We start from the raw sequence: 72089 nt of genomic DNA on the forward strand, positions 1-72089 counted from the left end.
TGTGTAAACGGTGACCAATCCTCTATTTCTGTATTCCATCTAGTGTATAATTAAATTTTTTGTTTTTTTTTTTCAAATGTATCACTATGGGAAAATGATCGATTTCATACAATTGTGTACTAGCTTCCCAAGTTATGCTTTGTACTAAAGAAGGGTCTACAAGAGATAAGTCAATACAACTAGTGTTTCCAGTAAAATAATTAAACCTTGTTGAAGATCCATCGTTAAGTAGGGTAATGTTATTAATGACCGTTTCTATTATGTGTCCTATTTTGTTATATCTATTAAATCCCTAAAGTGGATTGTGTCCATTTAGATCTCCTACTATAATCTTAGGCGATGGAATTTGTTCTATAATATGAGTTATTTCTTTTATACTTATATCAGTATTAGATAGAAAATAAATGTTACAGATGTTAATAATCTTTGGAGTCTTTATGGTTACTGCTACTGCTTCAAGGTTGGTCTTTAAAGATATTTGTCTAGATTCCAATGAGTTATTAACATAAATAGAAACCCCTCCGCTGTCTTTTTTAAAATCACGTCTGTTTTTATGATAACCTGCAAATGCCTTTAGTTTTGCTAATTTTTGGTCAGTAAAAGAGTTTGGTTTCTTGGAGACATATTATTGAAGGTGATTGTTCAGTAATTAATAATTTAAACATTTCTAGTTGTGTATATTAACCGTTTATGTTCCACTGAAGAATTGACATTTTTGTTCTATATGTTAATTTTTATTCTTGTACTTAAACGCTATTTAATTCAGAGGAGAAATTTGTATTCAGCAATTTGGATATTTTGCGCTTAATCTTTGTGCAACCTGTTTTCATTATTTTTTCATTGAACATTGGGTAGATGTTGTCTAATAATTTTAGTAACCCCTCAATATCTTTTGTAAAAGTTTGAGCAACACTCAATGGGTCGGGTGAACCATAGGCGTCTTCAAAAAAGTGTATTGTTTCTTGGTAATTAAGAACACTTTCGTTTGTGTCGTCGTCAAAAAATACTCTTGTTGGCTGCATCAATTTTTGTATATCGATAGGATCTATTGTTGGGATAGTTTTTTTTTGAACGTGTAACCCTAGCAGGCCGTATAATGCATTCAGGGGTTTCAGGTAGTGTAACTGTTTCAGAGAAAGCTCTTTTACTCTGTGTTTGCAGTGTAAGTTCTGTGCTAATTGGTAAAGTGATCAATGACTCATTAGTTTCTAATCCTATTTCAATAACGTTTATACCTTCATTTGTAAGCGGGTTATTGTTTTTTCGCCTTGGTTTATTTACATCTACATCTTTATGTTTGTATTGTTTAGATTGAGTGTCTTGTACCAAATAATTTGGTTCTGAATAAATTTTTAATAAGAGTTTTGTATTACGTCGGTTATAATGTTTCCTGTAGTCACTGTGTTATTTATTATTGAACTGGAGTTATTGTTTTTTTGAGGACTGTTTGGTCAATCTTTTTACAAATATAACAGGAGTTTTGGTCTACAGACATAAAAATTCTATAGTTTGTATTGTCATGACAAATTAACAAGGATTCAGGAAGTATTAGGTCCACTAAAGGTGAAATATATACCTATCTACGAAAACTTAATACGTGTTGAAATTCGAGACACGATGTGCCAATCCTAAGGAACGATAAGGGAGACATAAGTTTAAAGCCTAGTTTCTGTAGTTCTGATTCTAGAATACTATGTGAAATTGTTGGACCTACATTGGATAATATTAGTCATTCACTAGGAGTAATTATTCTTCTTCCTTGTATTATTTGATTGTTGACTATGATTTTTCCTTGATGAACATTTATAAATTTGTCAACTAATTCTTCCTTAGATAAATAAATACAAATCCTGTTGTTAGCTATATGAGAAGAGAACAATATATCTTTTGAAGAAATAACTGATCCTAGTGATACAAGGTAATCTTCTAATTTTACATTTTCTAATGAACTAAATACAATAGCTTGCCTTTTGGATGGAAAATTAAGAGTACTGGTTACTGATGAGTACGATTTTTTAAGTGTTGGGGGTGAAATACAGCTCATTTCCTAAGCTAATTCGGAATTAATATCATCCATTTAAATAAACTTTGAAACTAGTCATTAGATCTGAATGCGGTCCTGTATCCAAACTATAACAAGGCAATTAAACCGGTGCAAAAACAAGAAAGATAAGAAATTCTTGTTTGTATTTTAAATATTCGATGGTTCTTCTTATGTTATCAAATATATATTTTTGTTTATTACTAATAATTTATGTAATATAAACTGATTTACAGAGTCTCTGATGTTACTCCTACTCAGAAACTTCACCAACTCACTCTTGTAATTTTTCAATGGGTATATTTAATTTAAATTCACTTAACTTAAGAGCCGATATTGTCCTATTATACTGGTTAACTTCCAGGTCAGCAATCCCATTGATATGTTTTCTAGGGTGTGTTTTTGGGTTTTTTAATGCTTTTGGGGCAAAAATTTGTTTAGTTTATTTATTTTTAAGTTCCTTCATACTTCATACTATACTCAGAGGACATCTTTGCACATGCTCTAGATGAAGCACAAGAAGGAATAAAAGTAAATGGAAAAATCGTGAACAATATCAGGTATGCCGATGATACAGTATTGATTGCTGGCAGTGAAGAAGAACTACAAATTCTGTTAACCAAAGTAGTGCGAGAAGGAGAACAATACGGCCTTAAGGTGAATGTAAAAAAAAAACAAAACAATGGTAATTTCAAAAAAATACACACCAGTTATAAACATACTAGTCAACAACAATCTAGTTGAACAAGTGAAAAAGTTTAAATATATAGGCTGTTGGATACATGAAATCTTAGACCAAGAACAAGAGGTTAAATGTAGAATAGAATAGGCAAGAAACACCTTCTTAAAGATGCGACAGTTACTCACTACCCGTAATCTTGATTTGTCACTACGATACCGCATGATAAAGTGTTATGTATTGTTATGATTGTTGATTTTGACTTTAATCTTAGTTTATTTAGCCAATAAAAAATAGTTATAACTTATTTGTTATCAAAAGTAAAATAATGCTTATATTACCTGTGTTCGATGGATTCAAAAGATTTTCTAGTTGTCTTTTATCGGGAGAGAGAAGAAAGGATAAGAATACAAATATATTATATTACAAAGATTTACGTTTGTTTATTTTATATGAACGAATAAAACAATTATTAAAATCTGTCGTTATCTTATCAATCAGCATACAAGAAAATAAATCAAATTTTTATAATAATAAGAATATAAAACTACATACATTTGTATTACGTGAAAAACCAATTTTACTTAAAATTTTCTTTACTTGAAACAAGAAACAACAAAACTTTAAACTTTTGATTAGCCTAACAAAACCTCAGTTCTTAAATTTGAATGCTAATAACCATGATGTCGAAACGATCCTTCAAAGATATAAAATTCAATTGTACAAACACTTACAGCTTATTTTCTTCTTGAGTTGTATGTTGGAAAATACCCAGAAAAGTCCAGTCGCCTCAACGATGTGATCTCTCCTCCTTTGCACCTCGGCTCTTTCTTAACGTCTCTGCAAACCTCCTGCAGACTACACAAAAAACACCTGTTTCACTTCTTCAAACTCAGCTACTTATTTATGACACCAGGACCTCCTTTTGTCAACTTGATGCCGTAAGAATACTTTCACATATACTTTATAAAATGCCCACGGTAGATACACGGACCTCTTTTAATCTACTTGTTATCTCCTTCTTCAAACTATTCACTTCTTTTCGTTACGCCGGTATCCAAACTCACGAACCACACCCTATCTTGAGACGAACGACTGTTTCCTTTCGATGACCAAAATATGACTAACTTCTTCTGTCTCATGATCGACTCACAAATTCCCATTTAAAGACGACCGTCCAATCAAAAGCTCAAATTGTGTTTACCATGATTTTGGAAAAGCCTAATTTCGGTTTCAGAGAAAAACTAAATAGCTTACTTTAAAATTGGTTTTTTCAATACATCATTTATACATATTTCAAAAGATTAGAATATGGTCATTTAATACTCGACTATACAAACAATGAAAAGATTAACTTACAGGTAAAATGTCGTCTAATTCTAAACAAAGGTTTTTTTTTTGATAATTTTGTTTGAAACGGAAAAAGGTCGTTTGCCAAACAAATTTCTATTCTTATCTACACTAAATCTTACCTTAAATTAATATATACATTTTTGTTTATGATGATATCTTAAAATTTTATTCCGATGGATATTTTTATTTATTTTTCTTTGGTTGGGAAAGAAAAAGTATGACAGTATATAGTGTACTATTACATGGCGTAGAAGCTTGGACATTAACAGTCAGCTCGTTATGACGTTTAGAGAGACTTGAGATGTAGGTATTTCGTCGTATGCTGAAAATTCCATGGACCGACCGCGTTAGAAATGAAGAAGTTTTAAGGCGTATGAATAGAGAACGTGAACTCACAGAAATTGTCAAAAAGCGTAAAACGTCTCATCTTGGATACATATTTTGACACGACAGGTATAACTTCCTTCAGCTTATTATAGAAGGGAAAATAGAAGGCAGACGCGGCCCGGGTAGACGACAAATGACCTGGCTGCGCAACATCAAAGATTAAACAGGATTAGACTTTCAAAGTTTAATAAGGAAAGCCCAAAATAGGGAAGACTTTGCAGAGGTCATCGCCAACCTTCGCTAAGAAGACGGCACCTAAAGAAGAAGAAGTTCCTTCATAAGTTTCTGGTTAAAATTTATTGACGCACATTTTGTTTTACAGTTGTAATTGTAAGTTGTATTTAGTGTCTTTCTTTGTCATACTGTTAAATTTTGTTATCTAATTATAATCTATCGTTTTTAATCTACAATGTTTTACCACATATATATCCTTACTCACCTTAATAAAGGTCCCTGACCAGAGCAAAGTGGTCTTCGTTGAGTATTGTGTAAGAAAAGCTTTTCAATATCAACTTTTGTCAGCTTTTTCGCCACAGTACTTATAAACATTAATAAAATGAAAATAAGAAAAGTGATTAAAGACTTCTCGATTATACAATTCTACCTATGTAAAATAATTTACTATTTAATTATAAACTATTTTAATGCTGAATTCCTTTCGCAGATTTTGCTGTACAGCCTGTTTTATTTCCAATAAACAATTTTAAGTAAAAAACCAGTTTTTAGGATAATATTTTATGTAATATTTTCTTTTAATTTTATAATCAATTTTAAGTCATTAGACACGAAAAGAATATTGCTAGAATTAAGAAATAAAATTTCAACATAATGTTAAAGAAATAAATGTCTTAAATAATTCTCTTGTATAATGAATAGAAGTCATAAAAATAAGTTTTTGTATTTCAGCGCACTTTGTTTAGAATTGTTCGCAAGAAGCATAACAAGAGACTTCTTTCGATTCCTTTCACATCATTTTCCCCTAAATAGAAAACAATGCAAAACCAGATTCGCGAACGGCAACTAGATGTAAAATATTTTAATGAATAATTGAAAGCCCACGTTATTTCTTTTACTGTCGATATGCAAAGTAGACTACTTTGTAAACACCGCGCAATCTAGCCTACCCGGAGAAGACCTAATAAAAGTACATTCCAATTAAAATGATTTTAAAGGCAAGAGAACAGAACGTAAAAAGTTTTAATAGTTTTTCTCTCGAGCGCATCTCACGTACACTGTTCAAACTAATTTAAGATACGAGCTTTTTCTTTCGTATTTTCAATTGTATTCTAATAAGAGTGTTTAAGGTTGTAGACTGTCTTTTTTATTTACGGAAAATTTTAAAAGTGTATGTAAAATTCAAAAGCTTTAATCGAATTCTTGATTTCCTGTAATTAAATTCTTTATTTATTTCGAATCGGTTCAATCATGTCTTTTACAGGTTAAGATCGAAAAATAGATACAACTTTAGTTCTATCGTTAATATTACCTGTATAAATCATATTGTAATGTGGAAAGAGTAGAAAAAACCAATAGCTATGTTAGATATAATCAAAACTAATAAAATTAATTCATATAAATTTGAAATATTTTATAAAACATCATTATCTATGTATCACAATACATAATCATCCCTGCAATAATTTAAACAAAAATTAGCTGCATAATTTTATAATATACAGATTTATAGATACTCCTCTGCCACAATATAATATTATTATTTACCTACGCTCCATTTATCAAATGGTAATAAGTAAAAAATATGAACCTAAACTAATACACAATACATAAAAAAATTTAAAACACGAAATTAGTATTCTTTACCCTGGTAAATTAGATAAAAAAAGATCATATTTCTATGATTTTGAAACGAAAAATTATTTGGATAAAGACATAAAAAATAATAAAGAAAGAGATACCAGAAACCGAATATTCGGAGTATATAAGATGGCTTGTGGTATCTGTCCAAAAGTATATACATAACATATGGACTACAGCTAAATAGGAGTAAGACAAAGATCATAATAGTAGACAGAGCTCGGAATAATCTTCAACACATTAAATCAATTGGGGGCTTTGAAGTAGTAAATAGTTTCATATACCTGGGGCAAGGTTAGTAGATGTTAAGTAGGTTGTCGCGTAACTATGTGGGCGAAGCGAGGGGAAGGCAGAATGCTTACGTCACTCATACGACAAAGTCAAATTTGACAGTTGATGGACAGTTGTCTGCACGTCTGAGTTTAAGTTCACGTTTGTTGTTGATCATTAGTTCGTTTATTTGTTTAGTTATTGTTTAGTTTTTATTTTTAAGTATAGGTATAAGAACAATATTATTTATAGAGACTTATTATTTAGTTATTTGTGTACATAAACACTTGTGAAGTGTGTTTTCGTAGCCGTGATATCAAGGTTTGTCTAACAATTATATGTAGTTTTGTACGTTATAATAATGATATATTTTTTAGATGAGATAAGTATATATAGCCTGAAGATTTGTGCTTGAAGGACTAATCATTTGTATTTTAATCTAATAATAAATTATTTATATTACCTATTTGTTTTATTTTGCCTACCACTAGATATGATAAGAATGCTGCAAATTCCAGGAAAAACATAATAAGTAAGTTCCTACATATTTAGTATTTTTGCTTTTGAACTTTTTCTACTGTTTTTTTGGGCTTTTGTGCGAAATAAACTGTTATTTCCATTTAAAACACACAATATTATCAATATAATCAATTCTATTTTTTGTCATCAGACTATTAATTTTAAAAAAAATTGATATCATTACTAACATAAGAACCACTTAACATCCCTATACCCAAGAAAATCCCAAAATATATTGCAAAACCTAAGTTTTTGAACCTTTTATTAGCATTGAAGCTTATGGCAATTTTAAAAGTGTCGTATGGGTGACGTATTCCCGCCTTTAAAAAGCGAGCATTTGATTGGTCTATAGTTACGAGACAACCCAAGGTTAGTAGATATTTAAGTAGGTTGTCTCGTAACTATGTGGGCGAAGCGAGGGGAAGGCAGAATGCCTACGTCACTCATACGACAAAGTCAAATTTGACAGTTGATGGACAATTGTCTGCACGTCTGAGTTTAAGTTCACGTTTGTTGTTGTCTCTATTCTATAGTATCATTAGTTCGTTTATTTGTTTAGTTTTTATTTTTAAGTATAGGTATAAGGACAATATTATTTATAGAGACTTATTATTTAGTTATTTGTGTACATAAACACTTGTGAAGTGTGTTTTCGTAGCCGTGATATCAAGCTTTGTCATAACAATTATATGTAGTTTTGTACGTTATAATAATGATATATTTTTTAGATGAGATAAGTATATATAGCTTGAAGATTTGTGCTTGAAGGACTAATCATTTTTTGTATTTTAATCTAATAATAAATTATTTATATTACCTATTGGTTTTTTTTTTGCCTACCACTAGATATGATAAAAATGCTGCAAATTCCAGGAAAAACATAATAAGTGAGTTCCTACATATTTAGTATTTTTGCTTTTGAACTTTGTCTACTGTTTTTTTGAGTTTTTGTGCGAAATAAACTGTTGTGTGCATTTAAAACACACAATATTATCACTATAATCAATTCTATTTTTTGTCATCAGACTATTGATTTTAGAAAAAAAAATTGATATAATTACTAATATAAGAACCACTTAACATCCCTATACCCAAGAAAATCCCAAAATATATTGCAAAACCTAAGTTTTTGAACCTTATATTAGCATTGAAGCTTATGGCAATTTTAAAAGTGTCGTATGGGTGACGTATTCCCGCCTTTAAAAAGCGAGCATTTGATTGGTCTATAGTTACGAGACAACCTACTTAAATATCTACTAACCTTGGAGACAACCTACTTAACATCTACTAACCTTGTACCTGGGGTCCCTAATAACAAATGACAGAGGGTGTGACAGAAAGATACGTAGAAGGTTGACTATTGCTAGAACAGCTAGGATGAAACTGGTAGCAATTTGAAAAAATTTTAGCATAACAATACTCACAAAACTAAGGCTGGTAAGGGCGCTCATTTTTCCCATAGCGACATATGCATCCTAAACGTGGACCTTAAAGAAAGCGGATAAAAATAAACTGGACGCTTTTGAAATGTGGGTATACCGCCGCATGTTGAGAATATCCTACTAACGTATCGATATTAGAACAACCTAAAGTAAAGGATAGATTGCTTAAACAGATACAACAGAGATATTTGCAGTATTTTGGACACATTGCTAGAAGAACAGGTGCGATGGAAAAACTGATAGTCGAGGGTAGAGTTGAAGGAAAGAGACCTAGGGAAGATCTCTAAGCCGTTGAGTAGATCAAACAAAAATACTGATTAACTAAGGGTTACATGAAGCCGAACAACTAGCCCAGGACAGAGAAGGATGGAGAAAAATAGTGACAAGACTGTAAAGGCCTGATGGTATCACCACATCCCAAATGGGATTAGGACTGAGGAGGAGGAATGTACTATGATCAAGGATCGAATCCCAACAGAGGCCAGTTAGGAAGTTAAAAGAAAAAAAGTTAAACATAGTAGTATAAAATCACTGGATCTCTAATGGATCTGCGACTTAAACTAGAATAGCGTCAACTAGTTCCCTAAAAGTTGTTTGCTGTTTGGTGATTTTTTGTCCTATTTGAAATTTTATTAAAATTTATTATAAAATATATATAGAAACAATTTGCGTCTCTGAAAAGTTCTGGATACAATTTAGGAAATTCTTCCTGTTGCTAGCCAAAATGTACCCAAACATCTATTCTTTTTCTGCAAAATAAACTCCATAAATATCTGCATTTGTAAATGGAAAAAATATAAGGCATACACATACCTTTCATTAAATTTTTGCAATGCTGTTTCTTCTTGTAAATTGTATATTTTATAACCTATATGTTTAACTGGCATGTTATATTGCAGTTCGGAAAGAGCTGACCGCCTAAAACTCGGGATTACTTATTAAATTGCTCTCTACCATAAAGGGGTTCGAACGCTAGAAAAACAGGAAAATACATAAAACCTCTTATTCCGCCATTTTCTTTCCAACTTTTCAAGAGAAAAAACATCTTCAGTGGTCATGATGGACATGCGTTATGCATTAGCTAAGGATTTTTGTTTAGCCACGGTGGGTCACGGATATATATCAAAGCAATGAATAATCAATTTGAAGATGTTTATAAAGCATAAAAAAATGTTCTACAGTTGTTTTCTGTTTTGCATATATATGAAAAGCCCATACAAATGGTCAATTTTTTTCACAGCCTAACTCGTTTTTACGAACAAAACTAAGTTTTAGAAAGAAATAATTAGAAAAAAAATAAGCCTCGTTTGTTTTATTCTTGGCTGACTTCCTATACTTATAGCATTATATTTTTTAAGCAATTTGACCAAAGTTTAATAAGACATATTTTCAGTTAGAGGTAAGCTACTTTTCTCAAAAGGTATTTGAGAAGAGTAGTTTAATATCACAACACGAGTTATGATGATTTAAATGACGAAAATCTGGTTAGAATCTTTAGTTTTCCAAATATTTTCCAAATTATTATTCAACTAACTTTTTTCAAAAACTTCAATCAAGACCTTAAGTTGAATATATAAAAATATTTTGCTATTTTTTTGTCTTTTTATTGGCATTTAAAGTCTGAACTATATTTTATCTTATGAAGATTATCGTTTCCACACGTGATTAATTCCAGAAATCAATTTGAAAAAAAAAATATTTTTGATTTTTTGCTAAACTCTTTTAGTTCAGTACTCAAAATAGCTCAAAACATAAACTATATTTTTTTATCGCTGATGAAGTATCCGGCAAATTTCAAACTGATATGTTAATGATAATTAAAAACTACAGTTGAATTTATCATAACTAACAAAATAATAAACATGTTTTTCTACTTTTCCATGACAGTGCGTTATCAATAGCAATGTTTTACTCTTATTTCAAAAAACTTACGTTGGGAAGAAGAGATGTTTTTTTTTTCGAAGATCAGGAGAGGCAAATTGTTCGTACGGTATTAACACTGTCCCAATTATTTTATGGATTGGCTGCTCAAAGTATAGGCACGTTGGTGTTCAATTATCCAAAAATAATTAAATAAAACTCAACATTCTCTAAATACGGATAAAGGAATTTGTCCCAACGATTGGCTCTATTTTTTTATGCAACGTTATCCGCAACTAAGTTTTCAAAAACTGGAAGCACCTAGCATCAGCAGAGTTATCGCATTCAACAAAGACGAAATGGATATATTTTTTAATGATCTAGAGTTGCTATTTGAAAATAATATTTTAAATTTTATCGATACATGTACGATGTGGATGAAACAGATTTTTCTAATATTTACAATCCAGGTCGGATATTGGCAAAAAAAGGGGAAAATGTTGGTGCGAAAACAAGCAAAGAGAGGGGCAAAATACTAACGTAGTATGCTGCTTTAGTGCATTAGTCCAATGTTTATTTTTAATAGACATCCAAAAAAAGGTCCCTCAGGTGCGATATACAAATCTTAGAAATCTATATGGATTACAGAAGAGCTGTATTGTTGCCGAATTGTTGCAACAAAATTTGCTGGTGCTACTCCAGAGCAACCTATTCTTCTAATGCTTGATAATCATTTCACTAATTCTTCGTACAATTTTTATATAAATTCTTGCACCCATTTATCATTACTCCCGCTACACATATCTCATAGGATGCAACCTGTATATGTAACTTTTTTCAAGGCACTAAAAACTTATTACCATCAAGAATGAATGAATCAAAAATTTAAGATAGTGATATAGCCGAACCTTTTGGAAATGCTTACAATAGGAATACCTAGATAAAAAAGACTAATTTGATTCAAAACTACTGGAATATTTTTCATCAATCATGATACGTTTTGTGAGAAAGAATTTGAAAATGTGTCCAATACAATGGCTTCAGAAAATTTACTTTTTACTAGGAAATCACCCTATGATATTTCACAATCAATACCACTGAGACATAAGACTCCTTCTTCAGAATCAGGAGCAACTTATAAATCTCCTTTTCCAGAACCTGGTATAACTAAATTCGTTCCAGAAAGATTAAACGTCTTACGGAATAGATGGTCATTAAATTCGTCCGATTACTAATATTCCTAATTTGGTTTGGAAGAAGTTGCTGAAGACAACTTAACCTTCCAGTACACTTCGGATTACATACGTAATCCATTGTATTTTATAATATTGCTATTCGGACTGTACTGTATATAAAGTTGTCTATCTCCTTATACCTTCAGGGCAGAGTATAAGGAACTGTTTAAGTATGCGACTTTAGCTTGATGTGTGAAGGTTTAAGTAATATATTGTGTTCTTTTATCATTGTAATTCACGCGTGTACTTACGTAAACCTAAACTAAAAATTATATTTTGTATCCGGCGGTTAAGGTAAGTTTCCTGCTTGAAAAAGAGTAACAAATATTTATTTTTTATTTTTGTTTAAGTTATCGACAATGTTTCGACTAAAATGAGTAAGATTCGGCGACTCTAATTTTGATATAATGCTGATTCTTCTTCTAGTTTCATGACCGTTATCGATCGTTGGATATCAAGTTGGCTACCATATTCGCTATCGTGACTTTATTGACAGCAGCTCTAAATAATGATGTAGTTGATTTTCCATACCATTGCCTTAGATTTTTCAGCCATGATGTTCTTCTTCTACCAGGACCACGATTACTTTAGATCTTTTCCTGAACGATCAGATGTAAAAGATCATATTTTTCAGGGTGTCTCATAATGTGACAGAAGTATTTCAGCTTGCGTTTCGTTATTATATTGACCAGTTGTGCTGTTTGGTTTAGCCGTCTAAGTACCTCCTTATTTCTAACTCTGTCGACCCAGCTTATTTTCAGTAGTCGTCTGTATACCCACATCTGAAAGGCTGTCAAGCGTCTAAGGATAGCCTCAGTTAGAGGCCACGCTTCTACTCCATACAGCAGGACAGGAAAGATGTAGCAAGATGTCATTCAAACTCTAAGGCCAATGCTAAGATCGTGACTGCAAAGTACGTTTCTTATTTTTACAAAGGCACCTGGGGCTTGTTCTATTCGACTTTTAATTTCTGCGGTTGGATCCCAGCTCCGATTGATATTACTGCCGAGATACACGAGTTTTTCTACTCTGTCCAGTGTGGCATCTTCGACTTTTATACCGTCATCCTGTATATAATGTTGTTTGCTAACTATCATATATTTAGTTTTCTTAACGTTGAGTTTTAATCCATACTGATCACAAGTCTGTTTTATTTCGTTCATTAGATTTTGAAGGTCTTCTCCGCAATTAGCAAGCACTAAGGTATCGTCGGCATATCTAATATTGTTGACTGTTACTCCATTCACAATAATACCTTCGGCTGTCTCCATTAAGGCTTCCTTAAATATTTCCTCCGAATATAAGTTAAAAAGTAAAGGCGAAAATATACAGCCTTGTCTCACTCCTCTTTTTATATTTATTTCTTCCGACAGTTCTTGTTGAACCTTTATTCTTGCCACTTGATGGCAGTATAGATTTGTAATTATTCCTAGATCTTTATCGTCCAATCCAGCTGTTTTCAATATTTCTAGCATTTTGTTATGTCGGACTTTGTCAAAAGCCTTTTCAAAATCGATTGCATAAATGTACACATTTTAATTTATATCTCTGCATCTCTGTACTAGCATCTGTATACTAAACAAGGCTTCTCTTGTACCCAAGCCACTTCTAAACCCAAATTGAGTATTGCTAATTCTGTCCTCTAACAGCGTGTAAATTCTGCTGTGTATTACTCGCAGGAAGATCTTCAAAACGTGACTCATCAGACGTATTGTCCGATAATCACCGCATGTCTTTGGACGATGTTTCTTCGTCCAAAAAATTCGTCAAAAAATGCTGATAGAATGGAATAATAAAATAGAGAACGAACAGGAGCCAAAGATAGATGGTAGTGACGACGACAGCTGCTCAGATGACTATAATGTTGAGCAATATGTATCTGATAATGTTCTAGAACAAGAATGTACCATGTCTGAACAAGGATTGAAACAAGATTGTGATGAAGAGGTTCAAGGGGAAGAACATGAAGAAAAAATAATTTAAAAATACTATCTTGGCAAAGACAAAAAAACAAAGTGGAGTAAGATGTGTCCTGCGCCTACTTCAAAAACTCGTGCAACAAATATTGTTTTGAAGTTACCAGGACCAATAAGAGAAGCTAAAAACGCAAAAATACAGTTTGAATAAAAAATTATAACGCGTAAGAAATTACGCGTTATACCAACATCTATATTGAGAAGGTAAGAGCAAATTTCCAACGCTACAAAGATACTAAAATGACCGAAGTCGAAGAGATTTGGGGACTTATTGGTATACTCTTTTTAGCAGGTGTTCTAAAATGTGGAAGACTAAATGTTTTGCAAATGTGGGATAATAAGAAAGTTACTGGTGTTGAAGTTATTTACTTGACATTGTCTTAAAATCGATTCCAATTTCTACTGAGATGTTTGAGGTTTAACGACTTTAATTTTAGACAACAAAATAGAGAGCTGGATGAACTTGTTCCTATACAAGACACTTTTAGACTTAAATTAAAAAAAAAATTTATACCTTCAGATTATTTAACACTTGACGAGCAATTACTTGCTTTTAGGGTAAAATGTCAATTCCGTCAATACATCCAGTAAACCATCCAAATATTGTACAAAAATATTTGCGTTAGTAGATATAGAGCGTTCCAAGTTAAGAAAATAATATTGCGGAGATAGGGCCATGTATTTCTTATGGACGATAGAAGCGCAGCGATGCCACGATGAACACAAGCACGATTCAGGGTTGTATAATTATTTGTATTTTCGTTTTCACAGACATGAATTAAATTAATGTTTTTTAACGTAATTGACCAAAAGTGCCCATTCGAAACAAGAGATGAAAAGTAGGGAAAATGATTTTAATTAAATAAATAGTATTTACAAAAGATAATTTTATTTTATCTCTTTTTAATTTATCTTATTTTAATTATAGTAACGACAGTTTATTTGTTTTTCGGTAAGAATATCATATATCATGAATCATAGAAATCAGTAGAAAATATTGCTTAGTTATATCATACACTTTTCCGGCTATTAAAGATTTAAAAGCAAATAAACGGACCGCTTGGAATGCATATATCTAATTACTAATTGCAACTTAAAATAATACGGTGTACGTATGTCAGCGATTTTATGTCGTTCTCTGAGACTACATAATGATAATAAGGCTTTGTGGTTTTTCAGTTGTTATTCTGACTTTACAGTTACTTAAATGTTAATTAAAAATGAAAATTCGAAAAATGTATCGACAATCTAGTAAATCGCATGCCTGAGAGTTTTGGCAACACTGATCTCCATAAGAGTAATGTTATTTTCTTAACGTGGAACGCTGATATACATCTACCTATAATATGGAGATTTACTGTGAAACACAACCAGCTGGTCCATTTGAAACTGATTGAAGTAGCGTAGAGGTTGTTAAAAAAATGGTTAAACCCATAGAAGGAACGGGCAGAAATGTAGCCATGGATAACTAGTTTACCAGTATACCTTTGGCCATGAACTTGCTTCAAAGAGATTAACTATTATTGGTACAATTCGTAAAAATTAGAGGGAGCTACCACAAGAATTTATAACGCCTAAAAACAAAGACATACATTCTTCTCTATTCGGATTCCTTCAAGAAAGATGTACATTGGTAACGTAAGTCCAAACAAAAAATAAGGTCGTATTAGATGTTTCAACTATGCACCATGATGACAATGTTGATACTGAAACAGAAAACAGGAACAGGCCCAAAATAATAACGGATTACAAAAAAAAACAAAATTAAGTGTGGATCTGGAAGGCCAGTTGTGTGCACAATATGATGTTTCCCGAAACTCTCAGCGTTGGCTACTCACCGTGTTTTTTGATTTATTAAATATATCAGGAACTAATGCATTTTCTCCGTATAAGGCTAATAATGTCACTGCATCACTCCCAAGAAGCACTTTTCTTCAGGACATTTCTTTTGGGTTAATAAAAGCACTGATGTTAAGGCGACTAGACAACACTCACACATCAACAGAAATAAAAGAAAAAATTTAATTTCTTTTAAAAATAAATAAGAAAACTTCTAAAGAAGTTTCGACTCGATCTTGGGTCCTTGAGCGTTGTCATATTTGTGGACGAACAAGGAGTAAGAGCACAAGAAAATGATGCTGCAGCTGTGATCAGTGGACTTGCCAAGGACATTTAAAGCAAATATGTTTATATTGTGCTGAGATAAAACAGAACATGCAGTGTTAATCAGATTAGAATGTTATATTTAGGATATTATAGAACCTAGTTTGGTTTGTGACGTTTAGTGATAGGTAACTTTGATTTATAGTATTTGTTTTAAAATTTTCATTGTGTTTTATTTTTTGTAATTTAATGTACATTGTACTTATAAAATAAAGCCAATTATAGATTGCAGTGGTATTAATAAAACCCCATTAAAACAATATCACTAGTTTCAAATAATATTGCTATTCCAAAACTCCAGTACGTATGGATTACTAATGAAATCCACGCGTGTAGCCACGTAAGAAAATAGAGCGCGTGTACTGGAGGGTTAAGCGATGATGATAAAACCCTTAAAATTAGAAAAGAACAGAAAATGTACAGATTGAACAGTCAATTTAAGATTTGTGTTTAGGTTTAGTCTTTTAACTTCAAACTTCACAGCAAAAAACACAAGATTCGCAAATATTAAAACATCTACTCTATTAAAAGCCGAGCTCAAAATAAAAAACCAAAAAAAGGTGAAAAATACTAAAAAACTACAAAAAGTTACAAGAAAAGTTGCAAATGAAGAAAAAAATTCAGTTAAAAAGAGAAAAGAAGGTAATGAAATAATTATCTACGTTTTGTGAACAATTTTGATGTGATAATTATATTTGGTGGCGGTGCAATTCTTGTGCAACTTGGGCCCAAGCTGACTAGTGCTAGCGGTGAAAAAGCGTCAGTGAACCATGCTCAATGTAAAATATTATTATTTTTTTTTATTTTAAAATATGTTCATCGATTGCTAGTGGTTATTTAAACAGGTACAATTTACATTTCAATTTACATTTTTAATACTTTTACATTGGAGACAATATTGGCTACAATACACTTTTTGTTTTAATGTTGTTTTTAGGTTGTTACCTAAAGAGAGAAATATGGACATGGAATAACAGCCAACGACAATTAGTAAAAGATAAAAATGTAAAACCAAAAAACTAACAGCAAAATTTAAACAGGCTAAAATAACTAAGATGACTTGGCAAGATAAAGGTACAAGAGATGAACAAAATGTAAAGATCATTACTGGAAACAAAGTAATAAACGAGTGCATATTAGTAGGGACATGGAATGTAAGAGGAACGTACGAGGAAGAAAAACTAAAACACATAATCGACGAATGCAAAAAATACAAGTTTGAAATAGTAGCACTACAAGAAACAAAACAATTAGGGCAAAACTCAATGGAAATAAACAACTATTTATTTTTCAACAGCGGGGGAGAAAATAGAATGTTAGGCACAGGCTTTGTGGTAAATAAAAAACTGAAAGATCTAATCGTTGACTTCAAACCAATTTCAGAGAGAATATGTGTATTAAGAGTAAGAGGAAAATACCAAAAAATAACATTTATAAATATACATGCACCGACTGAAGACAAAAGTATAGAAATAAAAGAAGACTTTTATAATCAAATAGATACAGTATTCGAAAATATCCCCAAATACGATGTAAAAATAGTGCTAGGTGATAGTAATGCAAAAATAGGAAAAGAAGAAATATATGTACCCACCATGAAACAACTTATTCCAGTACTTAGAAACCAGCGAAACAAAAAGTATAAAGCAACTAAACCTGTGAGACTACTGACAGAAGAGGAACAAAATAAATATGAAAGAATAGTCAGTAGAGGATTAGATAATATTGCAGAAAGTGGGGATATTGAACAAACATGGATGCAAATAAAAGTATGTATGACCAAAGCAGCTCAGGCCAGTAATAGAAATATAAAACACGAATACAAAGAATGGTTCGACGATGAATGTAAAATGGAACTAGATGAACGAAATAAATTAAGAATGAAAATGATGCAAGAAAAAACAACAGAGATAGAAAGAAAATACAATGAACAAAGGAAAAGAGCCAAAAGAATAATTAGATCTAAGAAAAGAAAATACAATGAAGATAAAATTAAAATGTATAGAACAGAGCTATAAAAATAGATAAATTAGAAACTTATATCAAGGGGTGAAAAATGAGAAAAAGGGGTACCAAGAAAAACCTGTACACTACAAAAACAAAAGTAGAAGAAATCTAGTAAGTCACGAAGAAATATTGAGCAGATGGAAAGAATACTTTGAAGAACTTTTAAATGAAATTCTTACAACAGAATATGAAGAGGAAGAAGAAGTGAAGGAAAATGTCGATCAAGAACGAATAGAGGAAAGACCGCCTAACGAAAAAGAAATAAAAGAAATAATAGAGAAACTAAAGAATAATAAGAGCCCAGGAAGAGATGAAGTAACAGCTGAAATATTTAAATATGGAGGACCAGTACTAATTAAGCATTTGGAAAAGTTGCTAAAAGACATATGGGAACAAGAAAAATTACCGAAGGAATGGACCGAAGCGACACTGTGCCCTTTTCACAAAAAAGGCGACAAAAGTTTATGCCACAATTACAGGGGAATAGCCCTACTAAATGTTGCATATAAAATACTTGCAGTATATATAAAAGATAAGCTATCTCAAAATATAGATAATGACATAGGGGAATATCAATGTGGATTCAGAAGAGGGAGCAGCACAGTGGATCAAATTTTGCTACTGCGCGAAATACAAGCAGAAAGCTACGAATATGGGAAACCTACAATGGCCCTATTCATCGACTTTAAACAAGCATTCGATAGAATAGAACGCAAAGAAATATACAAAGCACTACGTGAAATGGGAATTAGTGAAAAACTGATAAGAATGGTAAAAGTCACTCCGAAAAACAGAGAATAGGGTTAAAATAAATGACGAAGAAACAGATAAGTTTGAGGTCAGTGAGGGGGTGCGACAAGGAGACCCACTGTCATCGCTGTTGTTCAGTATCGTCCTCGAAGTTACCATCAGAGAAGCTGGAATCAACAGGTCAGGACTTATATATCAAAGAAAAAACCAATGCTTAGCATTCGCTGACGACATTGTACTGATAGCCAGAAGTAAGCAAGAATTAAAAGAAATAATAAAAAGATTAGAAATGAAAGCGAGAAAGATGGACTGGACAGAAAGAGATTACCTACAAGAACAATATCTGACAGTAATAACAGATGAAAAAACATATAAATTCGAAGAAGTAGAAATATTCCAGTATTTAGGAGCGACATTCACGAGAAGACCAAATATGAAGGAAGAAATCCAAGCGAGAATTATGGCCGGTAACCGTTGTATTTTTGCACTAAACAATTTATTAAGAAGCAAAAACATATCTAGAAGGGCTAAGATAAGAATATATAAGACAGTAATAAGACCTATTGCATTATATGCCAGTGAAACATGGACAATGAACAAATCCGAGCAAGTCTTGCTGCAAGTCTGGGAAAGAAAAGTCCTCAGGAAAATATTTGGAGGTAAATTATGGAATGGTATATGGATGAAAAGACCAAGTATGGAATTAGAGGAGATGTGTGGAGAGCCAAATATCGTAGGGATCATAAAGTCACAAAGACTGAGATGGTTGGGACACATCCAAAGGGTGGAAAACACGAGACTGCCAAAAAGAATGCTAATGAGAGGAATAGGAGGGAAAAGGGAAAGAGGCAGACCGAAAACCAGGTGGAAGAAGAATGTTGAAAAAGACATAGAAAAACTTAAAATACCAAACTGGAAAAATAAAGCAACAAACAGAAAAGAATGGAAAAGAATAGTAACCCAAGCCATGGGCCTTCTAGGCCTGGAGAGCTAAATTATATAGTATATATATATATATATATATATATATATATATATATATATATATATATATATATTATATATATATATATATATATATATATATATATATATATAGGTTGTTACCAAGGTTGTATTTACTTCTGGCTGTTAAGTAGTGTTCTTTCTAATAAGGTGTTAATATTACTCCTATAAATTATTTGGTCATTTACAGTGGCTATGTTGAGAAGACTACAAAATAGAGTAAATGGCCATCTGTTACTAATTCTGGTTACATTGTATTCTGACTTTGTCCTATCTACAACATTCACACATCCTTTAGTTAAATTATAAAATGTTATCATTTATGGTTTCTTCTCACTAGACTCTATATCAATTGAATCGTCAAAGTACATCGTTGATAACATTACGGCGTTTTTTTGGGTGTTCGAGACTGTAGTGCAGTGATTTTCATTCTGGCCATATGCAAACATGCTGCTATGAATTAGTCGACCTTTTACAGTGACAAAGTCTAAAGATAAACCCCTTTTATTTTTTCTTATTGTGACTACAACAGTAAGTCTGTAGTTCACAAACAGATCATTTTCCAAAGGAATAGATGTAAAATAATTGTCCATTGTAATATTTCGACCAGTATTCATCATCATCATTGATGCTACAGCCCTATAAAAGAGCCTCGACCTTCCCAAGTCTATTACGCCAGTCAGTTCTATCCATTGCCAACTGTTGCCAGTTTGCTGCGCCTATTCGTCTACCATCCTCATCTACACCATCCCTCCATCTGAGTTTTGGTCTACCCCTTTTTCGACCAGTATTATCAATGGGTTTTATTAATCTTTTTACAACGCTCGATGTATCATTTTGCAGTACGTAGAGGCCTTCTGGTTGTTTCCTAGCGTAGATCCCAATACTGTGGCAATAAAATGTTCGTGCATCAACCAGCGCGTAGATTATAATGGCATACTTATGAGGTTTATTTGATATATATTGACGAAAACGGTACTTACCACGAAAACCTTCCAACATCTCGTCAATTGTGACGTATAACCCTGGAGTATAATATTAAGAACATTTATTTTCATAATTTTCAAATAGCTCTCTAATAGGAACTAAATTATCAACAGCTGTCCTTTCTGGTCTGGTTTGACGATCATCAAAACAAATACCTCACACAAGGACATGGAAGCGCTTTTGTGTCATAGTGGCAGCCAAATATGCAGGTGCTGTTTCATCGTTCGCCCACAATGCATAAGTGCTGCCTCTTTTTTATTTAAGCTACATATAGAAGTCCAATAAATGCACATATTTCATGGAAATATGTGGCCGGACAATCTTTTTCCAGTTTATACGATTTCCGCATAACCGCAAGTTGTTTATTTGTATGTTGTAAATTTTCTAGAGTACTATCAGGAAAAAAATATTTTCAACAGTCCAGAACAGTACAACACTTTGATGCTACTGCTTTTAGACCTGGACGTTGTATAGCAATATGTTGTCTTTTTGTTTTTGATACAGGTTTTGTCATTTTATGTTTTAGCCAAACTGTTCCATCTTTGCCAATAAATTGGAGAAATTTTTTAGGGAACTGTAGTTATTACTATAAGTTCATCAATTGCGTCACATAATTCAAAATTCTCATCGTTTTCTGACTGTCCGTGTCCGTCTTATAAATGCTATGTGCAGAAAAAGTGTTATTTTTTTAGTCAAAATATTCTGATATCGGTTTTGCTTCTACTTTTTCGTACCACTGTAAAAGTTAATTCCTGGTTTTAATATCTAAAATATCCATTATGGAAAAAAATTAAATTTATTTATACTATAAGCATAGATAATATTGAAAACAAATAACATATCCATAAAACAATAAATAAATAAATAAAAAGTATGTTAAATATATAACAATTGTTAACATTAGGTAATCCTAGAAATGTTAATTAAAATCTTACCTGCTGTCCTCTTCAATCAGATTTTTGTGACAAATCGTTTACATAATAAATTTAAGGCACTAAATAATAACGGCCGTCTTCCCACCACGTACCTGAGACATTGCTGAAGGCCCAAGACGTTAAAAAAATTATTATCAAAATTATAGCAAGAAATAGTAAAAAGTGAGATTTTTTCTCACCAGCGGACCGATTCCGGGTTAAAAAAGAATAATAAATATTAAAATTAAATATATTTCCATATATTAAAGCTTCGTCAATCCTGGTCGATATAATCCTATCAGTTGAAATTATCCGATTTATTTCCCCTTTCTAAAATAGTACGTTATTAACAAATATATTTTTGTTTATAAAACCGGATGAAAAAACCAAATAATGGATAAAATAAAAAAAGCACACATCCTGTGTTGGCCCTCTTATTACAACTATTACTACTTAAAATTTTTAATAGCGCTTAAGTGGTCGATACTCCCCCAGTCTCTTCTACTTTTAATAACAAAATTTCATTAAAAAACATGATACTACAAAAATTGTGTTTATTTATGTATAAGCACAATGGCGAACTCTGTTCTTTAACTAACAAAATTACACTTTGCAACATTTTTTTTCAGATTGTGAATTTGTAATTAATAAATTATTTTTTTATAAAGTACAATATAAAAACATTAGATGTACATGTTATAATCTTAATTAAACATCTAGTTGGAGGTGGGATTTAAATGTTTCTGCTTATTTTTCTGTCATTAAAAACTTTAAAAATAAAACATATTAAATCGTTTCTCTGGTGGTGTCTTATTAAACTATAACTAGTAATACCCATCTTGCAATTTTTACTCGAATTGATTTATGAATAAATTAAGTATATCATTGTGATATTGTTCAATGGTAAGTGTGCCATGAAGAAAGTATCAACTAATATCTGTTGTATTGACTATCTTCAGCTGTACACTATTCTTAGTGTAGAAAACTATTTACTCAGTGCTGTCCTACGAGAAAGTTGTCCATAATCGAAGTCGTATATAGTCGTCGACTCCACTGTAAGTCAAGCGTAAACGAGATCACTGAAAATCTAGAATGATATTTTTGTTAATAAAATAATATATTAAAAAAAACTCGACTGTCCCTTTTTAGAAATTGAGAAAAATTCAGAAATATTTTTGTTATAATAAGTCACTTTTAAAAAACGATTTGTAAACGGCAATGAGACAAGTACATTGAATGCCAATATATTATATCTAAACTTATATTAAATACTAGCGGACCCGACAGACTTCGTTCTGTCAAATAGATTTGGAATGTGGCAGTTAATTTGTTTAATTCTCCTTAACAGGACCGCCACCATGATGATAGGGCGGTGTGTGAGGGTCAGCTTGCGTGACCTAATTGTCTTCGCTTCCACGAATTTTGGCCACCCTTTTGGATCCACTAAAAACCTAGACTGGGATGTCTGCCAGAAGGCTTCAAACTAAGAGGGGAACTAAAGGTTCAAACCTGATTAAAAAATAATCTAAAGAGATAGTGGGAACCTAAAGGTGACAAATATTTATAAAATGGGTGCTTTAATGACAAAACATAGAGATAATTAATTATATTATATTATTATTATTAACGTATATACAATATATACGTACAACGTATACGTACAATAACAATTATGCCAGAGTTAGAATAAATGGGGAACTAACCGATAGTTTCAGGGTCACAAAGGGCGTGAGACAAGGCTGCATACTAAGCCCAATTCTATTTAACATCTATGGTGAATGGATAATGCGGAAAGCTACTGAGGGCTGGAACGGTGGCATCACCATTGGCGGGAAGAAGATTTGCAACTTGAGATATGCAGATGATACTACTATCCTCGCTAGTTCTGAAGCTGAATTGATTCACCTGCTACAACGGATAGAAGACGTAAGCTTAACGATGGGTCTTAAAATAAACAGAGATAAAACGAGAATCATGATAATTGACAGAGCTAACAACAATCAAAATCATCTGGTCATGATAAACAATATCGCTGTTGTAGATAAATTATAATAATACCATAGATAATAGATAATACCATGACAAGAAGTATCCTCACTTATGGGTGTGAAAATTGGACAATAAATAAGAAAACCAAAAACAAAATAAGAGCAACAGAGATGGAATTCCTAAGGAGAAGCTGCAGAGTAACAAGAAGAGACAGAATAAATAACATGGAGATTAAGAGGAGAATGGGAATGAACTCCGACATAATAGAATACATCGAACAGAAGAGATTAACATGGTACGGACATGTCAGAAGAGCAGACCAAAATCGGTGGATAAATAGAATGACAGAGTGGAGCCCGATAGAAAGAAGAAAGAGAGGCAGACCCCGAAGATCTTTCAGAGATGAGGTGGACGAAGCAATGAGTAGAAGAAACCTACAGGAAGGGGACTGGCTAAACAGGAAAACTTGGAGAAAACGGTTGAGTGAAGGAATACAGTGAAAACTGTGAAAATCCTTGTATATATATAGGAGGCTGTACTGAAGAAATAAAGCGGCGGTCAGCAATCGCAAAAAGCGCTATGGCAAAATTAAGGAGGTTCTTAGATGCACCAGGTGCATCTAAGAACCTCCTGTTTTATCATTTGTTACTTTCATACGTGTATCTTCTGTTGTTCATTCAATAGTGGAAGATTTGTTTGAATTAATTTTTTCAAAGTATTGAGATCATACAGTTTTTCTCGGTGCAACCCTTAGTTAAAAGCATCATGCATAAGACGAGTAGGCGCGGTCAGGAATAATTGAAATAATAGTTTGTTTGACATCATGAAGCACATGTCCTCAATTGAAATCAATGCTTCATTGTAAATTTCTTCGCTTATTTATATATTTGGATTTCCCCCTATAATCCGTATTTGATACAAAATATCATCACACAATATTATCTTTGTACTTGATCCACAAATCATTTGTATTGATGGAAAGCATGTAGATATGATTATAGAAAACAATGTTCGTATTTAATGAGCTTGTGATGATATTACTCCATCATTGAGAGTTTGATCCCAATGAGCATCATTTTTTAGCAAATCATGAATGTGTTGCTTGTGTGAGTCCATTTCAAAAGGTAGAAGAAATAATAAATTAGACTTACTCACAATCAATTTAATTTAACTAATCAGACAACCGGTTTCGCTTTCTACAATATGCAAAGCATCTTCAGGTCACGATAGAAAGTTAAATAAATACTGAAAATAATAAACCCATATTAGGGTGTTGTCTAATAAAGATAAAATAAAGATAGATAATATAAATTATATAAATTACAGTAATTATGCCAATATTACATGTCTGTGGTTTTCCAAAATGAATAAGATGTTTAAGCAGACAAGGTAAGACCCACAAATTGGTAAAATAGTCTATTAAACTGTAATGAATTAATAAATAAACAAATAAATAAAACATTACTTACATGCCGGTACTCTATTAATTGATGGTTGAAAGAACATGGTTCAAACTATCTTGTATTGTTGATTGGAGAACTCAAGTCCACTATTGTAATTGTTTAACAGTAAACAGGGAAGTTCTTGAGGAGACAGATTTAATCCAATGAAGTAGAGATAGGTGAAATGTAATTGTTTGTTTGATGAAAGTAATGTTCTGTACCATTAAGTTCTTAAAAAGTAATTTATTTTTATTCTGGAGATATATTTATGAAATGTGTGTTATTTATTGAGATTTTTATATTTGTTTTTGTTTTGGAAGGTGACAGTTGTAAGACAAAACAAAAAACAAAAATAAAAATCTCAATAAATAACACACATTTTATAAATATATCTCCAGAATAAAAATAAATAACTTTTTAAGAACTTAATGGTATAGAACATTACTTTCATCAAACAAACAATTACATTTCACCTATCTCCACTTCATTGGATTAAATCTGTCTCCTCAAGAACTTCCCTGTTTACTGTTAAACAATTACAATAGTTGACTTGAGTTCTCCAATCAACAATACAAGATAGTTTAAACCATGTTCTTTCAACCATCAATTAATAGAGTACCGGCATGTAAGTAATGTTTTATTTATTTGTTTATTTATTAATTCATTACAGTTTAATAGACTATTTTACCAATTTGTGGGTCTTACCTTGTCTGCTTAAACATCTTATTCATTTTGGAAAACCACAGACATGTAATATTGGCATAATTACTGTAATTTATATAATTTATATTATCTCTCTTTATTTTATCTTTATTAGACAACACCCTAATATGGGTTTATTATTTTCAGCATTTCTTTAACTTTGTATCGTGACCTGAAGATGCTTTGCATATTGTAGAAAGCGAAACCGGTCGTCTGATTAGTTAAATTAAATTGATTGTGAGTAAGTCTAATTCATTATTTCTTTTACATTTTCTAGCAGTTGCAAATATTGGCAGGCTTCTCTGCCTGATCCACACAAATCACCATCAACAGTTCGTAGATGTTGGAATCATGTTGGGCCACGTACATTGACTAATAGCAGTCGTAAATAAAAACATTTATCATTGCTTGGATGTACTGAATAAATTCGACCAATCGCATCGGTAGAATATGTATCTGTGTATCCAGGAACTGGTTTTCCTTGTTTCCGTCGTATAAATCTCCTTGAGGATTGATTCCAAGTATAATATTTTGGCATTTCAGAATATAACAATGTTTAAGCAAAAGCATCGTTTTGTCATATCTCAAAAAAACTGGTTATTGTAGTAGATGGTGGCAAAGCAGCTCTTTGTACTGCGTTCTGTGCTGTAAGATATATTCTGTGTCCATTTTATAAATGCGCAGCTAAATGAACAACAGTAGGGTGTCTCTCATGAACATGAAAAGAAAATATACGCCAAACTGCTTCATTACTACTAACATAGCGACCCATTTGGTATTGGATAACTTCATCATTGGAATTCTTTGAGTATTTATGATCTACGTAGATAACTAAATGAATTTTGATATTTTGAGTGGTGGTTCCAATAGATGCCACTAGACCGATTAGGAACTAATAGGTATGTTCTGTTGCATAATTACAAAATGAAAAGACGTCTTGATTTGAGTAAAGTAACAAGTAATGACGCTTACGCTTTACTAACAAATATTCCATGGGATGGATATGACGTTCCGATTTTGATGAGAACGAGGATGAAGATATCGACATGACTTTGAAGTCAGCTGTTTCAGATGAACAAAACAATATTTCAGACAATGAAGACGATGTGCATGACAGCAATGGTGAAGAAGAGGTATCAGCTGTTATTCTTGATGAGTTAAAACGGACCATCGACCCAAATAATGCCCTTTTACTCTGTCCTTACTCATAAAACGTTAAACTAAATGTTCCTGATACTTTAGAGACTCCCCTTGATTTTTTCCTTCATTTTTTTAGTGAGAACCTGATATATGCACTTGTTTTCCAAACTAATATATATGTAGTCCAAGAAAATAACAGAAACAACACTCCCACAACAATTAAAGAAATAAAGTGTATCGTGAGAATAAACCTTTTGATGGGTGTGAAAAAGTTTGTCCAGTTATAGAGATTTCTGGTCTGTAAATTTTGTTATCAGGGATCAATTTATTTCTTCATGTATGTCGCGTGACAGATTTGGATGGTTGCTAACTCATCTTATAAATATTGATTACGTTTTACTCGCCTATGTGTTCCACTTGAAAAACACATACTGCAGATTAAAAATCAGGGTCTAAAAACTATTATCAGATTAATAGTATGTTATAGATGCGAGACATGGATAATGACAGAAGACACAAAACGAAACCTGGAAGTCTTCGAACAAAAAGTTCATAGGAAGATATTTGGACCGATTAACGAAAACGGAGTATGGAGATCCAGGTACAACCATAAACTCTACCAACTGTTTAAAGAGGCACCGACCCCAAAATCCGTTAAAGAGAGTTCGATGTGCTGGTCATATAGTTAGAATGGAGACTGGAAGATTGCGAAAAAGAGCCCTAGATAGTAAAATGCAGGGCCCAAGACGTGAGAACCTAGAGAAGATCAGCGCGGTATTGGCAAGGTTGAAGGCATAGTTTGGAGGAAACCAAGGCTCGATGGGGGCTCTAGAGCCATTCGAGAGAAAGAAAGATTTATAGCAGTTTAATTTTCGTACTGACTTTTTATTTAAATATTCTTATATTTCAGATACCATGTATTTTAAAATACTTCATCTTTATCTAGCCTCAAAAGTCCACTGCTACACATAGGCTTCTTCTTCGTGTTTTAAACCCCGTCTATCTTGACCCACTCTCATCCAGTTTTATATATTTTGTTTTGCTTTTTTTAATTTTGAGGCCGCTCTGCTTAGCTAATTTCTCTCAAGTAGAAAAAACAAGATATAAATGTATCTTTTTTTCACGTGCCATATCAGAGTAATTCGACGTTGCCGATCACCATTGCAAAGCTTCTCGATCTTCTGCTACATGGAATAATTGTCCTGCATTTGATATCTCCGTCCATTCAGGAATGATTTTTAACCAAAAAACTTGTGTCCTTCCTAGACCTCAAATACCTACAAAGACAAAAAATTTGGTTTTGTTTGAGTTTATTTAAATGCCTATTTCCTCTTCTTCTTCGTCAATATGATCAAGCAGAATTTAGAGACCTTCGATATTTTCTGACAAAATTACTGTATCGTCCGCGTACCTGATTTTGATTTCATATGGCTGTCTCTTAAGTGCCTTCTTAAACAGTTGGTCGTAGTAAACATTAAACAATGTTAGGGACAAAATGCAATCTTGTCTAACTCCTCATTGTATGGAGATTTCGGTGGAATAATTGTCTCCAATTTTTACGATAGCAGTTTGATTTCAGTACAGATGTTTAATAACACGGATAAATTTGTCATCTATTCCTATATTTTTTAGGATCTGCATTAATTTTACATGCTGTACTTTGTTAAATGCCTTTTAAAATTCAACTATATAAGAATAAAATATACCTAATAAAAACTGTCAAGTCAAGCCACTACTATGAGTAATGACGCTAGACAATATTTACGACAATAATATATAATTATAAATAATGACAGATGGCAATATTTTTTGACTTGGTAATAGGGAAAGTTTACAGTTAGTTATAGATTAAAACCAACAGAAAACGAGAATTGCTTTAGATAATAGTATTGAAAACAGTGTTAAATACATAATAATTTTGTTTTAGCAGTGTAGTCACCACGTCTAATACATTTTAAATAAGATTCTTCTCTTAGTCGCCCAATGTAATTTTAATTTTCTGTTTATCATGCCGTTAAACTCAAGTTTTATAAATTTTCGAGATGTCTTCTCTTTTTCTTTTTAAAATTATCCTGTCAATAAAACCACCATTTTATTTTGTGCTCCGTTTTACTTTAAACTAGGAGTTTATTGGGTTAGCTAAGGACCGCTTCCATCGTAATTAAATTTGTAGTTAAATTGTTTTTTATTATTCCACAAAACAAATGTACTGTCACATTAACAATAACGTGTATGTCTAGAACTCTAGAATTAAAAATTCCAATCTAGAACTTAAATTTTCTCTTATTAGCACAATATTTAATAAGACGCTCTTCTTCTTCTAGTTCCACGACTATAATCGATTGGATATCAAGTTGGCTACCATATCTGCTATCACGATAGCATATTTGCTACGGTGACTTTATTATCAGCAGTTCTAAATAATGATGTAGTAGAGGTCTTGAATTTTGCAGCCATGACGTTCTTCTTTTACCAGGACCATGTTACCTTGGATCTTTCTCTGAATGACCAGATGCAAAAGTTCATATTTTTCAGTGTCTTATAATGTGACCGAAGTGTTCCAGCTTGCGTCTCTTTATTATATTAAGCAGTTTTGACGTTTGCTTTAGCCGTCTAAGGATCTCCTCATTTTAGTCTTTATCGACCCAGCTTATTCTTACTAGTCGTCTGTATAGCCACTTCCCAAATGCTTCCAAGCGTTTAAAAATAGCCTAAATGGGGTTCACACTTCCGCTCCATATAGTGACACTGAAAAGATAATATAGAAATATGTCATTCGAACGCGAAGGTCACTACTAATATTGCGGCTACAAAGTACGTTCCTTATTTTTACAAATGTAGCTCAGGCTTGTTTTATTCTGCTTTAAATTTCTATAGTTAAATCCTAGCTCTTATTATTATTAGTGACATGAGTCTATGTTCAACATCATAATATGAATAAATGAAATGGGCCAATGGTATTTTCAACTTTCTTCTAAAAAGCCACATCTCAAAAACTTTCAGCTTTCTCATCAAGTCAACATTCACAGTCCAAGATTCGGCACCTAAATATAACCTTTTACCATACGGTATCCAATTTTCAAACTGAGACTTTGGTTACATAGAAATATTCTTACTTTCAAAGATGCTGCTCTTGATTGCTTTATTCCTAATAACATTTTTGATTTCGGATATATATCTTCAATAATCGGGACTCCTAAGTACTTTATTTTGTCCACTTGTTCAATATCTTCATTTTTTATCTGGATTCTGGTTATCACATTACCCTTCTTACTGATAATTATGGTTTTTGCTTTATTTATGTTTATTGTTAAACCAAACTGTTCCGCTGTATCACAAATTGTGTTTAGTAGCGTCTGCAGGTTTTTTTCTCTTTCAACGATAGTGACTGTGTCGCCGGCTGCACGAATGTTATTTATATTGTAACGAATATTTTGCCAACCACACGGGGCATTAATACAAGGGGTAGAAAATGGGGGGAAGAAACTACTGGGGGTGGAGAAGGCCAAGCAAAATAATCGAAACATATGGGAACGGCACTCAGGTTTTGGTAGGAGAGTTGGGGTCGTGGATAAGTAAAAGGCAAGGGGGTTGGATTGGGGCAACTACAAAAAAATGAAATAAAGGGGTATGAATCTCTTAAGACAAATAAAACGAAACAGGAAACACCTCTAGTAATTTATAAAGAGCGCCACTTCAAGGTGCCTAATTATAACCATCACAACAGCTAGTTGTAACTGGAGATATAATTATTAAATATAAAAAACATATCTTTTTCAAATAAAACTCAAAAAGGGTTAGTTAAAAAAATAAACAGATGTTAAGAAACAAAATTTAACATTTATTTTTGTGTCACCACAAACAGTTACAAAACATAGAGAACACAAGAATGCTCAAAAAAGACAATACAAAATATTACCACAATAGTCGCAAAATACAAAAAACCTGCTACAAAAACTTACTAATGATACTGACGTATAAACTGTGGTAAATATAAAAATTTTTACAAATAATAAAATTATCCTTTTAAACAATGAAAGCAACTATTACTTTAGCAAAAAAATGTCTGTCTTTACTTTAAAATTTGAAAGTTACCTGGATTTCAAAAAAATTACACTTGCGCTGTAAACTGAACTTCTTAAAAACTCAACAATGGCTGGGAATCTCTTGTCCTTTGGAGGCGTGTCAGCCGGAGCTGACAGCCGTGCCGGACGCATCAAGGAATTTGACACACTCTGACACACGAACAAAAAGGAAAATGGGTCACTGGAACACAAACCTTGGAAACTAAACTGGACTTGGCTTTCTAAAAACAGGAAAAGGTACAACTGGATACAATGGCAACATTTCAAAACTCACTTAAAACTGTAACTGAACCATTAAACTGCTACTATATTTTACATATTTTTCATAAAAAAAGACGAACAACGAGGAACATTTTAAATTTGACGTAAAATTTGGACATAACGCTGAAGACCACCGCTCTTTACCGCGGCTCCAACGAAAGTGACGAAATTATCTTAAAAAAGTTATCGCATAAGTTGGAATAAACAAAACACTTTGGGTCTAAGACACATAAACAAGACACAACGGAAATTAAGACGTAAATTCTTAATTTAAAAACGCAATATCGGGCGGTTTGAACAAAGAAATATCGAAGAAATTTGCGCCTGTGACATAAACAAACAATAAAATGATTTATTATCGACGGTGGCGACCTAAAAAGAACGAAAGATTATTTGGGTTTTAAATTGAAGGATACGAACTAAGAAACATTGAAAAAATTCTTCGTTATTATAATGCATATATAAGGAGATTTCAATTAACACATATACAAAAGGATTCCAATAAATTTTAAATGCTACAATATTCCTGTTTGTTCCAACGGAGATTTTTGACTTTGTTAATTAGCGGACTCGCAGAGAATAGGACTCCTTTTAGGAGTCCTTTTCACTTTCGAAATTCGATGAGAATATTATGTTTAACTTTGTAGAAAGCTTTCCACTGGAATTATAAATCGATTATACTTTGGATTATACTGTTGGTTTAGTCAAACTTTAGTTTAGTTTAGTCAATGGGCAAACTACAAAATTAAAAATGTTAATGCATTACTCTAGACCAACTAACCAACAGTGAGAGATGTTAAATGTGGAAATGGTAAGTGTATCTATATTGCAAAAAGATATGGAGACTGTAATAACGCCAATTGTAGATCAATAGATCACAAACAAGCTTGTTTAGCAAATTGTTAATGATTAAAAAGTTATTTAGTTAATAAGTTAAAAGTTAATTAGAGTATGAAATAAATAAAACTCTTATTGGATATACTTAGTGTAGGAAATCTAAACAGTCTATCAAGGTTCCCTGCGTGGCGAAGCTGTAATAACATTTTTAAAAATTGGTTTAAAGTTAGTACAATTTAAATTAATTTGAGTATTAAGAGAGTTTTCATTTTTTCCCATGTAATTTTCAAATATTTTAATAAGTCTAACTCTAAGTAGTTTTTCTTCCTACGAATGTCATGGAAAATAGATAAACTAATATTGAGTAGTGGTGGAATATAAACTGAGATGTGATGATTCCTATGCCTGTTATGTAGGTAGAACCATTCGAAAGTAATCTACTCGAATCACAGAAAATGTAAACAAACCAAACTCTTTAAGTTTTTGTCACCAGTCACCAGTGTTCAACAAACAAAATTTTAAAATCAATACAGGTTCAACTATTTTACCTGACATGAGTAGGCAGAAAAACTACTTAGAGTTGGACTTATTACAAGATTTTGAAATTTCAGTATGCACACTTTGTTTCCAACTTTAATCTTCATTTTTTTAAGCACTTTAATTTCATATTTTAATTTTTTTTTCTATAGTATCGGTAGTGCTTGGTGGACCTTTTTAGTGTAGTTAACCAACCACTCTCTAGCAGATCGTTTAGTCTAATTCTTACATTCACACTCTTTGTCCACCACATTTGCCCACAAACTAACATTTAACTTATCACTGACAGGTATGAGTATGAGACCTTGATTATACAGTCTACATAGAGTGCTAGTCAAAAGTCCGTTCCCCCCCCCTCGTGTCTTTTATTTGGAGAAAAACTTAAAAAAACCAAGTTCATGGTATTTACAAAAGCACAAAACATTAAAGTTAAGCTAGTACTAGATAATACATAAATTGAACAAATTTAATATCTTTGTACAAATACCTTGGAGCATGGATCACAGAAGATAATGATCAGACAAAAGAAATAAGATGCCGCATTGAAATTGCACGGTCAACTTTTAATAGAATGAGAAAACTTTTTTGTAATCGCGATATCAATATATCGCTCCGAATAAGAATGCTTCGATGTTATAATTTCTCTACCCTTTTGTATGGGGTTGAAGCTTGAACACTTAAAAAATCCAACATTAAAAACCTATAAGCATTCGAAATGTGGTGTTACTGACGTATTTTGAAAATATCATGGATTAATCGCAAAACAAACGAACAACAAAAACAAGTTCTCGAACAACTAGGAAAACAATGCAAAGTTTTTAATTCCATAAAAATCAGGAAATTGGAATACTTGGGGCACATCATGAGAGGTGAAAAATACGAACTACTAAGGAATATAATGCAGGGTAAAATCAAAGGCAGAAGAAGCGTAGAAAGACGTAAAATTTCGTGGCTACGCAATCTTCGTGAATGGTTTGGATACAGGTCAATTGAACTATTCAGGCGCGTAACCAACAAAATTATAATTGCCAGAATGATTTTTAATCTCTGATAGGGGCGAAACTTGAAGAAGAAGAACATCTCCAGATACACTTCACCGATTAATTTATTATTGAGAAAAACAGGCTCAACTATGTGGTTTCCCAAAATACCTGCCCAAAACATTTATTTTTTTTTTGGGGAATTAAGTATGTGTTTCACGAAAGACGTGATAATTTGTGTCACTCCAATACCTCACATTGTGTATGTTAACATTTCCATTGAGGGAAAAAGTACTTTCGCCACTAAAACAAATTGTGTTTATGTTATCGGGCTGTTGGTAAATTTTATTGGACATATTTTCACAAAATTCTAGGCTTAGGTCGGGGTTATCATCTGAAAGTTGATACACAATTTTTAATTTGTATCGATAAAATTTGTTCTCAGCCAACACTAGGTGTACTGTCTTTTGACCGAATTAGTAGATAGATGCAACTTGGGCAGTAGAAGAAATAGGGTTTACTACCATTTCTGAAGTTATGTCAATTTTGTTGTCATCACTAATTTTTGGTTGACCAGATCATTTGACATCTTGAACACTACCTGTTTGTTTAAACTTCCGAAGAAGCTTCTTTAAAAAGTTCTCGATGTAAGGCGATCGGGGTACATCTCATTAAAAAGACGTTCCGCTGCATAAAAATTATTTCCACATTCACCAATTATTAACACATTTCTGCTAAGGTAAATGTAGCTTTCACCGACCACTTAAGGTTTTCCTTATAAGCAAAATCAATAATAAGAAGAATACATATTTATTTTTCTTTGCATAATTTTTAAAGATAAGTTTTAATCTTTCCGATTTAGCTAGCAATATAGAAAAAAATAACATTATACAAGTTTAATTCATTTTTTTTAATGTTTCAGTAATTATGTACAATTTCATTAAAATGCTCCCTTCACCGACCGGTCTGAAAAATACTAACTTATCACCGACCGATTTTGTTGCTATTACCGACCATAAGCACCTAATTACCGGACATTTTAGTCCTATCAGCTACCTGCTTAGGGAACTACTATTTAAGTAATTATAACAACATAATATTAACTAATTTATTTAAAAATAATCATATCTAATTAATTGGCTTAATTAAATCTCTGGCTTAATTGAAAAAACAAACTTAGTTGAAGATTTTAATATTTTTAAAAATATAAATTCATAATACAACAAACAAAAAGTTACATAATATATTGGGCATGTATAATAGATTCAACTTTGGTATGAAATCATTTTATTTTTTTAATATTATAGTTTTTATTGCATCCATCTCCGGAATTGCATAGATACCCCTTTTATTCACGGGTGGCGATGTGGCGACTGTAGGAGTAATTTTTTTCACTACCTTTTTATTTGTTTTAATATAATTTTTTTCAGGCCAGAATAAAGCTTTTTTGAAAGGAGTTGCAACATTTTTAAGAAAAGGAGGAATATTTTTCGTGAGCGCCTCCGGCGTAGATTTTTTCTTTTCTGAAGGTTCATGTTCAATAGTGTTTTCTTCTGGGATAGTATTATGCTGCTCCAAGAATGGAAGCTTAATAGTTGCTAAAGGAGAGCCACTCGTTCGAGTTACTGGAATATTTTTCGAGGGCGTCTCCGGTGCAGTTTTTTTCTTTTCTAAAAGTTCATCTTCAATAGTTTTTTGTTTCTGGTATTGTATTATGGTGCTCCAAGAATGGAAGCTCAATCGTTGCTTAAAGAGGGCCCCTTGTTTTAGTTACTGGAAACAGAGTATCTTCCGAAACAATGGAGTTTTCACATTCTGCTTCCTGTACTAAAGTACCATCAGGCTGTACCAGCATGATTTGCTCTTGGTCCCAAATAGAACTATCTAAATCCAAATTGATGTTCGAAATCTCATTATATTCTGGCATATTTGCTTCTAGAGTTATGTCATAGATATTATTTTCATGTTGGTTGTTCGGTGTTTCATTTTTAACTTTTTTCCAGAAATCGAACAATCCTTCGTTTGAGAGACTTCCTTTTCAAATATCGTCACAATTATAAAATGCTCCTAGACGTTGTCTGTCAATTCTTTTCTTTAAAACACCTGCCATTTCTTCTTGCGTTTTTGACTCAACTTGTGCCAATAAGTAGTTTGGTGTAGTCAAAGTTATTCTGATTATATGGAAACAATCTACAAGTTCTAAAACCATTTCTTACTGTATCTTCAGTAACGCTGACCCTAATACATTTGTCCAGTTCCTCTGCAATATCTTCGCGTTTTAGTTTTTTGCCATTATTCTCAATACGCCAATTATGAATCCTGTTTTTCCAGAAAAGTTTAAGAGGTCTAAAAATAGCAACATCTAATGACTGCAGTAGATGTGTAGTGTTGGGCAGAAGAGCAATTAGTATAATACCTTTGCTTTTGCAGAACTCAGTTAGATGAAGCGTTAAATGTGAAGAATGCCCATCTAGAAAAAGCACAACAGGTAAAGGAACGTTCTTTTCAACAATCCATTTTTTATAAAATACATTTGTAATTAATTCATAAAAACATTCTCCAGTCATCCACTCGGAGTCTGAATGGCCAATACCCCAGCCCAGAGGCATTTTCAAATGAATACTGGCTGGTACTCTTTTATAGGGAAAGAGAACAGTAGGTTTCACAACTTATCCTTCTGCCGAAATTGTTGAAAGTACCGTGAGGCATTCTTTTTCGTCATTAGCGATTCTGGTATAAACTTATTTCGAACCTTTTCTTACGATTACACATTTTTCTTTTGGTGAAAGAAAAACGCTGATTCGTCGCAATTAAAAATTCTTTTTGGGTCTGATAGAACTTCCTCTAAATTATTTGTTTTTAAATATTCTGAAACTCTATCAAACCAACCTCTTACACTTTTTTCTGTTATATTTGCCCGAGGTTTGGTTAGATTCTGGCATACTCGATGAGAGAGCTCCGGATGCCTGGCGAAGAAATTTTCGTACCAATGACGACCTGGAATTCCGTCTTTAAATTTATTTGCTCGTTCTAGACGGCGAACTAGTTCTGAAACACACCCCAACAGTTGATTTTTTGTTACAGGAAAACCAACAGTTTCTAAATATAGAATCCAATCTACTATGGTTTGTTCTTCAGCTGCAGTCAGGACACAGTGAGCCCCACTTGTAGTACCTTGTTCATATTTGTTATGAATTTTATCAACTAGAGTGCTTTTTGGAATTTGAATTCTCTGAATGCTTCTCCAAACGACAGTTTTTTCGTTCTTCAGACATAGCTCAAAGTTTGTCTTGAATCTGGAAAGAAAACGTTCATAATATTCTCGGTCGGTAATAGGTCACAATATATATTTCTTGCACTCTATTACCGACCGTGAAAAAACTATTATTTTAGGAGACCACTTTTTAATATGTTAAAATTCATATATTTCATTCACCTATAAAGCAATGAAGTATCATGAATATGATTATCGTTTTTTGTTTAAAAGCAGACTTTTGGAAATAAGACACTTAATACATTATTCTATTTAAAAGTAATTCTTCCAAAAAAAAATACATTTTTATTCAACTTTCATCTTACTTCTCTTAATTGAAAATTAAAATCTAGTCGGTCGGTAACTACTCAAGTGCACCGTTGGTTTATTACCATTAAGAAAAAAAATATATTATGCATAATTTTGTGCTAAAATATATTAAAAACTTTACAAAATTCAATGACTACATTCCCCTTATTCCGACCGCCTGGTCGGTAAAAGGTTGATTTTAAGTTTTAAAGCACCTTTTACCGACTGTTCTTTAATTGTAAATAAATTTTAATTGAAAAAAATAATTAACCAAAGAACACATTAAATTTAAAAAAAAACGTGGTTTTGTGCTATTTCTTACTATAAAGGTACAATACTATACAGATTTTTGGAAGTATGACACTTAATATATTATTCTATTTGAAAGTAATTCTTTCAAAAAAATACAATTTTGTTCAACTTTCATATTACTTCTTTTAATTGAAAATTAAAATCTAGTCGGTCGGTAAATGCTCAAGTGAATCGTTGGTTTATTACCTTTAAGAAAAAAAAATATATTATGAATAATTGTACGCTATAATATTTTTAAAATCTTACAATATTCAAGAACTACATTCCCCTTATTCCGACCGCTCGGTCGGTAAAGGGTTCATTTTAAGTTTTAAAGAATTGAAGGAAGAATTAGTTAATTGGAGAAAATAATTAACCAACGAACACAATAAATCTTTAAAAAAAACGTGGTTTTGTGCCATTTCTTGTTATAAAAGTGCAATACTAACCTTGATATATTAACAAATGCTTAATAATGCTAACACACGTGCATAACGATTCTTATAACCTGCCTTACGGAGTCTTACAACACTACTGCGAAATCCGTTAAAATTTGTCAAATTTAGCATTAGTCAGCGGCTGGCTTATGTTTGTAATGTTGCCATATCTATGGTTTATTAAAGGAAACTGTTAACAGTTTTAGTAGTTATATGGACTTTTCATAATGCGTCTAATACTGAAAAAAATCATTGCGGTTGGTGATAGGAAATGGTCGGTAAAGAGTACAGTTACCTTACTTTCTCGGCTACGCTAAACATCTAACTTAAAACTAGTTGACTAAACTAAGCCGAAACAGAAACTAAATATTCAGGTACAAAAGCGTTTGCAAACTAAAAATAACTAGAGAATTGACTAAACTAGGTAGAAACAGAAACTAAATATAGAGCTACGAATGCTTTTAAAAACAACTAGAGAATTGACATACGTCAACTTTTTTGACAAATAACAAAACTAGAATTTTAGTATTTAGTTCATTTATTCGTCAAAATCATCTTAAGTATAAACAAAATTAGAATGATTGAATAGGTATAATAGAATAATTATTGTAGTTCGCATTAAATTAATAAATATTCTAACGTTCGCCTCTGTTTAATTGTCAAAATAGTTGATTTGACGAATAAACAATTAGAGAATTAAAAAATGTCAACTTTTTGACAAGTAACCAGAGGCGGAGATTTTAATATTTATTAACTAAATGCGAAACTACAATTTTAGTATACTTGCCATAAGGTCCTATTTAAATTATCTGTCACAGTGGCGCTGTAACGTCATCTGTTACTATTCGTCACTTGTTGTGACTATTTAAGAAGCCTTCGTCTGTTTATTACCTTCTTTTAAATTTCACTATTAGTATAATCCTTCAAAAGATATATATATATATATATATATATATATATATATATATATATATATATATATATATATTTTTATAGCCCTTTTTCTATCCGAATTGTCGATTAAAGGCCTCTCCATTTCTCGCCACTCATCCCTGTTGTGTGCTAGGCGTTTCCACATTGGTCCTGCGACTCTTTTGATATCGTCGCTCCAGCGCATTTGAGGTCTTCTTCTTGATCTCTTCGCATCGTAGGGTCACCAGTTTCCGACTTCTTTGTTCCATCTACCATCTTCGAGACGTTCGTTGTGTCCAGCCCATTTCCATTTTAATTTAGCTGCTTGTTTCGCGGCGTCCTTTATTTTTGTTTTGTTCCGGATTGCTTCGTTCATTTGCCGATCTATTAGTGAGATACCAAGCATCTGTCGTTTTCCATGGCTCGCTGAGTTTTTCGAATCTTGTTCATGTTATTTTTTGTGAATTTCCAGGTTTGAGCTCCGTAAGTGAGAACGGGAAGGATACAAGAATCGAACACTTTGGTTCGAAGGTTTTGGGGTATCTTTTTGTCTTTCAGTATGTATGAGAGTTTTCCAAATGCGGCCAATCCCATTCTTACTTGTCTGCTTATTTCGGTAGTTTGGTTTTCTTTGTTTACCTTAATATTCTGACCCAGATATATGTATTCTTCTACATGTTCCACTTTTGTTCCTTGGATGGTTATCGTCGGTTGATCATCTTTATTCGACATTAGCTTAGTTTTACTCAGATTCATTTTCAGTCCTTTTTTTATGGATTCCGTATGAAGCTCATCGATCATCGTCTTCGGGGCTATTAGTACTACGTCATCTGCATATCTTATATGGTTTAAATACTTTCCGTTTATCGATAGTCCCTTCGTTTCCCAATTTAGTGATTTAAAGATGTCTTCATGTGCGGTAGTAAATAGTTTTGGAGATATGGTGTCTCCCTGTCTTACTCCTCGGTTGATTTTTATTGGCCTCGTTTTCATTCCGTTATCCATCGTGACTACCATTTCAGCGTGTTGATATATATTATGTATTAATATCCTATATCTAGAATCTATTCTGCTGTTGACCAGTGCCTCCTCAATAGCCCATAATTCTATGTTGTCAAAAGCATTCTCGTAGTCTATAAATGCTAAACAGATTGGTTATATATGTATATAGTAATTAATATAATTTTTTTTTATATTGCATCATTTGGCTTGTTTTATATTACTGGTCTGTTGGACTTGTGGTCACTGTTAATTTTACCATACCATAGATATATTTTTTAAATATGCAGACTACTGTAGTTTAACTGCCCATCTTAGTTGTCATACGACAGATGTCACTTTAACATTTCCGTCAAATTTAAACGTCTAGGGGCCATTATGTCTTCTGCCGTTGCCCACAATGTAGCTTGCAAAAAATTTTTAAACGATTTGTCCTTTGTTTAGTGTTAATGTTTTTGTTTAGATTTATTTAGATGCCTACAACATTCAATGGTGTGCTGGATAACCAACATTTTTGACGAAGTATGTCTAAAACGTTATACAAATTTTTTAATAACCATCAATTTCAAGTATTTTTTTTTTTCAAAATTTTCTTTTCCCTCACTTGAAAACACGTTTCTTGGCTTATTTCAAATGCCCCTAAAGATGCTCTGAGAGTAAAAATACTTGAGCAAAATTTAATAAAAAAACTGTGCTTGATATCTGCTTTTAATTTCTAAAGTTGCTTATTATATCTATTGTCTTAAAGAGCCTTATTTTGATTATAATTTAATTTAAATGATATTGCAGGAAAAAAAATGGAAAAAAGATTAATATGCAACTTTGTAGATATTAAATTGAAGAATAGGTTCTAAAGCTAGTGAAAACTTCAGATAATAAATAAAAAATCTTTAATAATCAGTAACTAGTAATAATCAGTAACTAGTAACTCAGCTAGAGGTTATTAAACCGAATGAATGCTATTTAAAAATAAATGCTACATTACTAATATTGAATTTAAGAAGCAAATATTAATATTGTGTTAGTTCTAAATATGAAAATATTAGTGAGTTTTGTCCACAAACTTAACAAAAACAATTATTGTGTTGAATTCTTTAGCTCTAGTCGATAAAAAGATTTCTCAGTTGGCTGAATATATTATTATATCTTTTACCTTTCAAGCAGAAAAATTCAACAAGGATATTCAGGTCTTTCCAGAGTACATCATTGCCCAGCGAGTAGACACTAACTTACAAAAGATAAAGTATCAGGCCTCGGTCATCAAAGAATCTTGGACGTGTTTTACAAGGATCTCATCAACCGGACCCAACCATCCGAAAATTTATACCTTCCGACCTCTTAGCGGTCACTTTGTGCCTTCAAATTATTTACTAAGTTCTAAGTAAGAATTTGGGCGAGAGTCTCGATGCCAGTTTGTTTAGGGATGATATTATCTGAAATTGAGATTGTTTTAGTTTGCGATCATTCAATACCATAGTACAAAATTTTATTTTCCTAATATATTTTTCCAATAAAGTTAAATTACCATAATAAAGGACTAATCTAAAAAACATATTTGCTCTTTTTAGTAGAATCACTTCAGTAATTATGACGATAGCTTTTTTGATAGTGTTCATATTGGCTTATAAATGGTAAATGCCAAAAACATCAATTGCTAAAATAATATGTTGAAAAATATTTCTTTAGTTTGGTCTGATTGTAAAGAAACTTAATTATTAGATGTTGTGTTTAGTTGTATTTTTTGTACACATTCGCTTATTTGAAAATATGTTATTTTTGGAATGTTGTCAAATTTTATATTAGTTTTTGATGTTTCGGATGCAAATCCGGAAATCGTTTTTAAATTTTTTTTATGATTAAGAAATTATGTTGACCTCTTAATTTTCATAATTATTCATCAAAATATTCTAAACAAGATTTTCGGATTTGCAACCGAAATGTAAAAAACTAATGTAAAATGTAATTTTCTGAAAAATCTGTAAAATGTGCTAAACAAATTTAACACCGGCAGTGACCATAGACTAGTTCGTGCCGATATACGTATAAACGTAAAGAGAAAAAGACGAAAACTATTAACAACAAACCCTTTACCGACGGCAGACATCTTAGCCAGTCAGAAAGAGCAATATCAAGATGAATTAGCACGGAAACTAGTAGCAAATACCTTCTAGCACAAGAATATAGATGAAGTAGTTGGGAAAATAACTAAAGACATACAAACAGTCACTAAGAAACTTTGTTGCAGAATAAAAAAACAAAAAGAAGCTAAAACAAAACCCAAAACTCTAGAACAGATAGTAAAAAGAAGAAGAACGAACAGAGATAACCCGGACTATAAAGCGATCAACAGAAGCGTTAAGAAGAATATTCGAAAAGACCTCAGAGCTTATAGAACAAACCAGATTTTTGAAACCCTAGAGAACAATAAGAACATGAAAGTACGAAAAACATGTAAATCCACTGACAGGAATAAAATCATAAAGATAAAAGACGACCGTGAAACATTGTGCTCGCATAAGGAAGACATCGTTAGAGAAATCCGAAAATTTTATGAGAAGCTGTATACTTTTACTATGCCGAACCCGGTATACCAACAAATCATATCTTAAATGTAGGCTCAGAGGTTCTCCCTGAAATAATAGCATTACTGAATAAATGCCTATTGGAAAGACAAATCCCAAAAGCATGGAAAAATGTGGAAGTAATTTTACTCCATAAAAAAGGGGACGTCGCAAATATAGAAAACTACCGACAAATAAGCTTATTGTCACACCTTTACAAACTACTAACCCGAATAATAACAAATAGATTAACAGCTAAGCTAGATGCATACCAACCAGTGGAGCAAGCAGGCTTTCGTAAGGGTTTTAGCACTATCGATCACTTGCAAACAATCCGGACAATTATTGAAAAAAACAATAGAGTACAACATACCATTACATCTGGCATTTGTCGATTATCACAAAGCGATCGACAGTATCGAGAAATGGGCTTTTTTAACAGCATTGGACGGCGCCAGAGTAGATTAAAGATATGCTGTCCTCCTTAAGAATATGTACGATGATGCTACTTTTCACGTAAAAATAGATGATGATCTGGAAACTATGAAAATAGACCTTGGCAAAGGTGTGAGACAAGGCGACACCATCTCACTTAAGTTATTTAACTTTGGCATTAGAAAATTTCTTCAAAAAACTAAATTGGGCCGAAAAGGGATTAATAATAGATGGAGTATATCAGCTTAACCACTTGCGTTTCGCAGACGACATAGTACTAATAAGCACATATATCCATGAACTAAAATCAATGCTACAAGATTTAAATCACAAATCGAATCAAATAGGATTAAAAATGATCAAACATTAGTAAATTTATTATTGTTATGAAATAAAATAAAAATTTTATTTCATAACATTAATAAATTTACTAATTTTTGTATTTTGACAACGATTTTCGAAGTGGAAATTTAAACGTCAATAAACGTACTTGAACCTTTAATTGTGGCTTATTCCCATTTAAATAGTAATTACTCTAACATGCCACAAGAAAATAGCTTCAGAACAATACATTTAAATTGGTATCACTATCATCGCTATCGTTTACATCTATAACTGTTCTATTTATAATGTTTTTGAGCTGTAAGTATTTTTCTTCTAGTTTTTTGACATGCTCTATACATTTTTTTCAATTATCTGCTGTAATAATACATTCGGTCTTAATTAAATCTACAACAGTCGAAAATGATTTAGGAGCATTATTATTTTTGCTCACATTACTTTTTAATTAAGACCACAACAATTCTATTGGATTCAGTACACAATAGTAAGGAGGTAATCTTAATACTTTATGGCCATTATTCTCAGCTAGATTGTCGATAACATAACTTTTTTCACATTTAACTAGTTTTAATAGTTCTACAAATAGTTTTTTTGTGTAAGAATCCATAAAATATATTTCATGTTTTGATAAAAATTCTTGAATTTCAGCTTTGTTTGAATTAGTGTTTGGAATTTTACTCTTTAGTCTACAATGATACGGAGCGTTTTTCAAAATAATAACGCTATCTCTTTTTCATTTAGGTAGTAATTGCTGCTCAAACCACTTTTCAAGCAAAATACTGTCCATATCTTGATGATAGTCTAAGCGACAATCACTTACACTCTTAGCAGAGAGTAATAAAGCATCTTCTACCCACCCTGATTCTCCTCCATAATGTAAAATACATACAAACTCTCTTCCCTCTAGAGATAGGAATATTGGTGACGCAATATTTACTACCATGTATCCAACATTTTTTTATCTATTATACTATATCATGGGTGTCAAACCAAGTTTCATCCAATTAATACAAGTTCTTCCCTTCACTTCTAAAAGACCGTAGACTCTCCAAATAATCAAACTTCTACTTTATTAAATGGCTGGATTCCATAATTGCCTGCCGTTTATTCACTGTTTTAAACATAAAACTATTAGATTTTAAAAACCTCCAAAAAGTAGTTATATGACACTCGGGGATTATTTCTTTGTTTCTTAGTTCACTCAAAAATCTATTTAAAGTTGCTAAGTTATTCACTCAATACATATGATCGTTATATGATATATCGTGTCCCGTATAGCTGATAATAAATATTTGATAATACTCGATGGGCACCATAATATTTTCTTTTGTTCGCAACACTGGATAGTCTTTTATAAGTCCGTACACAGTGGATCGTGGCACTTATGTCAAAAAATCCGTCTTTTTGATGGCTACTGATCTAACCATCGTCGAAAAAAAAAAATTAAGAAATAATATGTAATTTTACTTTATAAAAAATTCTGCTCGGAATTCTGTGTTTTTTATGAATTAATTAATCGGTAAATATAATTAACCTTCCTAATACCAGGTAGGCCGAATTCTCGCCCCAGGTCTAAAGTTTTTAGTAATACCTGTAATTAAGTTTAATCAATCGCTTTGACGGTTTAGGACAATGGTCGTTGATGTATTAAGAGCACAAAGAAGTAGTAAAACCCATGTTGCCGCGAACAGAAAATTAAATATTCTCGTCGGATTTCGCGGAAATGTATGTGGGGCAAGAATTCGCCCCACGTGATATCGAATGTTTTCACGTTCTACAAATCTGATTTTATCAATTTAGGCGGAAGTTTTGGAAAATGGTTACTAATGACTGTACTAATTACTTGCCATTATGCGCAGTCGTAGTCTTTACATATTAGCAGTTGATTGTAATGCATTTCCTTTATCTTTGAAATTCAATTCTTGCTATTATACAGTGGGAAATTTTATAATTCCCCTATTAGTATACTTTTGTCAAGATTCTTCGAAGCATTACTTTCTTATTGGTATTGTCTCTCTAAGAATTTGTAAAGTGCAATTAGCCTTGAGTACGTCTGATATCTGATAACTGCAAAAATTACCTGTTTATTTGGAGAATTTCTGAATGTGACTGTCTTCTGTCAAACAAAGTATACAGTCAATAAAGAAAAAAAAAATGGTAAGATTAATAAGATACATAGAATACTTCCGCTTAAAAGTGAACCAAACTACTAGGAGGACTAGTAACCTAGTGCTGGTCGTTTTAAAATTCGCCCGGTATTGGATAGGTTAACTAAAGAGTATTTTTAATGAGTTATTACCGTTGTAAACGTTAAGCACGATTTGCTTTGCATCCTGTGTGAGATACACAATTATATGAAAAAGCAACATAATTTGATTAGTAGCATTATTAATTTTATAGTTTTGACAACAAACTACTATTTTCAAAAAAGCATTTAGTGTTGCAGAAGAGAAGCAACTATTTGATTATCTAGAAAAAGCTGCCTATCTTCATTTGGGATGGACTAAAATCCGAACTAGAAAACTGGCATTCAATTATGCCACAGTCTTAGTAAAAACTACCAGATTTTTAGATTACCAAGCAAGTTGCAGACCAAATATGGCTAGTTTAATATAGAAGTAGATAGCCGGCATTATCTCTAAAGTAACCGGAGGCAACAAGTTTATCTGGAGCCACTAGTTTTAATAAAAATAATGTTAAGCAATTTTGAATAATTATACTAATGTTATGAAGACAGTTTAATTTGGACCTTTAACCCAGATACATTGGGGTAGCAAATCCTTCAAGATGATCGATAGTAACGATTTATTTGCAAGTTTTGGAACACATTATATCTTATATTATACCTTCCCAGAATTGTTCCAGGATATGTCGAAGGTCGACTGGAGACAACGGTGGCTGGTAAATTTACGTCATCTAGCGCTCCTGATGACCCAACTTTCAGTTATTTAACTATATTCTGAGTTAAACATTTATCTACCCTATCTATTTCTGTTTCCAGTCATATTTCGTCAAGTTCTTTTTAAACTGATGATCTTACTTCAGACTCTTTAGCTGTAATACAAAGTAAACAAACGTTTCCTGTAACCAATCTACCTCTCAAAATATCTGTAAAGTCTATAGCTTCGGTTTTAATGCGTAAGAAAGGAAAAACTAGAATTTTAACCAGTCTACCAGAGAAACTTGCGATTATGTCAGAGCGGCTAAACACAAAGAAGAAATCAACGCGAAAAGAAAAAGAACCTAAGAAAAAAGTAAAAAGGAAGCTGTTTAAACTTCCTTCCAGTTCTTTATCGGCTAGTGACGATGACGATAAAATATTCTTCTGTGACAGGATTGATGACATGAATTCTAAAAATATGGTTGCAGAGCATGATTTTCCTAAGTTTCAATCAGAAATACATCTTCTAGTAGGAGACTTTATTTTAGTTAAACTCTGCTCTAAACAGTTAGTTAAACATTACGTTGCTAAAGTGTTGAAAACGATTGATAATAATGGTAAAATTGTTAAATTATATTGTAAAATTTTATGAGAAAACGCAACAAAACTTTCATTTCATAGAAGGAGATGAAGAACCGTATATGCAGTCGATTTCCAAGATATAATATTTAAATTATTACTACGTGGGAGAATCAGAAAGGTTTATCTCTATACGCTTAGTACAATTAATAAATATTAAAAACTGATGTCTATAAACTCACATATTCAACTAAATGAGGAACACTATTTAAATTGTTTTAATGAGGGAAAGCAATTAAGACACATACTTCAACACTCAGTGCAGAGCGCTCTAAAAATACTTATTTTATAATCGTGCTTTTCGCTATAATTTACACATTTTGAGTTTGTGTAATTATAGTATTTTCTGAAGATTAAAAAAATATTTCTATTGTTCAATTTAATTTAATTTATTTCTTTTATAAAACAATATTCTGCCTAATTGCACCTTTCTCCATCAAAATAAAATTGATAATTTTTATTCAAGTGTATTTTCAGAATTTATTAAAATGGCAAACTATTCTTCTACAGAGTGATCATTATAATTTTACAAGTTACTACTAAAATTCTAATGCAAAGCAACAACATAATGGGGAGTAATGATAAAATTCTGTTTATATTGCACATGTTCAATCACAAATGAAATCCTTAGTTTGTAATCTCACATTATCCTTAAGCTATTTTTAAGGAAGCAATATCAGAGGAACAACAGAGTATATTAATAAACGGAAAAATATTCAAAATAAGATTCGCAGACGACACCGCTGTTTTGCAGACAGTTTAGAAGCACTGCAACGCTTAGTAAATAGGGACTGCAAATGAACGTTAAGAAAACCAAGTGCATGATTATTTCTAAGCAACATACAGTAAAAAGGCTAGATATCGAGGGAAACAAGTAGAAAGAGTGAATGATTACAAGTATCTTAGAACCTGGGTAAATAAAAACAATGACCAAGGTAGAGAAATAAGGACACGCATTAAAATTGCAAGACAAGCATTCATAAAAATGAAAACAATGTTAGTTAATCGAGACATTCCTCTGGAGCTGAGTATAAGAGCTTAAGATGATACGTGTTCTCGACTTTGTTGTATGGAATGAAAAGTTGGACACTAAAAGTATATATTATAGAATAATCAGAAGAATCTTCAGAAGTTGGAATCATTTGAGATGTGGTGCTGTAAAAGGATTTTAAAAATATCATGGACCCAACGAGTTACAAATGCAGAAGTTTTAAGAAGGCTACAAAACGAGATATTAAAGCTGATAATGCAAGGTAAAATCAAGGGTAAAAGATCCATAGGAATACGAAGGATTTCCTGGCTAAAAACCTATCAGAGTGGTAAAGTTGCAATCAGTAGATCTTTTCAAATCAGCCGCCAATAAGATACGGCTAGTTGTGATGATACCTAACCTACGATAGGACAAGGCACTACAAGAAGAAGAAGAATTTACCTTAAAGTAATAGATAACTATATAATTTTTTCCAATATAATTTAATTTTATTAGATTATTTACCTTCCGGTAAAATTAGATAAATTATTGCTACATAGTGGTCAATAATTTCCTAGTTCGAATTAAACTTGTTAACATATCAAAAAAGAAAACTCCATGGTGTTTAGAAAGAGAGAGAGAGAGAGAGAGAGAGAGAGAGAGAGAGAAAGAGAAAGAGAGAGAGAGAGAGAGAGTTCACGAACGGGTTTAAATTACTACGCCCATTAATAAAACATGAGGAAATCCCAATTACATTTTATTCATACTATTTTTGTTTTTTCTTTCTGTTCTCTATGGATCAGTTAAACACTAAATTTTAAATTTTAAAATGTATTTTGTTCATTATTTTATATGTTAAATTTTAAATGTGTGTGGTATTAATATATATATATATATATATATATATATATATATATATATATATATATATATATATATATATATATATAAATATATATATATATATATATATATATATATATATATATATATATATATATATATATATATATATATATATATATATATATATATATATATATATATATATATATATATATATATTGTTATGGATCAGTTTATCGATCAGAAATAGAATAAAGAGTTTTTTTATTATTTTAATATACCGCGGGCATATAAGTTAAAATACAACCCTGTACTTATTTGTAATCGTTAAAATAAGCGAAGACATTGTTTCCGTGACGGACTAGTTTTTCCTTGAAGGACTAAGTGAATAGTGAAAGGACAATGGAATTCGTGCAATTATATATTTAAGCAATAAACTTTGTAATTGTATTTTGCGGTGGACATTTTTCGAAAGTAAATAAGAATTAGATTTAGATATGAGATAACAAGAATTTGGAAGCTTATTTCGGTTGAAAAAGGCAAAATTGTTAATGGTTTCTGAAAAGTAATTTGAGTGAAATTAGTTTATTTGTTTTAAATATTATGTTGGAAATTTTCTGAATCGAAAATTAGTGGGAAAGATGAATGCTTATGATTGGTTAAAAAGGAATGATGGGGGATGAGAGAGTTTGAGAAGGTTGTATGGGGAGATTGAAAAGATTATTATGTTACCGGCAGACCAGAAGAGAAGGTGTTTTTTCGTGTAGTCAATCGAAGTAGGAGTGTTTTTCGTTTGTTAGTGAAAAAGGTGGAAGCTGAGAGCAGATCAAAACGAGAAGATTAATACCTCTTTTTGAGTCTGTATAGTCCACGAGATCTAATTGAGAAAGAAAGGAGAATTTGTGAATAAAGAGTACCGGTCAAAAGAGGCTTGGGCTTGTGTTTTCGGAGGAGTAGTTTGCTGGTATGCGGTTTTGGAGCGATGCTGAGAACGGGAAAGATTTGATGGTAGCCGGACATAATCAATCAAGGAAGGAACTGTGGTTTGATCGAGAGGAGACATCATTGGTGTAAAAAAATTAAAGGTCGGTCAAATAATTTGAATGAAAGAAAACTTTAAGACATTCTAAAGATAAAATCAAATATAAGCATACGAACTAAGATTCCAAGTTTTAAAGAGTAATTTTTTTGTGAATAAATTATATTTTTTATATGGTAAATTTTTTAGTAGATATTATTATAAAGCAGATCAATAGATAGTTTGTTAATTAAAATTAAATTTAGAGTATAGGAGTTTGTTGAGAAAGATAATTGCCCACAAAAAGTTATTTATTAACATTCACCGTATTGCTTATTGAAATAAATAATAATTTGTGTGCATATTTATGTTGTTTTAATGTTAGTTCCGTTTCCTGTTTTATCCCGATTATGAGCAACTAGGAGATACTAAACCCACTAGAAGAGATATATAAAGTAAACTGATTAAAGTAAAATTAAAAAGGCACCCTGAGAATTTTAATAGTAATTGAATTGTATGACTCTGCATAAATTAGTGAACTAATTAATTAAATAATTGGATTAATTAAATTAGTCTTAATCAATAATAAGACATCATAAAGCAGATCACAACAATATATACATATATATATATATATATATATATATATATATATATATATATATATATATATATATAAACTAAGGTACACTCGAAGAGTGGTGGGTTTTTCGGTCAAAGTTATGATCTTTGACCGAAAAACCCACCACTCTTCCAGTGTACCTTAGTTTATTTTGGATTGACGGTCGTACTCCTTTTCTCGATATATATATATATATATATATATATATATATATATATATATATATATATATATATATATATATATATATATACATATATATATATATATATATATATATATATATATATATATATATATATATACCCAGATTTAAAAAAACTTTAAAAGGATTGTGAGCAGTCACTCTTCTGTCCACATCAAATACAAAATCCTTTATTCAAGACTAAAAAGTAAATTTAAGCTCTAATTTAAAAGTTTTAGTATTTTTATTTGAAAGTTATTAAACTTTTATTAAATTTGATTATTTCTTTTTTACTTACGGTAATCTACTTTTTAAGTGGTCACTTATCCGTCGGGACTTTTATTTTTAATAAAACGTCCCCAAATCTATAAACTTTATTCATTTTCAATAGAAACTTCCACCTCATATTCCCGGAAAGCCTGGAAAAATAAAAGAGATCGCGGCATAAACTTTAATATAAAACTTCAAAAGCATTTACTATGTATGAGATAAAATCAGAAGAAATACACAAAAAATGAAATCCCCTTCGGTCGTCCAGAACTGGCGGGCCAATATGCGAATGCAAGCACAAGCTCAATACTTGGAAATGACTTCTATCTCGAAATAAGCCTGCAACTTAACTTGACCCATTTATTGACAAAGTTTCAAATATGTTTTCAGGAGTGACTATGCGAACGTACACAAGTCAGTGTCTATAAATAATATATCATCTTAGATGTTTACAACATAAATAAATTTAGTTTTCAGGATTCTCTACTTCTACCCTTAGAAAACCTGTTGTCCCCCAAAATTTTTGTGACAGATTAATATTAACAGTTCAGACATTATCCATAAGTAATTACTGTTTTATTGGGAATTAGCCTAAATTAAAGTTTAAAAAAATATTTTATTGACGTTTCCATTTTCATATATAATTACTTGTTCTAAAGAAAAGTCGTTCTTAAAGGAAAAACGTTTGTTAACATCTATTTTATTAAAAAATTTATTATCGTTTATTATTTATAAATAAAAATTTTCAACAATTGACCAAATAGAACAGAACAAAATAGAACTAAATCCTACAGCAAAAACAAGGAATAATACGAAAGAAATAACAATGTCATACATAAAACGATTATCAAAAAAACTTAAAAAGATAGGAAATAAATTCATCAATTCAACGACATTCAAAATAACAAATAAATTTTTGATATTTTTAATCTAAAAATAAACCTAACAATGAACAAGAAAGAACAAAGAATTGTATTTATATAATACATTGTGAATGTGATCAGTTTTATTTAGGTAAAACATCAAGGCAAATAAATGTTCGAATAAGTGAACATCTTATATTAAAAGTACTTTGGTACAATGGAACGATTTAAGTATAATTCTAAAAGAAACAGATGGTAAAAAAAGAAAAATCAAAGAAGCGGCTTTAATTATGCAAAATGCGACCAATTGGGTCGCAAATTCCTTGGCAGAATGCAGTAGGATCTGGTTACCTATATTAAAAGAGGAAGTTATCCTTTATCATTTAAGTTAAGTAAATCATTTAAGTTTTTTAAACAACAAACATAAAATCATCATGACAGGTGATCTGACAGGTCATCTTTTAAAGACAAATCAGATGCTATGCTTTTTTGTGACGGATATTTTCAAGTTAAAGTTGATTCCATGTAATGGAATAAACTATCTTACAACGAAGTCGTCCCAGGAACGCAGCTCAGCAATAGTAGCAATATCATTTTAAAGTCATCTACTTTAAAATGTGTAAAATATATGTCTGAATTGTCAGTCAATCTGAGTGAGTCATCAGAAAAAATTTTCACCAAGTAACAAAAACAAAATTTGTTTTTTTTTGTTCAATTATGTTAAATTACAAAATTTTGTAATTTATTGTTTGTATTTTGGAAACCACATCCGAAGAGAAAATTAAAACGTCAATAAAGTTTTTTTAAAGTTTAGTTGTTGCTTATTCCCATTAAAATAAAAATTACTTCAAGATGCCACAAGAAAATTGCCTCAGAATAATATCATCTATTGGATACGATATTTTTCACTCTGTATATTTTTATAAATCTGGGGTTAAGACTTCAATGGCTAAGTAGGAAAGAGAGCGGTAGACGATATTGTAAGACATTTGGATTGGAATATAGAAATTAACGAGGAGATCTGTTTTTACATTTTTATCAGGAAGAAGAACTAGTGAGTAAAATACTTACTATAATCTACCAGCCAGAAAATTATATACATAGAAACAAACATAGGAAAATTGGATCACAGAAGAAATTATAGACATGATGGAGGAAAAAAGAAATTTAAAATGGAAAGAATACCAAATAATTAAAAGAAGAATTAAAAAAAAAGTAAAAAGACAAAAGGGCATAGAGAGTTAAAAATCTTAAAAAATAATCAAATCGTTTAGAAAAACAAACTTTTTAAAAATGAGCGAATTAAGCCAAAGTGGTGTAAGTCATATTTTTGAAATTTTGATGTTAGTCTTGCTTTATAATCTTGAGATACAGATTGTTTGGGAAAGTATTTAGTCTTTATTTTCATATTTTAGAAAGGTTTTTCTTTTACTGTAGTATAATATAGTCTTATTTAATGATCTATTCTAACTAGTTATTTATTTTAAAAGATAATAAATGGTGTAAGTCATATTTTTGAAATTTTGATGTTAGTCTTGCTTTATAATCTTGAGATACAGATTGTTTGGGAAAGTATTTAGTCTTTATTTTCACATTTTAGAAAGGTTTTTCTTTTACTGTAGTATAATATAGTCTTATTTAATGGTCTATTCTAACTAGTTATTTATTTTAAAAGATAATATTTTTTGCTGTTCAGTAAAATATCATTGTTTTTAAGGTTTTAAGTTTAGAGAATTTGACTTCTTTTGTTATTTTTGGAATTTATATCACCAGCACACATAAGCCGCTGTAAAGTATCATATTTCAGTGATCATTAAGTTAGATGATCGCCAGTCAAAAGCGCCATACAATAGCGCTGATTTATGGGAGAGCACTTGTCCAATACTTGTACGTGGTACTATTCTACTGCCTGCTATGATCAATACACCAATATTTCAAAAGGTAAGTCTATTCTTTGTACAGATAACAGTAATGAGTAAAGGCAGTTAATTATCGTTATTTTTTTTACAATTAATATTTGCTATTTTCGCTAATTTATTTACAATCAGAATATTGCATTTTTTCTTCCGTTATTATTCTAATATCATTTAACCAGCGACCTCTCTAGTTTCACACAAAACACAAATCTTTTAAAACAAGAAGTCGTGTACCTTTCAATTTCATTTAAACGTTTATAGATGGCAGTAGCAATTTCACTAATGAATGAATAGTTTTTTTAATAGACATTCTGGTGAAAGTAAGAGATACACCACTATTCTTACAACTGTTTCTGAGAAATGGGGTGTACTTTATAAATCAGTCAGAGCTACATTGTATTTTGTTAAAGGCAGATAATAAATTTGATAAAGCTACAAATAGTAAACCTAGTATATATTAAAATGCACGATCTAGTGCTGAATATGAACCTTCACAATCTGAAATGTCTGACTCTTTAGGTAAGGTTAAAACTTTCTTCCTACCATTAAATAGGTATATGTTTTTTACGTATGCTTCTTATTATGTATACAAAAATTCAATGCCAGAAGGTCTACACAAATAATTTCACTTAACAAAATAAAAGAAAATAACCTTACAATATATTTTAATGGGCCTAACCTAAAAATATACCTGCATAACCATCTAATAGGCTTATTTGGTTACAGAAGGAGATGTTAAAACACAGGATGGATTGCCAAAACGACCTTAAAAGAGACAAAAACGTAAGACAAAAAATCCAGAAGGAAGGAGGAAAAACCTCTTCTGGCGTAGCATATGAAAAGAGCAAAAAAAACTACTTCCTAAAAAGACATTTAATAACGCATACTGTAACTGCAGGTTGAAAGGTGTGGAAAAGGTATCAGAAGAGTCACGCAAGCATGCATTTATAACGTTTTGGAAATTAAGGTCATGTTTTTGTCAGAACGTATTTTTGGGTGTATTGATTAAACAAATGGCGCCTAAAGGCTATAGCGGGATAAGATGGTAATATCTACACTCGGCTGGATTTTTATTTCTGGTAGGGCACTTCAGTACATCTTTAGAAATCCATTTAGTCAAATTTGTAGGTCCCTAGGTGTCCGCTGAGTTCCCCTATCCCAAAAAATATGTTTTTAAAAAAAAAATTCCTTTACTTTAAAAAATCTTAATATCTTACGTCTGCGAAATTATTCCACTGTGCCATTTTAAGTTTAAATCTTCACTGAAACCGAATTTAAATTGCTTGTATTGCTGTGTGCACCTCTATTTAAATGGGTTTATGTTGAATCTTTAAGATTAGTTTATAGACATTTTAATTCAGCAGTTCTTAATGTTAAATATTACAATTCTTACGAAGTAGTTGTCTAAACTGTAGCTATGCCTGTAGATTTTGCTAGTTAAGAACCTAGGTAATTCTGACACTTGCAGTAATGTTAAATTATTAGCTATTATCTACTCCAGAAAACGTACATTACTCTCCATTTCGCTAGAAAGGTTTCTCCTTAGAGATGATATGGATATTATAACTCCTCAATGCAACCTTTGTTTTTTCTGTTTTTTTGAATTATAAATTTTGTAGAACCTAAATGATTTTATTTGAAAAGTTATAGACTGACATTACTGTCTGATGAGAGCACTGATAGATCTGGTTTTGTGAAGTTTGCTACTATTAGATTTGGTAAAACTGCCATACTTATGATGTGGCTCTACGATTATACCGTTCATCTATCCTTGGTTCTCGTGCATATTTGTCTGTATGAATTGTCTAGAGGCACAAAATATCTCAGTTTTTGGTTCGTGTAAGTTTGGGTACAGTAGCCTGCTTGTTCTCCGTCAGCTCCTCGATATTTTTGTTGGTTATATTGTTGATTGCGTTAAGTTTGCAGTTTTCTTCTGGTGGATGTCGCTGGTTAAACCAACATTTTTAGGGACTACAGCGTTTAAATTTTAAAATTAAACGAACTCATTGTTCTTTTTCCTTTGTCTCCAATGGGAGCAGAAATGGACATATAATGCTTAAAATATATCATATAAATAATTCGTTACTAGGTAGCACTTAATGGGACCAAGTTTAAGAAGAAAGATATACTTTAGCAGAGGAGAAAAACGCTGATGATACTCTTTAATTTATTTGTATTTTGATAATTATTATTTCATCGTCATATCACTGCATATACTTTTGGATCTGTTCAAAAAAGTATAAACAACAGGAGTAATACCCGAAGATTGGTTGCTGTCCACGTTTGTAACACTACCAAAGTCAGTACATGCGACAGAATGCTAACAGTATAGAACAATTTCTTTAATAAGCCACACACTTAAGATATTTCTCAAAATAATACATGGAAGACAATAGAAAAAAATAGAAGAAGATATAGATGACACCAAGTTTGGATTCAGAGGACTAGGAACGAAAGAGGTTCTATTCGCTTTTAACGTTCTCGCGCAAAGACGAATAGATATGAACCAGGATCTCTATGTCTGCTTTTTAGATTATAAAAAGCTTTTGATACATTACGACATCAGAAACTTGTAAAACTGTTAAAAGAAAAGAATGTGGATAGTCGAGATATACGGGTTAGTGTCAATCTGTACTGAAATCAAAAAGCAAAAGTTAGAATCGAAAATGTCGATACAGAAACTATAAAAATCAAAAGTGATGTTAGACAGGGGTGCGCGCTGTCCCCACTGTTATTCAATCTGTACAGCGAAGCTATTTTTAACGAAGCAATATCAGAGGAACAACAGGGTATATCAATAAACGAAACAATCTTAAACAACATAAGATTCGCAGACAACACCGCTATTTTTGCAGACAGTCTAGAAGCACTGCAACGCTTAGTAAATATGAGTAGATTATATTAAGTTAGTATAAAATATGGACTGCAAATGAACGTTAAGAAAGCATGATTATTTATAAGCAACATACAGTAGGAAGGTTAGATATCGTGGAAAAATAAGTAGAAAGAGTAAATAACTACAAATATCTGGGAACCTGGGTAAATGAAAACAATGACCAAGGTAGAGAAATAAGGACACGCATTGAAATTGCAAGACAAGCATTTATAAAAATGAGAACAATGTTTGTTAATCGAGACCTTCCTCTGGAGCTAAGGATAAGAGCTTAAGATGCTAAGTGTTCTCCACTTTGTTGTATGGAATGGAAAGCTAAACACTAAAAGTGGATAATATAACGAAGTTGGAATCATTTGAGATGTGGTGCTACAGAAAGACTTTGAAACTACCATGCATCCAACGAGTTACAAATGCAGAAGTGTTAAGAAGGCTACAAAAGGACTGCGAGGTCATAAAGCACATCAAAGCTAGAAATCTGAAATATTTAGGCTACATTAATAGAGGTGCGAAATATGAGATATTAAGGCTCATAATGCAAGGTAAAATCAAGGGTAAAAGATCCATAGGAAGACGAAGAATTACGTGGCTAAGAAACTTAAGAGAGTGGTATAGTTGCAAATTTTAAATACCAACGAATCAAACGAAGGTTAGGAATAGACCGCCTGTGTATGTAACGTTGAAATATTTGTATATTTAATCACAGACCTACCGCTTTTTTCGTCACATCTAACTGAATGCGTAAGAAAGAAATCGAAAAACTGTGGCGCACTGAACGAAGGCTCTGAGAAGAACTTTATATACAGATACCTACTGGGCCTAGTAAATTAATTTTTAAGCACATTTATTTTACACTTATTTATTTAACAAAATTTATTTAGTTTTTCTGGCTGGTACATAATTTTCTCTTAGATATTGCAAACTTACTTTCATTATTTTTAGGCACTCTTTTTCTAAAAATTTTATACGACTTCTGGTTCCTCGTGATCAAAGTACGATATTCTTATTCTGTCAAAGCTTGGTGACCAAAATTCATGATTGATAAAAGACAGTATAAGTGTAAGCCTTTAACGTCATGATTTTCATTTGCCTTTTGCATCCATATATGGTGGACTATTTATTTAGTTTATTCTATTACGTGGTTTATTTATGACTCTTCTTTTTCTTCTTTCTTCTGTAACGAAATATTTTGCGTACTATAGGGTAAGATTATGAGGGAAGAAAATTGGGACAGAAATTATGGGGGTATAGATTGGGCAAGCAAAACAAATCGATACTTGTGCGGACGGCACTCAGAAGTTAATTGGAGAGCTGGGGTCGTGGATAAGTTGAATGACAAGGGGTTGGATTGGGGAAACTACAAAATGAAACAAAAAGAGGGTACTTACATAAATCTCCTGGACAAAGGGGTTTCAAACACAACAACAAATACTTCTAGCAATTTTAAATAAGGGCGCCGCTACGAAGGATCTTAGTCTTACTGGATGAAGGTAAAAAAGGCTCTTTCTTCCTAAAAAAGTAAACACAGAAAAGGGTTAGGAGATTTTTCTAAAATAAAATAAACAAAATATTTCGAAGAAATTAAATAAACATTTATTTTTGTCTCAAACAAACAGTTACACAAACAGCTAATCAAATTACATGGGTTTATACCAAAATAAAATATAAAAGAAACTTACATAATAATATGTCCTATCTGTTTACAATTGGGAATCACTACAAAAACTTTTAAAATGATTATTAAGTTATTTATAACTCTTGCAGAAATATATATTATTAAAATTAAAGATATCTTTTATTTAAAATGAAACATCATGAAAATAACCTCTTCAAAAAAAATAAACAATCGTCATAGAAAATGTAAAGCTAGCTGTCATATGTCAACATTTATACTGACGACAACGAACAAATAAATTGACAGCATAACCACACCCTTGATTTACAATATATAATACATATTACATTATTTAAATTGTTATAAAAGCAATTATTGTTATTTAAAAAAAAATGTCTACTTTACTTTGAAAATTAAATAGTATATGATACCTGGGTTTTCACATAAAATTTTACACTGAAACTTCTGGGGTCGGGAACTGATTCTAATAAATTTTCTGGGGTTAAACTCTCTGTCACAGGAACAAAAGAACTGCTTCTATAACGACGACCACGTACAAATAAAGTGAGGTTGAAATGGACGGCACTGGATACATACTTCAGACTGGAACTCTTAACACTCAACAATGGAAGATGTTGTTATCTTTCAAATTTGTTGTACTCGCCGTATTACAAATGTCTCATATGAGGGACGGCTTACAAACAAACAAAACAGTGATTACCCCTATTAGAGTTGACACATTACTTTGGGTGTACATCACTTATTCTTCGACAAATTTGCCGGTTTTTCGCAAAACTACAGAACAATCGTTTCCATTGACCAAATCTTTCAACCTGCCCTCATTTCCCCTCGGCCGATCTTTCTGTCTCCACCGACCGACTGCTATCACCCTTTTTTACCTAAAAACTCGTTCTCGCAACCAAATTCTTGACAAACAGGGTATCTAACCTTGAATCAAAACAACTCTTTTAAATTGTAGTAAACCCGTACCAATCGATAAAATCATATTTTCGTTGTAGTTAAAAATTGGATTTTGGAATTTGGGGTGTTTTCTTTACATAACAATATAACCAGAATCGGCGAAATATTATACTTGGCCAGGAACGTACTAGGAAATTGTTATACCTTAAATATTGAATAGTTTAGGAATTTCAACATGCTACACTTCTTATTCTTTTTATATAGACATGACTCTGTCTGTATTTCAATGTGCCTCCAGTAAGTTGTCGTTTCATCGTTTTCGTGGTCTTCCTACTGATCTTTTTTCTATTGGGGAAGCAAGTCTTGCCGTCTTTACTACTCTATTTGTTGTCATTCGGCTTATATGATCGTTTCAATCTACTCTTTTATTTCTTACTTAGTTATTGATGTTCTCCACATCGTATATCTGTACTTTTAGCTCTGTCCCTTAGTGTCTTATCATCAATTTTTCCAAGAGTTTTCATCTCTGCTGTTTCTAATATCCTTTTTGTCCCCTCTGTGTCAGGTCTTGTTTCTGCCGCGTTGTGTCATTATTGGTCTGATAACCTTTTTGTAAATTCTGCCTTTCGTTTCTTTTCCGATATTTTTATTTCTCCATTTTGTTTCATTCAGGCAGCCTGCATTTCTGTTTGTTCTATTCGCTTGTTCTTTCTCTTCCGTTTTGAGTTTTCCGTATCTACATAATGTGATGCCTACATATTTAAACTCCATCACTTGTTCTATTACCTTACCTTCCAGCTCCAATTTACATCTTAGTAAATTTGCTGTTGTAACCATGCATTTTGTCTTGTTTGGGGAAATTAACATGTTAAATTTTCTGGCGGTTATATTAAATTGGTGCAGCATACGCTGTAAATCATCTTCACGTAGAGAGAGTATTATTGCGTCGTCTGCATAGCAGAATATTTTAAGTTGTTTTTCCCCCATTTGGTATCCTTTTTTAGTTCTTCCTTTTTTTCTTATTTCATCCATAATCAGGTTGAATAATAGAGGACTCAGGGAATCTCCGTCTTATCTTATTACCAGCTTAAATAGGATCGGTTAGTTCATCTTCTACGTTTACTTTTATTGTGTTGTTTTGGTAGATATTTTCGATAGTTTTGATTATTTCTAAAGGTATCTCTCTTGCATACAGCAAGTGGATAACGTCTTTTAATTTGACTTGTTCAAATGGCTTCTTAAGGTCCACGAAACATATATATGCCAGTTTGTTTTATTCTAATGATTTCTCTTGCACTTGCCTCATTATAAATATAGCGTCGGTGCGGTAAAACCTTGTTGTTCTTCTGCTAGTGTTATAATTCCATTCAGTTTATTTGTTATCATTTTGGTTGTTAATTTTAGTGTTAGTTTTAGTGTTGTGTCAATATTAGTTAACAAGCCACAACCACAATAAATTATAAAAATTTGAGTTAAAAACCTACAAGACGACTTAGACTTGACTACAAGACAAAAGTACTTAGACGAAAGAAGACTAACAGAAGAAATAAACAGCAACCAAAAATAAGAGTGGTGAAAAGCTAGATACAAATAAAAACGAATACTCTAAACGCTACAAAGCAATCTCTTAGCAAAAAGACAATAACTTGGAGTAAGAAATTACATAATAAAATACCATGATCCTGTAAGGAAATAAAAGAAAAACGCAAAGAAAAGAAATTAGAATATCTGAAGTACATGAATAATTAGAGGTAAACTATAATAATAATTTTTTTTGCTCACATTTTTTAAGACGCAAAAATCCAAATCCACAAACATATTTTCCTCTTTTTATACAGTTCAAAGAAAATATTATGGCTTTATAAATTTCTAATTTTAAAAACAAGAAATAGAATAGTAGACTTTATCGATTTAGTGTTTCGGATAATTCCTTTCAGGAATACGACAAGGATTAAAAATGTATTAAGTTGTAAAAAGTTTTAAGTTGTTTCGTTCACGACGGTTCTTAAAAATTCATAAAATTGTCAGAAAATGGCATGAAGTAAGACGGAACTGAATTATACGTCATTTATAAAGTTAAAATTGCTCGATTTCTTACAAATAAAAAATAATATTTCAATTATTAGGAAAGTGACACAGAAAAATAGTCCGTAATAAAGGCATTGCGCAATAGTCGATCTAACTGTTAGATATTATTATTTTATAGATTCCAATAGTTTAACTAGAACAGCAATACAAGAAGAAACTACTTCTTTGAGAAAACAGTTGAATAAAACCGTGGGAAATATAATTACTTACTTCTTCTTCTTCTTTTAGTACGTTGTCTGAATATCGAACATTGAAGATCATACTGGCAATAGTAACTTTGTTTACGGCAACTCCAAACAGATTAGCGGATGTCTTAATACCACTCTCGGAGATTTCAGAGCCAGGATGTTCTTCCGGCGATCTACTCCTGTATCATGAGGTCTAGAAGGTTTCTCTGGATGTTTTATTATATGGCCGAAATATTGTAACTTTTAAATTTTTATTGTTTTTGTTATTTCTGTGGTCTTTTTTTATTGGCTGTAAAACTATTTCATTTGTTATTCGATTAACCCAACTTATCTGCAATATTCGTCGGTAAATCCACATCTCAAACCCACATCTCAAATCAACATCTACATACCAAAAGCCTAAAGTTTTTTTATTAGTGTTGCCGTAAGAGTCCCGCTCTTAAAGTTTACTGTAGTAAACTTCAAGCATCAGCCAGAAGCGCTACTACCTGACTTGACAATGGCAAGTGCGACCTTGCCGAAACGTCGTCAAAATAAATTAACGCGGAGTCAAACCCGGAAAACGAAAGAAAGCTTCTTCTTTTTAGGGTGCCGTCTCCCTACGCAGGTTGGCAATTACAATGGCTATTTTTATTTTTCAACTTGCTGCTCTAAACAAATCAATCGATCTGCATTGATATCAATCACATAGATTCTTCAACTATGAGTTCTGCCCTTGGCCAACAGATCTTCTTCCTTGAATTTTTCCCTGTATTATGAGTCCCAAAATTTCATATTTTGGTCCCCTCATCACGTGGCCTAGGTATTCCTGGCCCATGATATTTTTAATACTCTGGGGTATAACCAGAGTTCGAAAGCCTCGATTCTTTTTAAATTGCATTTTTTTAATCTCCAAGTCTCAGCTCTATTTAATAATATTGAAAATATATAACAGCGAATGGTACGTAGTCTGATCTGCAAATTTAGATTTTTGCACGTTAGGAGGTGCTTCATTAGTATAAATGCTGATCTGGCAATCTCTATTCGCCTGTTTATTTCTGCAGTATGATCATTGGTTTCATTGATCAAAGTTCCCAAGTACTGATATTTTTCTACTTGTTCTATCACGTTACCATTGATTGTCAATAGGTGATGTATATTTTGTGGTCTTTTTGTAATTAGCATGTACTTCGTTTTTTTTAGCGTTTATAGTAATTCCCATCTCAGTACTATTCATACTTAAGCTTTCTATAAGATGTTGTAGATCTTCTATACTCGTTGCTTTGATCACAGTGTCGTATGCATATCGTAAGTTGTTAATTAATTTTTCATTAACGGTACTCCCACTTTGATATTATTGAGCGTGTTTTGGAAAATTTCTTCAGAATATAAGTTAAACAAAAGTGGCGATAAACACATCCCTGTCTAACTCCTCTACAGATCTTTATTTCTTTTAAATGTTGCCCATAAATTTGAACTATGGCACCTTGGTTCCAATATAATCTTTGCACTATATATATATATATATGATTTTACTGTCAATGCGCTTGTTCATAAGTAGTATTGATATTAGTTTTTCATGTCTTACTTTATCGAAAGCTTTTTCGTACTCAATAAAGCATAAGTGTAGATCAACGTTTACATCCCAAAATCGCTGAATCAATATATTGATGGCAAATAGTCCTTCTCGAATACCCACTCCATTTCGGAACCCGAACTGCGTCTCGCTAATATTCTCCTCTAGCCTTTCGTATATTCTATTATGTATTGCTTTAAGCAGTACTTTTAAGGTATGACACATGAGGCTTAGTGTTCGATAATCAGAGCACTTTTTTGCTGCTTGTTTTTTAGGGATGGTTATAAATGCTGACTTCAGCCACTCTTGTGGTATTATTCCCGTATCGTACACCGTGTTGAATAAATCTGCCAATACTTCCAAATTATCCTCTTCCACTAGTTTTAACATTTCTACTGGTATTTCATCTAATTCAGCTGCCTTATTGTCTTTAGAGTTTTTAAAAGCATATTTGATTTCATCTATCGTGATCTTTTGTCTCTCTAAAGGATTTAATTCCTGTATTTTCTGAATTTCTCCTCTTTCATCTTAGAAAAGTTCTCTAACGTACTTCTCCCATCGTCTTAATTTCTCTAATAAATTTATTAGTAGTACTTCTTTTTTTGTCTTTTATATGTCCCTGCTGTTTATTTAGACCCATTCCAGTTACTTCTCTTATTTTTTTGTGCATATTTCTCATATCATATTTTGTTTCTAGTTCTTCTATCTCTTTACATTGTTTCATCAAATAGATTTCCTTAGCTGTTTTGATTTTTTCCTTAATTATTCGTTGTATTTTTTATACTTCTGTAGATCTTTTCCTTTATATTTCCTTCTTTCTTCCATCTTTTATAGTATTTCTTTTGTCATTCAAATTTCATGTTATTCATTTTGTCATATATACTGCTTGTTCTATATCCCTATATATTTAAACCAGGACATGCAAACTGAATATTTCGTTCAATATGAAATTTTGGTTCCAAGGCTGTTTCTGAAACCAAACTTAGTTGTAGGGGAGAGTGGTATACATTATCATATTATAGTACACAATAAAACTCGGATCCCATGCACTCTTTAGAGCCACACAAGACCGAGAGGAGTATGCCAAAATTGTCGCCAACATCCACTAATTGGATAGGGCACCATAAGAACAAGTACAGTTTAAGGTATTAACCCTGTTTCAGGTAACTTAGTGTCAATTCATAGTAGCCTAGGGGACCGACGAGGACTATTTTTAGAAAGCAAAATGTGTTGGTACCAAGGATCGAACTCATGAGCTCTGGCTTAGAATGCCAGTAGTTTATCTGCTGAGTTTCAGCCGTTCCTAGTCCTAATAAATAAATATTTATAAAAAATTACCGTACATTATTTAGTAAAAGCCATAAAAAGGGATGTCTCTGGCTCTTTTATCTGATCTTTGCTGAGCAGTGTATACATACATAAAAATCCAATATTTTCATACCACTTTCTGTGTATTGCCATTACTTTGTACATAAAACGAAACCATTTCATTGATATTTAGTGTTCGCCGCTGTACGAGATGAGAATGCAGGTTGCCAGTTGTTTTGTAAAAAGGGCATTCATCACGGTAAATAACAAGTAAATTTATTTTCTTAACGTGTGGAAAGTGTAATCGTCGAGTTTGAGTTTTATGATCTTGCGTTTCGAGAATTTACGATGCTGCTGAAAGAAAAGGATATAAAAATAAGTACAGCAAAATTTAGAAGTACGTATATTTTGCCGTGACAGGGTCATATTTTTCAGACAATTTGGCAGTTCTCGAAAGATTTTTATACGACTTTTATGTTTATAATTTCTCTTAACGGACACCTCTCCTCACTGGACATCTTCTTTATATGAACAATTTTTTAAAACAACATTTTTGATATTTTAGCCTGTAAGCTTAAAGCTCTCTTTATGAGTATTCTCAATAATGGACACGAACGTGAAATTATACACAGTGTGTCTACCTAACTTGGAATCATAGAGAAAACTTTTTTATTAATATATTTTTTAAAAAAGTTATTCTTTATAAAGATTCCTTCGTGGTAAAACATAAGATGCAGCCATGAGATATTATCAAGTTTTTTTATTATTATACGAGCTTTCTCAAAAAATTGTACAAACAATTTATTAAACAATGATATTAGATTATACAGGGTGAGTCATAAGGAACTTTACATACTTCTACCATATCGATACGTCAGTTCCAGTCTATTACAAGTCCGAATTTTTTGATTTTGAGTTAAATATGAAGAAATGTGCCTAATCATCGTTTCTATCAGTTTCAAAGACTTACAAGTCGATTGGATATAAAACAAATCCATAAAATCAAATATTCTACTTTGGAAATTAAAAAAAATATCAGTTTTGTCAGTTTCATACGATTACATTTCGAAATAGTATGCTACGAATCCAAAATTTATGTTTAGTCTCTCAATTCCAAAGAATGACAACTGGGAATATTACGGTCTGGGACTGGCAACACTGGCACTGTCATTCTGATGCTGCCCAATTATTGAAGGTCGAAGTGTGTTGTTTTGAGTTTTCTTTCATGGTCTAGTCTAAGCTTTATAGTGTTTAGTGTTCACAATTTTGTGAGATTATTGTTATTTCTAAATCTTTTATTTAAAACATGGACATCCCGAAGTGGAAACGAAATATCGGAAGAACTGCTTACATGTTATCCCTTGTAAATGGAGAAAAATACATCGCGGTAAGTAACACGTGTATTTTTTTGCTTTCATTGGGCAATTGTTTTAAATAACGTCCTTTTTAAACTAACTTAAAAAATTAACTGGTAATATTTAGATACTTAGAGGATCAACACACTTTTTGATAATTTTCTTTTTCACGTAACTAAATATCACTGTTCTAATGCCGATTGCAATGGAAATGCACAGAAATAAGATATTTTTCTAGTTTAATTTTCACTATTTTCAATGGCAACAGTTTTCACACTCTCTTTTTTTTTTAGCATATAAGTACATAGGATGTCTATCTCTCTCTTCTTTCTGAAATGGCTTATTTGGTCTGTTGAAGTGAATGATCATGATGACATATAGCTTAACAATGTTACCAGAATTGTTTCAATTTCCCTTAGAAAAGTAAAACTTACTGAACCACGGGGGAAAGACTGTTGCCAACAATGAAACAATACATGTAAATTAACGTAAAAATACATATTTAGGATAGTACGTTTATCAGCATTCTGCTCTACGAACATACCTTACTAACGATCACAACAACCTTAAATATTTAAAATAAACGGATCTTTACAGAGCATGTCTATAAAATAAAAATATAGTTGAGCAGGCATTTCCCTTGCCATTTAACAATGTTTTAAAATTGTTTTTGATCACTCCACCTCCCATAATTTTTAGCATATTATTATGTTCTTTGAACTGTGTCAAAATTGTAAACAGAGAATCCTTTAGGTTAGACTATTGTTTTTAAGGTGTTAAAAGAAAAAAATCATAAAAAGTGGGTTTGCTGGGGATCTGCTGGTAAAATTTTCCCTCTTTTTTATGCTAAAAATTCTGTTCATTATTTTCAGCCCTGCCCATTGGAGACAACACCAGATGAATGGAACAGAGTTTCATCATCAGTGGAGCTCACAGAAGCAAACAAGTTTATGCCAAACACAGACATGGACATCGATATTGAGGTACTTAAACTAGACAATAAAATGTTCACTTATTTTTGTTTTTAATATATAATAGACTTTCTAAATCTTCATCACAAATAAATGCCCAGCCGTGTGGTGCTGATCACTTGATACAACTTGAAATTAAATTTACAATTTTAACTCTAGAATTATAACAACGAAAAAATGATTTACGTAATAAACAATAAGGAAATACCTACAATACCGTTAAGGTTTTACACCTGTTGATAGGAAAACGATTAAGTTGTGATGGGTAACTCTTTCGGGGCGACAGACTCAGTAAAACACAGGTTTGAAATAAAAATAAATCTATTAAGTATATATATATACAATAAATAAAAAAACTAAAAAAAGAAATTCTACGTTGTATATTTATAAAACAAAAATAAAATGAATTCTACGTTTCCGTCTGGGTCCCGCGATGAATGAATATTCCCCGGCAAACGTCTATAAAAGAAAAGAAACTAATTAGTACTACTAATATACTCGCTTTCGCTTCAATTCAGAGAAAGCTCCGTATATGCTCGCAAACAAAATATTTAGCTGTGCAGACCCACGGCAATGTTCAATACACAATGCCGACGGGTTCCGCTTGGCTAAGGACAGAGTATGATCCTCAATACGGAACTATCTCTGTCCAGAATGTCTCGCTGGTTCACTACACCGGCGAGTCAGGGAGCCTAGAGCGCTAGCTACAAGACTGTCTAATTCCGCTATTCACACGCCTTAAATAGCCGTTTGAATCCCACTCCACCGTCAGGTTGTAGAAGTGGATGCGCAAATATTGACACTCCCACGGTTCGAACTGTTAAACGATGATAGCATCGTTACACCCCCTTCTCTTTGAAAAAAAAAAGTAACATACCTTTTTTTTGTGTATATGGTGTCACAGCCTCGTGATGCCATCTATCCCTCTCGGTATCTTTATTACAATCTTTCTCCCATTGTTACAGCATATCCTGTATCTTTTGGTCCCCCTCTCGACCAGGTGTTTTGGGACGATCTCTATAAGGTCGGCGTGTTTCCCGGGTTCCGGTTCTCCTGGAGTGGACGCGGATTGGGCTTCTTGTCCCGTTTTGGTATCAGGTACGCTCTTCTTCCTCGGTGGGGTTGGTGGTGTCCCAAAAAGTTCGTGGAACCTTTTCATGATCCTCTCCGCGTCTTTTCCTGGTGTCACGGGTAGTTCGGGTCTCTCTGGCGTTCCCAGAGGGGTCATCTCTTCCGGTATCTCTAATATGTCTTCCATGTTTGATGTTGATGAACTGAATTCTGCTTGCTAGCATTGCCACTTAAATACCGTTTGGCTGTGGTGGGGATTGGATTTCTGTAGTAACATTTCCCCCCTCCCATGGTTTTAAATCTTTTACATGCGCCGTCATCTGCTTGCGGCTACTACTATCGGCCAATTTCAGTTTTACTATTACTGGTGATATTACTGACGTTACTATGTACGGTCCTGAGTACTTCGGCGCTAGTTTGCTGGTGAAAGCTGCACTAGCTGATGATAGATGGTGTTCCTTTTTCATGACTCGATCTCCTGGATGTGGCTGCCAGTCTCTTCGTCTTAGATCGTAATGTTTCTTTTGGTCCTCGAAAGCGTGTTCCATGTGCACTTTTGCTAGTTCTCTTAACGCTTCTAACTTGTTTAAGTTTTCTGCATACCCCTGTATATCTTGTCCATTTGTTGCCTCTGTTATGTCTAATTCCCTTCCGAAATTAAGAAGCGCTGGTGAAAATCCTGTTGAATCGTGTCTTGACGAATTTATGGCGTAGCAGAATTCTGGTATGAATTTGTCCCAGTCTTTATGGTTATCCTCCACGTAAGTAGCTATCATCGTTTTCAGTACTTTGTTCATTCGTTCTACTGGATTGCATTGAGGTGAGTACGGCGGTGTTAGAATGTGATTTATGTTATAGGATTTTAGGAACGCCTTAAAATTTCCGCTTGTAAATTGCGCGCCGTTGTCCGAGATGATTTTCTTCGGGATACCGAATTGCATGACTACTTTTGATCGTAGAGTGTCGATGATTGAGTTCGTAGATGCTGCTCTTATTGGCTGGGCGACGACCCATTTGGTAAACCGGTCTTGCACGACTATTAAGAAAATGTTTCCTTTTGCAGATCTTGGGAATGGTCCCATTAAATCAACTGAGACAGTATGCCAAGGCTTTTCTACAGTGGACGGTTGCATTTTCCCGGCTGGTTGCATTTGAGACAGTTTATATTGGAGGCACTTCGTACAGGCTCTAACGTAGTCTGCAATTTGTTTAAACATCTTAGGCCAGTAGTACTTTTGCGCTATTCGGCAAATTGTTTTTGCAATTCCTAAGTGGCCTGCTGTGGTCGAGTCATGATTTTCCTCCAAAATATCTTTCCTTTTATATCTTGGTACGCATAATTTCCATGGGTTATTAAACTCTGGGTCGGCTAAATTACGGCTGCTCCAAACGTGTTTATATAATTTCCCGTTTGATATTTGTAAATCCGGGAAATCGTCTGGGTTCTGGAGTACATTCCTATATAAATTATCGTACCAACTGCATGATTCCAGCTCTGATGCTAATAATTCCGACTCTGGTTCTTCGCTCTGGTTTTCTTGTGGTTGTCGTGACAAAGCATCTGCTACCTTGTTGAGGACTCCCTTTCTATATATTACCTCGAAATCGTACTGTTGCAGTTCTAAGCTCCACCTGGCTAACCGACCTGACGGGTTTTTAAGGTTCTTCAGCCATTTGAGGGACTGATGGTCTGATATGACCTTAAAATTGTATCCTTCTATATACGGCCTCATTTGCTTTATCCCGTACACGATGGATAGACATTCTTTTTCCGTTGTGGAATATTTTGTCTCGGCTGGTGTGAGGGTTCGACTAGCATATGCAATTACTTTATCCTGGCCGTCGTATTTCTGTGTTAGTGCAACTCCAAGTCCACAGTTCGACGCATCTGTTTGCAGGTAAAATGTTTTCGAAAAATCGGGGCATGCTAATACTGGGGCCGATGTAAGTTTTGATTTTAGCTCTTCAAACGCGTTTTCCTGCTTATCGGTCCATTTCCATCTTATCTTCTTCTTCAGAAGCATGTTTAGCGGTCCTGCTATTGTCGAATAGTTCTCTATGAATCGGCGGTACCATGATGTTATTCCTAGGAACCGGCGGAGTTGACGCACATTTCTCGGTGCTGTAAGTCCGGTTATAGCGTTGGTTTTCTCCGGGTCGGTTTTTATTCCTTCTGCTCCAACCACATGTCCTAAGTATCTGAGTTCTGACTGGCAAAACGTGCATTTCTCGAAGTTCAGCTGTAATCTGGCTTCTTTTAGTCTTCGGAAAACTTCATGTAGGTGATTTAAATGCTCTTGGAGCGTTTTAGATATTACTACGATATCATCCAAGTAGGCAAACGCGAATTCCATATCGGGAGGTATTACCTTATCCAGTAGGCGTTGGAAAGTGGCTCCTGCGGAATGCAGTCCGAATGGGGTGGTTTTGAACTGAAAATGGCCTTTTCCGGGTACGCTGAATGCTGTCACTGGGCGGCTTGTTTCTTCTAGGGGTATTTGAAAATATCCCTGTTTCAAATCGAGGGTCGATATAAAATTTGCTTCCTTAAGTCTATCCAGAATTTCCGATATTCTGGGTAACGGATATGCGTCCTTATCTGATAGTTCGTTGACTTTTCTAAAGTCAATGCAAAATCTGTACGAGTTATCCTTTTTCCTAACTAGTACAATCGGTGAACTCCAACCACTTGTGGAGGGTTCGATGGTTCCTTCTTTTAACATTTTGTCCACTTCTTGGTTGATGATCTGTAGCATTGCGGGATTGTGCCGCCTATAAGGCTGCTTGACTGGATCGCACTTTTTCTTCAATTTTATTTCGTGTCTTATTAAGTTCGTGGGTCCTGTTATATTCTCAAACTCCCTTAGTTCTTCTCTTAGGAACCTTTCTAACTCCGTATTTTGAGTGGAGTCTTTTAAAGTGTTACAATCCTCTTCTTGATGTTGTATGTATTGTTGGGTCGTATGTTTATCGAATTTAAGTTCGATAGAATGGTTCCTGAGGAATTCCACTCCTATTAATGCATCTTCCGTCAACCCTGGCATTACTATGAATGTTTGTCGGGTTTGTAACTTATCGATCTCGCATTTAATTGTCAACTTCTGGTTAAGCTCCATTGACGCTCCATTTGCTAGTCTTGTTCTCCCGCTGTAGCTATCTAGAGAGTCCTTGTATATCTGAGCTATTCTATCCCCGACGTAATTTTTAGTCGTTCCTGTGTCGATGAGCGCTCTGTATGTTCTTTGCCCTATTTTTAGTGATGCGAACAGTCGAATGTCATTGCTTGCTGGCTGTGTAACGGCGAAAACGAATGGAGTCGAATCTTGTTTTACAGACTGGGACGACTCCTTGTTTCTCCAGTCTGTAATTCGTTTCCCTGACGCCTGAAACAGCAGTCGCTGCTGTAAACCCCTTCTCTGCCGCAACGCGAACAAAACTTTTTCCATGGGTTTTTGCAGTTTTTACGGCTGTGACCTGGCATCTTGCATCTAAAGCATGTCGTTTTCGCATCGTACTCTGCTTGCTCCGTGCGTCTCCAGTTTCCACGGCAAATCTGATTTGCTCGGGTCTTTTCGTCTTCTAGAGCTTCGTATTTTTGGGCTAAATCCTGTAATTCGGCTAAGTTTCCGAAATCCCGGCGGCGAGCATAAAGCTTATATTCTGGTAACAAATTTTTGTATATCCTTTCGAGTTCTTGGTTTTTAGAAAAAGATCCTTCTCGTCTGATTAATGTTTGAATCTCCGTGATATATCTATCTACTGGTTCGTTCTGTCTCTGTTTTCTGTTTCGGATTTCCTCTTCTAGTTGTAGCAAATATCCCCTGGGATAGAAAGCTTTTTTAAAATCTTCGCTGAAATCTGTCCATGACTTCCAATTTTTGTTATTGTTTCTGTACCATAACAAGGCGTGGTCTCCTAATAATTCTGGTAATGCTCTTAGTAGATCTTGTTTATCGATCTCGTAGGCCAAGCTTAATTCGTCTATCCTCTCTAAGAATTCTATTGCATCCGAATGTTTCTTGTCGAAGTGTGTGTTCCACTTTCGTACTTGACTTAGCAATTCTGGTTGCCCCATTTGTTTCGTTATTGTTAATTCCTGTAATTGTCTTCGGATGCCCGAAATTTCCTGGGCCAGTGTGTCGGATTCTGTTCCCTTGGAAGTTTTTTCTTTTGGGATTGTTCCTGTAGCTTCCTCGCGATTTTTAAAATAGGTTCTGAGTCGTGCTCTCAATTCGTCGACGGTTCCCTTGGGATCTAAGCCGTATTTTTCGGCCTCGCTCTGCAATTCCTCTTTGCAAAGTCGGTTTATCCACGACGTACCTGTTACTGAGTCTGTGTCTTTATCTGTCGGCATGTTATTAATTTTGCTCGGGCGCCAGTTTGTGATGGGTAACTCTTTCGGGGCGACAGACTCAGTAAAACACAGGTTTGAAATAAAAATAAATCTATTAAGTATATATATATACAATAAATAAAAAAACTAAAAAAAGAAATTCTACGTTGTATATTTATAAAACAAAAATAAAATGAATTCTACGTTTCCGTCTGGGTCCCGCGATGAATGAATATTCCCCGGCAAACGTCTATAAAAGAAAAGAAACTAATTAGTACTACTAATATACTCGCTTTCGCTTCAATTCAGAGAAAGCTCCGTATATGCTCGCAAACAAAATATTTAGCTGTGCAGACCCACGGCAATGTTCAATACACAATGCCGACGGGTTCCGCTTGGCTAAGGACAGAGTATGATCCTCAATACGGAACTATCTCTGTCCAGAATGTCTCGCTGGTTCACTACACCGGCGAGTCAGGGAGCCTAGAGCGCTAGCTACAAGACTGTCTAATTCCGCTATTCACACGCCTTAAATAGCCGTTTGAATCCCACTCCACCGTCAGGTTGTAGAAGTGGATGCGCAAATATTGACACTCCCACGGTTCGAACTGTTAAACGATGATAGCATCGTTACAAAGTAAATTGAGTTGTTAACTCATAGCACCAC

Source organism: Diabrotica undecimpunctata, chromosome 1 (genome assembly GCF_040954645.1).
Source record: "Diabrotica undecimpunctata isolate CICGRU chromosome 1, icDiaUnde3, whole genome shotgun sequence".
Taxonomy (NCBI): Eukaryota; Metazoa; Arthropoda; class Insecta; order Coleoptera; family Chrysomelidae; genus Diabrotica; species Diabrotica undecimpunctata.